This window comes from Lolium rigidum, chromosome 3, assembly GCF_022539505.1.
Source record: "Lolium rigidum isolate FL_2022 chromosome 3, APGP_CSIRO_Lrig_0.1, whole genome shotgun sequence".
NCBI lineage: Eukaryota > Viridiplantae > Streptophyta > Magnoliopsida > Poales > Poaceae > Lolium > Lolium rigidum.
This window is the reverse complement of record NC_061510.1, coordinates 307,918,620-307,989,010: the sequence shown is the minus strand read 5'-3', so window position 1 is coordinate 307,989,010 and position 70,391 is coordinate 307,918,620. Positions and strand designations below refer to the sequence as shown.

The window sequence follows — 70,391 nt, the reverse complement described above, 5'->3', positions numbered from 1 at the left end:
CTAGTTGTTTTTGGTGCACTTAGTCAAGCCTAGCTTGTAAAATAAACGTTAGTTTAATTCCGCATTTTTACAAGCCAAATCTGTAATTGTTTCTTGAATAGGCTGCCTCATTGGAGTGCAACTTAATTTATGTTAGGAAGGCGTTTATGGATGCTTAGTAGAAGGCTTGAGATGTACACTAACTTATCTAGAGAAACTCCAAGGCACTTTTTCCCAACATATTCGAGTACGCGACTTCTCGTATTCGGCCTTAGGCTACCTAAACAAGTCCTGAGCTCTATTGACCTCGACTTGATTCCACTCAAGTGGGAGTTAAATGAGTACATGTCCATGTGGGCTATTTATAGCCTAGAGGTTCTTGACAAATTACCACTTCTACCCTAGTAGTGGTTGGTAGGAAGGGTAGTTGAGGTAATCTTTAGCTCATGAGTTCATAATGGGATAGAGAGCGGACGTGGTGCATGTCCCATAGTGGACTAGCCTACATGTCCCTACAATTAATTAAAGGGCCCCTTTTGCTTGGGCTTTCATGTCATGACCTTTTTCCCTTTTTTTTCCTCTTCCCTCTTGCTTTGACTTCGTGACAAGTTGCATGAACTTCCTTTGACTTGTCTTGAATTTTCCTTCTTGCCACTTGGTTGCCGTGTAGGACTTGGCTAAGACCCCGGTTAGGATTATTTATTCCCACAACCATGGCCTATGTCCAATGATATGGAATATTATTAACAAATCCAACATGTGGCAACCATCATGCCCATTTGGTCCAATATGACTGCATGAAGCATCTAAGGAATCCCTCAAAACACATGACAACACAATCTATATGTTCATCAAACTGGGGGTGATATGATCAAAGTTGAGTGTCAGTTAGAAGAAATAAAGCTTTCCAAAGATTGCCCTTCAAGACGTGATCCCTATCGGACACTACAACCTAAGGAAGATCGTGTAGTTGAAACACCTTCTTCATGTGCGTAATCACCACTACCATAAAGTGATAGGATGACAGTGTGACATGAGGTCGGCACAACAAGAAAACTTGCCTACCACTGCCAATATGCAGTTAAAACATGAATATTTTGAAAAACCCTCCACTAAGTATAGTGTTACCACATGGCGTCCAACCGGAGGTAGAACACCCCTATGCCTTTGGATTGAAGATAGACTAAACATTTGGTCACATGTTGTTTGATGTGTTTCTTCATTCCTAGGTAGGACGCCAAGCGGTTCACTCTTTGGTAGGTAGCACATAATTTTAAATGTCCATCCTGAGCAATGTTGGGAGGATATCTTACTATCATGGAGGACTTCGGCCTTGCCACATTCTACCGTTGAGCCTAATCAAACCGTTGCGTAATGTTAAGTGCCCTTGTACCACTTGTTTTCAACCAAATTGGCTTACCAACAGGCAAGGATGACACGTCCTCACAATCGACAATATGTTGTCTTGATAGAGCTAGCATCAACAATTCTATTTTTTGAATCTTTTTTTTTGTAGGAAATCTTGTTTGAGCTTTGCGAGTGGGCGACACCGGGGTAAATGCCAATGAAGTCTTGAGAGCTTGAAATATTAGATGTTACAATTATTATGTAAAATATATACTAGTTGTTCACGAACTATGTCTAATATAGATGAATCAGGAGAAGTAGCAGTTCGAGAGCAATAAATGGGCATAAGAGACGAGTCAAGGATATAAATCCAAAGTTCACACATTGGGTAAAAGACACTTATTCCAACAAACAACCTTCTGGCATCCACATGCATAATCACCTTTCGAACAACGCTTGCCTCCAATCTCTGTCGTCTGATCATATCGCCTACCCGGGATCCCAAAAACACTCTAAGCGAGGTGTTGACCTTATAGGGCTAAATTTCAGGCATTGGCCTTCTCTTGAGCCGATTAACATGACGACGATCATGAGCCCGCCATTCGGGCCTGGTGCAGAAATTTCAGACCTAGGCTCGGACCGGCCCGCCTAAATTTTAGGCGCAAGCCTGGCCAATAATAGTAAAACCCATCGGGCTTCGAGCCGCAGACCAGACCTCTTTCCTATTTCGCACATGTTTCTGTGGCCCAGCCATCTGGCCTAAAACTCAGGCCCATGCGTGACCCACGGGCATGCTCCAGCCCGGGATTTTTGGACCGGGCCGGGGCTTCCCATGCCGAGGTATACTTGTGACCATGACCGGAGTTTTCAACATTTTATGCTCGTCTCTATTGTTCACACCCACGAACAAAAACACTTAAAAAACTAGACCCACACACGAACAAAACATTGAACACTCGATCGACACACGGTGAGCTAGACTCCCGGACTCGACACTGCCATTACTCGACAAACACATACTAATCACTTGTCGAAATCTTCCTCATCATTGGGGGTTTCCTCTGAAGCGGTAGTTGAGAAGTTGTTCAGCCACCATTCATCATTAGGCGGCCATGCCGATGCCTCTCCTTTGGCGTACTCCACTTCATATCCGGCCCTCCTCTGCCGCTTTTCTGGCCCTCTTCTCTCTCCTCATTGACTGCCTCTCCTTCTAGAATGTGTGCGTGGCTGCCACGTCTTCGAGATGGTCTATGCGCCAATGCGCCATGAACTGCTCGTCCGCCTCGGCGATAGCGATCCGCCGCTGACCTTGGTGGTAGCGTCACGCTTCCCCCTCTGAGCGAAGTGGCGGCTCAGGAGCGAGACTCTTGGCTTCCATTGGAGACATGACCTCCGGGAAGTTCATTTCGTTGTGCGGCCGGGCAAACCTCCACTCCGCAGCGTCTTATGCGCGAGCAGCATCCTCCTTCCTGTAGAAGGTGTCGAGCCACACACGCATTCCACCAGTGGTGATTTCAGCTACGAAATGGCCCCCATGCCGCAAGCGAACGCCGAGGAAGCCCATGTTGCTACAGCGACGAGGAGCCATCTCAACGGGCAGCGAAGCTTAGAGGATTATGTGGTGGTGTTGGAGGAGAGAATTGCTGCTGGTGGTGTTGTGTTGGAGGAGAACTACCTAAGACATGGCTATATATAGGGAGGCGAGGGGCTGAAACGGTGGGAAAATTTGGCGGGAGAGAATGGGCAGGAGAAAAATGGCAGAAAAACATGGGGGGGGAGAGAAAGAGCGGGAAAGCTTGGCGGGAGAAATTGGGCGGAAAAGCTGTGTCGATGGCATTGTCGTCGACACAGATCAAACAAGATGTGCCGACGGTAGTTTAGGCGTCGTTCCCCCGCCGTCATGGCGGCTTTGTGGCCCCACATGCCATCCCCGGTGCCGGCGGCTAAATCTGTGCGAGGGTGGCCGTCGGCACATCCACCACAGTGCCAACGGCCAGATCTGTACTAAGGGTTGCCGTCGGCACAGACGCCGTTGTGTGGACGGCTAATCTATGTCAACGGCTGATCTGTGCTGACGGACCCTTCCCGGACTGACGTGGATCCCGATATTTTACCGTCGGCATAGTTTATGGCCATCGGCCCCTTGTGTTCTTCCCTAGTGATAATTGCGTGTCGCCTCCATATATGCAGTTCTTCTCGTTGCGATTCACCATTAATCCAACGGAGCAAGCAAGCAGGGTCTTAAAAGGAAGAAATCCAAACCAAGCGGCACTCTTTTTGTGTCAACACGAAAAAGCGTGCCAACCAGATCGATCATCCGGCCGGCCGTTGCAGTTTGCCAGGCTCTGGCCGACCGTTACCGATGCCTCCCATGCTACTACCTCCGTTCTTTTTTAATCGACGCTCTGACATACATGCATGTAGTACTACTTGCTAAGCATGGCTTCGCGTCGATTATGTCGGTCCGGAGGTAGTACGTAATAACAGTGGCCTCTGCCTGTATTCGAGAGAGAGCTCGTTTATATGTGGAAAAGAAAAGCGAGACTGCGTGTATGACTACGAAAGAAAATTATGCGTGGTGTTTCTCTATTCAATTATCCACTTTTTTTTTTGGTTCAGGCAACAGTGAACAGGATCGATTTAGCACGAGTGCCCTTCTAGTGTACTCCAGATGCCCTCACCTTTACACAGGCGCTTGATTTTTCTCTCCTCTTCTAAATATCCATGCATCTTCTTTTTACTACTACACTCCAATCGTTTTGGATTAATTAAGTTCAAGACCGAGCACACAGTAAAACGTGAGTTGGGTGGGTGCCAAAGGGTCTGGAGAGTTGAACTCGAGAGCGAGCGAGCGAGCGCGAGGGAGAAGCCTCCGACCCGCCTCGCCGGCGGCCTGCCACCGGCGGTGCTGCTGGTGGGTGTGGGTGGGCGGCTGCCCCTCGCCTTCTTCGTCGCCGTCTACTCCTCCTGCTCCCAGTACGTGCATGCGCGCTACCTCCGTTTTCTCCCCTGCTTCGTGTTCAACCTCCTGATGGTGTTTGTTGGTTGGTTTTCCTGCAGCACCGGTGAGCGGGATGGACGCGGACGGCGACGAGGTCCTCTGCACACTCTCGAGCTTCCTCCCCGTCCCGGTAAGCACAACCACCTCCCACCGATCGAGCCCCTATGGCGACGAACCACATCCCACTCAAATTGCCATAGCCTGTAGGTGCCACAAACTTCTTGCAACACAACCAAACCCTGAGCTAGCCCATAATTACTTCTAGTACTTGGAGGGGATTGGTTTTCCGGGTCTAGTTCAAGATCCCGGAAAAAACCCCCAATTGTTCGTTCACCAAGCCGGTTTTGGGTGGGATAATCCCAAGATATCGCCCACAGAACCTCCTCGTTGTGCAAATTAAAAACACTCCACCATACCAGTGGATTAAGATGGAACATTATTTGAGGGGATTGGGTGAACCGAATGGTTTCACCAAATCCCTCTAGTCCAATCTGGGATCCCCTTGGGGATTGGCTCCCACTGAGCTCCTATGCCGTGAGCTAATGGGAATGCTTGGCTCCCTTGGCTTGCCATGCCTACATTGCTAAGGGCAAAGCAAATCAAAAATTACTTGGGTAGTTAAATTGCCCAACCGTGAGTTAATGGGAATTCTTGGTTCCCTTGGCTAGCTCTGCCTATATTTGCTAAGGGCAAAGCAAATAAAAAAGAAGTGCTTGTGCACTTAAATTTCCCAACCGTGAGTTAATGGGAATGCTTGGTTCCCTTGGATAGCCTTGCCTATGTTTGCTAAGGGCAAAGCAAATGAAAAAGAAGTGCTTGTGCACTTAAATTTCCCAACCGTGAGTTAATGGGAATGCTTGGTTCCCTTGGCTAGCCTTGCCTATGTTTGCTAAGGGCAAAGCAAATGAAAAATTACTTGTGTACTTTTCCCTGAAAGTACGGATCATATGGTCGGTGGAAAGCTGATCCTTGTTCTTGGAGTATCTCTCCACAAAAGCAAGAAGTTTGGCTCACTTGTGCAAGGCATGAGCCTTGCTCGTGGAGGATTACTATCCTCGAGGCAGTTTTTTTCATAATTAAGTCTACTCAAGTGGCAAGACAATCCTTGCTATTGGAGGAGAGCAAGTTTTGCTCGCCCTCAAAATATAGTATTGCCTTGCTCCATTTTACCAAAGATTTATTTTGCTCCTCAAAATTAATTAATTACTTGATGAATTTATCTAAAAGCAAGACTAAGCTATGGGTAAGGTGATTCTTGCTAGTGGGGGAGAGCCAAATGGTTCTCCCTCGAAATCAAGGAAATCTTTGCTCATTTAAGATATTCAAAGGGCAAGGCAATCCTTGCTATTGGAGGAGAGCAAATTTTGCTCTCCCTCAAAACCAAGGATTGCACTGGTCATTTTACCAAAGAGCATGTTTTGCTCCTCAAAATAAATTAATTACTTGATGAATTTATCTGAAAGCAAGGCTAAGCTATGGGTAGTTGATCCTTGCTAGTGGGGGAGAGCCTGGCTCTCCCTCGAAATCAAGGAAATCGTTGCTCATTTAAGATATTCAAATGGCAAGGCAATCTTTGCTAGTGGAGGATAGCAAGTTTTGCTCTCCCTCAAAATCAAAGATTGCCTTGCTCATTTCACCGAAGAGCATATTTGCTCCTCGAAATAAATTAATTACTTGATGAATTTATCTAAAAGCAAGGATAAGCTATGGGTAACGTGATCCTTGCTAGTGGGTGAGAACCATTTGGCTCTCCCTCGAAATCAAGGAAATCTTTGCTCATTTCAGATATTCAAAGGGCTAGGCAATCTTTCCTAGTGGAGGATAGCAAATTTTGCTCTCCCTCAAAATCAAAGATTGCTTTGCTCACTTTGCGCAATGTTGAGGCTATGCAAATGGCATGTCAGATTCTTGCTAGTGAGAAAGCAAAGTGGTTGATCTAACTTTTCTTGTTGGAGTTACTTTGCTCAAAGTTCAAGAATCAGTGTGCTTAGCCTTACCCATAGCTTAGCCTTGCTTTCAGATAAAATGGAGGGTGGGTGGGTAACTCTGCCTATGCTATGCATAGCCGGTCCCAAGCCCGGGAAAAAGAGGAGGGACCAAAACCATCCAATTAACGGGATATGTGGATTTTATTTAAAAAAATGCTGATTGTGCTTTTTAAAATGTAAAAGGCCTAGGAAGAACAAAACTCTAGACTGGAAGTGATTAGTAAAACATAAATCACTTAGGAGATGGAAAGAAGAACTCCCTTGTTTCTAGCTAGAATTCTCTCCCAGTGAGCTTCTGCTTTCATCATTCCCTTGTACACATTTTGGTCCTTTAGGAGTGTAGTTTGTCCCTGGGTGATAATCAAATGGAGATTGGGTTTTGATAAATGACTGCAGCTTCGTGAGCATTTGAGCATAATGTGCAAATCATAGTGGTGTTTAAAGAATAGTGTTGGACCTGAACCATAAAAAAGATAGATGGAAAGGTTGGCCACCTCCAGCACCACACCTGAGAGTCTGGGGTGTGCCCACCTCCTTTCCTTGGTTTTTTTTTTCTGTATTCACAGTTGGATGCTGATGTGCCTGAAACAGGGGATTGGTGCATAATACTTGGTTTACATGAGACCTATTTTCGAGCATAGGGTGGTTGTAGGCATACTTGGATTATAGGTTACAGCTGTTATGATCGGTAATGTATCACTTTAGATTGCTGCAATATCTTAGTATTGGCTGGAGCTAATTAAAGTTGTTGAGCAGAGATTGGGAATTATATGGCCAAATTTTTATCTTGTCCTAGAGGGCTCTGTGTGACCTACTACTTCTGTAGTTACTGTGTTTATGCATATTCATCCGCTGATCTGCAATATGCAAGTTTGATTGCAGCGACATTGGAGATGCTGATGTTCTTGCATGCCAATTTGCATAGATGTATGCCATTTTTTTTTTCATTTGAACACCTGCAATATGCAAGTTTGATTGCAGCGACATTGGAGATGCTGATGTTCTTGCATGCCAATTTGCATATATGTATGCCGTTTTTTTTTCATTTGAACACCTGCTTGTGTGCTGCTTTGGTGATGAGAGCATTCATGTTTGTATTAAAAAAAAATTGCTCTCCAGGAAATAGTCTACTAGGATCTTTGCCCATGACCATGCCTGTCATTTGAGGCACACATGTCCCTTGAAGGATCAACTTACTGTTAGTAAGATCTAACTTTAATGGGGTTCTTACTTTATACATATCCATATCTGTTTACAATAAACAATCAGTTGCTTCATCTTATACCAATTTGGAGCTAAGTTGCTGGTGTTTTCTATACATGAAAGCTTTCTTGTGTTAGAAATAAGCCACGGTTGGGGTCGACCAGCGTGTGCGTCGCGTGTGTGTGAGTTTTGACTCATGTAGTTTCAGCACCTAGCATGCGGTAGGGGGCCGTTTAGTGCTGTTGGAGCAGCCGCGTCAAACCAACGCGTATGTACGCGCCGTGCGTGCGGCCGGGACGAGCGGATCGTGGACGTGTGAGTGCGGGTCGTGAGCGTGGGCAGGAGCTTTGTTTGTGCGTTGCTCTGCCTATAAAGATCTCCCATGTATTGCTTGGTTGTAGCATCGGCTGAGCCATGTAGCCACTGTAAAAACAAGAAGACTAGGGCGTTGGTGCGCCCGTGGCGGCGTTCGTGAGCCAGAAAAATCTGTGTGTCTTTCTTCTTCTACCTCTGTCCGTGAGCTGCGAGTGAGAGGGAAGAAGAGGTGCAGCCTCGGGCTGCACCAACAAGTGGTATCAGAGCCTTGTCGATCCGAGGCGCGGCCGTGGCGCGCGGTCAGTCCGCGACGAGCACGGCGGACGCGGAGGCGGCAAGGGGACGCCGTATGTGCGGTGAGCGCGGTGACCGCGGCGGACCTGCGTTGTGGCGCAGAGGCCGCGGTGGCGCGGCATGGCGGCGGCGTGGAGGAGCTGCGCGGCCACGGAGGCCGTAGCGGCGCCATGCGACGGCCATGGAAGCGGCGATCGGCGTGAGCACGGTGGCGACCGGTGTGTGTGTGCGCTCCAGTTGTTCCGTGTGTCACCGGCGAGGAAGAAGGCTGGATCACTGCGTACGTGCGCGGGACGATCGAGGAGGGAGAAGACCGCATCCTGGGCACGCAGGGCTGGCCGTGTTGATCGCGTCAGCGCGCGATCGTGGTCACGAGCTGGAGCGTGTGGAGCGTGGCGAGTGGGTGCCCCACCTCCTGTAACTCCATTGAAGCACCACGAGGTTGAGCTCGGGTGTGCGCCGGGAAGAGAAGCTGCGGCTACGTGTCGCCGGAGACAAAGAAGTACGTCAGGTTGGGGGTCGTGCCTTAGGGGGAGAATGTTAGAAATAAGCCACGGTTGGCGTCGACCAGCCTGTGCGTCGCGTGTGTGTGAGTTTTGGCTCATGTAGTATCAGTACCTAGCATGCGGTAGGGGGGCCGTTTAGTGCTGTTGGAGCAGCCGCGTCAAACGCGTATGTGCGTGCGGCCGGGACGAGCGGATCGTGGACGTGAGTGCGGGTCGTGAGCGTGGGCAGGAGCTTCGTTTGTGCGTTGCTCTGCCTATAAAGCTCTCCTTTGTATTGCTTGGTTGTAGCATCGGCCGAGCCATGTAGCCACTGTAAAAACAAGAAGACTAGGGCGTTGGTGCGCCCGTGGCGGCGTTCGTGCGCCAGCCGGAAAAATCTGTGTGTCTTTCTTCTTCTACCTCTGTCCGTGAGCTGCGAGTGAGAGGGAAGAAGAGGTGCGGCCTCGGGCTGCACCAACATCTTGAACGACTCGTGAGGTTCTCTTAAGTTCTGATAACTCTTATGCAGTGTTATTCCATTACAATTTTGGGTGAGTATTGGTCCTGCTACTGTTTGTTTTCCTTCTATATTTTGATGTTCTTGTGTTACTATGCATCACAAAGTAATATAAGTATATAGCACACAGATCTGGTATTTGCTGATTTTATTCCTGGAATGAGCAACTGTCACATTTGTTGAATTGGGAAATGTTTCAACAAATATCTTTTGCATGATGATGTAGCTAGTTCTAACCTTTTGTACAAGATCGCGACATATTAATGTAGATTGGGCATAAAACCATAAACTATCTGACTTTACGTCTCCATATGGATGTATTACTATTGTTCCAAATATTCATTGACATATTGGTTTCTTGCTTTTTATGAGCGGTGGAGCTTACAGTTTTTGTGATTTTATGACCAAAAATGAAATTGTGAAACCAAATAGTAGATGGGAGTATTTTTATGTACTATTGCTATCAAATTATTTTCGAATTGAGCAGCTCTTGAGAGGCTGGTGGAGCATAGGATAGCTGGCTGTCATGTTATCGCCGATGACTGGATTGGTAGGTAATGTTATCATTTTATTTTAGGAAACAGACTGCTTGCGATATTCAACTGGGGATGCTTGTGATGTATGCATTCTGTAGTCAAACATGTATAGAGAACATAGATGGATGGGACTCTAGTTTCATTGTCATCTACTCCCTACGTTCCAAAATTCTTGTTGTGGTTTTATTTGAAATTTTGAAATGCAACCACGACAAGAATTATGGAACAGGGGGAGTACATTTCTTGAGGTGCAAATCACCATACTCCTGTACTGGCAATTTTATTTTGAACTTCTTGAACTGTTATTCTCCCAGAATGCTATTTGTAAAATAAATGAGAATAGGTAGGATGAGCAACCTATATTCTTAAAAAAGAAAAAAGAGTGGCAAATACCTGAACAACCACAACCTTGTACTTAAACTCGAGGGTACACAGATGTGCCTGGAAATAATTTATAGAAGGGAGCATATATGGATTAAACTCCGTTCTTCGTTGGCTCCTCTTATGCTGTTGGCAGTGGCAGATTTCACGTTCTTGGTGGTTTATTACCAGACATGTTGTAACAAAGCAAAGTTTCACAAGATTGATATAAATTCATGTGCAGCTGACTTTGAGTTGTTGATATTGTCGAATGAATATAAGCTATGAAAGCATGCACATCTCTTATCCTTTAGATATCTCCAACAGGCGCTATACCCAGCGCTGTATCCAAAAAACTGACTAGTTTAGCGCGCTAGAGACCCAAATTGATGCTCCAATAGATGCTGCAACCGGTGTTGTAAAGTAGAATGCGCTGCAAAAGCGCTATCCCGTGTGCTATATCTACTGTGCCGGAAAGACCGCGCGGTATAAAGCGCGCGCAGAAACAACTACCCAGTTTTACAGCTTCAAAATTTAGAGTTCTGTCGGAGGAGAATATGGCCTCACGCGCGAAACACGGATGGAGCGCGCTGCAAAGTAATTTTACGGCGGCAAATTTAGCGCTTCTGTTGGAGATGCTCTTAGGAAATGGACAGCTGAAGCTATTTCCTGAGGTGGACAGCACTTGTAAGGATCTTTTTTGAAAGGCTTGGTTCTGAAAAGAGAAGCTCCTCATGTAGCTTAATCAAAGCTCTTAATTTCGCAAACAAATAAAAGAGAAGAGAAAGTGCTAATGCTGGAGTTCCAGAGTCTTGTATCAGTGTTGTAAATCTAGGCAGTGGGGTTTTAAGATTGCCCAAATATCATTTTATGATCCTGAAAGCTCGTGGTCTTAGGGCCTCTCTAGCGGCGCGACGCATTTCGGAGCACACCAAGTCCGCGCTCCACATCTTTCCTGCAAGCCTCTTGCATCTTGGCAAACCTCCTCGTCTTTTCGGAGTTTGGATTACGGACAGTCTTCACCAATGTGGCCCAGTCAGGGTAGATGCTATCAGCAAGATAATATGGCTTGTCATATGCATTTCCATTGATCTCATAGCTCACCCGGGGAGCTTTACTTGCATGAGCCTGTTGAAAACCGGTGATCGGTGCAACACATTTGAAAGTGCATGGAGCCCACATGTGTGGTTTTGGTAATTAATGACAATCCCTATGGACTAATGTTTGCATTGAGTTATATTTGTAGGAGTTGTCCATAGGCAATTCCTGAACCATATGTTGGCTTCAAGGTTGCAATAAGAAGAATTTGATGAAAGATATCAAGTGTCAAGTATGTCTTGAAGATGAAGGTGAAGTGAGCCCTCAAGTTACTTCAAGACATCAACATGATGAATAATGAAGTGCTAGTTCAAGATGAGCCATCTCGAAGAGATCCTTTGATTGACTCTTGCCATCCATATGGTGTTCATGGATTTGTGAAGATGCGCCGAAGAAGAAGCTCTCCCATGGTGGATTATGGGGAGCAATCCACAAGACGTCGTCAAGCAAGCACAAGCAAGAAAGGCGTTCCATCTTGTTGCGGTCAAGATCGTCATCATCGAGATCAAGTGGAATGCGCAAGGTTAAGGTTTGCTCTTGATAGGGTTTCTTTCTCACCGGTCTCATGCTGTAGTTGGAGACCGGTTTATTGTTTAGTTGCCGTACTATCAAGAGGGCTCTCGAGTGAGTAACTCGATCGTATCGTTCGGAGAGAGCTCAAACCTTTGCATCCTTGCATCATCTTTCTTGGTTGTTATTTAGATCTTATCCATGTGATGTTTTAGAGCTTGTGCTTATTCTCATGACAAGCTCTAGTTCATCGAAAACGGATTTTGCATAGATCACTTGTTGCGTTTTCGAGTTTGGTGATTTTCTCGGTTTCTCATGTTGAGGTATTGCACCTCTAAAAATCATAGAAAATCACCCCCCACTGATTTCCATATTTCCACTTTTTGTTGGGTAGCTCTTGTTGTCCTCTTTCCAACAAAATTAGTTTCATCTCATTCTGATTCTTTAATCTCAAGATATTTGCATTTCCATATTTGGGTTTAAAAGAAAAGAAAGAAAAAGGAAGAAAGGAAAAAGAAGAGGAGGGGCCGGAAGCTTGGGCGGTACCGCCGGCCTGGCCACGGCCGGAGGCCACGGCCGGAGGCTCCGGCCTTGGTACCGCCCAAGGTACCGGTTGGCTCGGGGAGCCTCAGTAGTTTTGCCAGGGAGGTTGGAGCCCCGGCGGTACCTTGGCCGGTACCCCGGCCGGAGGCTCCGGCCTCCCTCCCGGCCCGCGCGCCCTGAGGCCTCGCCGCGCTGCTCGACCATGGCCGGTAGTACCGGCCCTTCCTGGCCGGTACCTCCGGCCTCCCCCTCCCACGCGCGCACAGGCTTCCAACGGGCAGATTTTGGGGCCTCCTTTTATGCCCCCTCTCTCTCTTGTTTTATCACCACTTGCTACTTCTTCTTCCTCCTCTCTCTCAAGCTCACCACCATTGTTGTTGACTTTTTGTGAGCTTGATCTCTCCTTCCCCAACCAATGATTCTTGCATCTTTTTGAGAGAAAGATTGAGGGGATCTAGATCCACACTTTGACCAAACCAAATCATCTCTTTGTGAGTGAATCTTTGGGATCTAGATCTTGGAGAATTTTGTGTTCTCCTCTTTGTTCTTCCTCTCTTATTCCCCCAATAGCTTTTGTAGCTTTGTTGGAATTTGAGAGAGAAGGACTTGAGCATCTTTGTGGTGTTCTTGCCATTGCATTTGGTGCATAGGTTTGAGTTCTCCACGGTGATTCGTGGTGGTGAAAGCAAGAAGGTTGTTACTCTTGGGTTCTTGGAACCCTAGACGGATTCTAGACCTTTGTGGTGATTTGTTGGGAGCCTCCGATTAAGTTGTGGATGTGTGCCCCAACCTTTGTGTAAGGCCCGGTTTCCGCCTCGAAGGAAATCCCTTAGTGGAACCGTGACCTAGGCCTTTGTGGCGAGGGTCACCGGAGATTTAGGTGAGGCGCCTTCGTGGCGTTCGGTGTGTGGTGTGAGTACCGCATCTTGGGGTGAGGCCTTTGTGGCGTTGGTGTGCATCGAGCAACCACACCTCAAGGTGAGCCTCTTGTGGCGTTCGGGAGCACTAAGCAACCGCACCTCTCCACCGGAGATTAGCACTCGCAAGAGTGTGAACTCCGGGATAAATCATCGTCTCCCGCGTGCCTCGGTTATCTCTATACCCGAGCTCTTTACTTATGCACTTTACCTTGTGATAGCCATCGTGCTTGAAGTTATATATATCTTGATATCACATACTTGCTTGTATTGCTTAGCATAAGTTGTTGATGCACATAGGTGAACCATTGCTTAGAATAAGTTGTTGGTGCACATAGGTGAACAATAGTATATAGGCTTTGGGCTTGACAAAGTAAACGCTAGTTTTATTCCGCATTTGTTAAGCCCATCTCGTAAAAGTTTTAAATCGCCTATTCACCCCCCCCCCTCTAGGCGACATCCGTGTCCTTTCAACATTGATGTCATTGTTGGAACCGGCCATGCCAAAGAATGAATGCCAAATCCATAAATCTTGAGATATGAAAGCTTCAAGAATGACAGTTCTTCCCTCCTCATGCCCGCTGTACGCACCCTGCCATCCAAATGGACAGTTTTTCCACTGCCAGTGCATGCAATCTATGCTGCCAATCATTCCTGGAAAGCCTCTAGACTCGTTGATAGACAGGAGCCGCCTTGTATCCTCAACAGTTGGCTCCCTACAGTAATACTCTCCGAACACGGCAATCACGGCTCGGCAAAACCTGTACATGGCCTCAAGACAGGTGCTCTCACCCATTCGAAGATATTCATCGAATATATCCGCAGCCATTCCATATGAGAGCATGCGAATAGCCGCGGAGCATTTTTGGTAGGAGGTGAAGCCTAACGCACCTGCTGCATCGCGCCTGCATTGAAAGTAGGGGGTCGTAGTTTCTGACGCCTGTAGAATGACCAAGAACTGGTCCCTTGACATCCTGTATCAGCGCCGGAACAGTTTTTCCGGGAAGATCGGATTGGTGAGGTGGAAGTAGTCCTTGTGGAGGCAGGCCTGCCCTTCCACTCTTTTGCGCGGCAGGTTTTTGGAGCGCCCCTTCACAGAGCCCCGTGCCGCGGCCCCGGTTAGAGGTGAACTCGTGGATCATGGAGGCCGCAAGAGTTGCCAATGTCCGCGTCGACTCATCGGACTCCTCGTCGGAAGAGGAGTCGACGACCTCCGCGCGGAACTTGTCCAACATCCGCCACATGTCCATCTCGCGTGGGTACAAACCGCGGATCAATGGCCGCGCACAATAGCGCCGAAAACACGAGTAGAAGCCTACCGGCGCAATTGACCGAACAGGTCGTGGGCGGCGCGGAAGGGCGGCGCAACCGGGAGCGTTTCGCCCGAAAACAGCCTGCGCAGTACGCGGCGGAGCCAAGCCCGAGTATGCTCCTGCTCTCCCGCGCGGCAAGAACGCAGCCGGTGGCGGCTACTGCGGCGCTGCTGCCGGACAGCGACGGATGGGGTTGGGGTGGTGGCGACACACTAGGGCAGCAAAGAAGGGGAACAAGACGCAAATCGAAGCGGTCGATTTCGCTGTCCCTGAGATGCGAGACCGGGTAAGAAATGGAGGACGCTCGGCGCGACCGCCGAGCGTCCGCGGAGACGGAAACCTGACGCATATTTGGGCCAGGTTTGCGTCTCCGCGGTCGGTCCGGTCACTTTGCGTCGCCCCGCTGGAGCAGGCACCAGACGCATTTCCGGTCACGGCGGACGAAAACGGTCGCTAAGCGTCCGTTTGCGCCGCGCCCGCTGGAGATGCCCTAACAGCAATTCACCAAACCCGGTAAAAGGCAGTAGGAAAATCTACTATAGTCCCAAAAGCTGCGAGTCATGGTGGAAAAGGGTTCCCAGAAGAGAACACTGCTACCTACCTGACAGCCGAGCCAGTTGAATGAATCAAGTACTAGCACGAGGCGGTTAGTTAAATTTGCTCATGAGCAGCACATCACATCACCCATTTCCTTCCGTGTCACGCTTAAATAGAGAGGAAAGAAGCGCACCGCACGCGTGGATGTGAAGCAGGAGGGAGGGCGATCATCATCGTCGTCTTCGTCGTCGTCGTGGAGTCAGGCCAGTAGGCAGGCACTGACCCTCCTCCCTTGAATCCAACTCCACCTCCACACGTATCCTATCCACCATTACCCACCAAACACCACCACGAGATTAAAAATCCTCTCTTTCTTCTCTATAATCAAAGATCTCTCTCTTTCCACTTGGATTTATTCTGGAGTATTTCCTGTCCCGTTTTGCTGTGGATTTGGACCACGCGCATGCAGCAACCAAATCCCCATCGGACCAGTCCCGGCAATCTCCGGTGGAGGGCGAAATCAATCCTAAATTAGCGCCCCGCCACCAAGAACTCCACTACAAGGCAAGGCAAGGATTCCCCAATCCAATCATTCTCTCTCGCCGCAGGCATTTGGCCCACTTCCCTCCACCACCACCAGAGAAATCCCAAGAAAACCGAAATCGGTCCTACGCCGCACCAGATTACAGCCTCGTACGTAATCATCATCACCTGAGAAGAGCAAGAGGGAGAGCTCGGGCGGAAAAAGGAGGAAGCAATGACGGAGGTGGCGCTGTTCCGGGGCCCGGCCAACCTCGCTTCCTCCGCAAGCCGCGGCTCCTCCTCCCCCTCCCCCTCCCCCTCCTCCTCCTCCCCGCGCTATTTAGCCGATAGCGACGTGCTCCAGAGAAGAAGCAACAGCAGCAGCAGCAGCGGCGCGGACAGCCCTGCAGGATCCGCCGAGCGACAGGCCGCGGGATCGGTGGAACAGGAGCGGTGGTCGTTCTTGGCGCTGCTGCTCGAGCTGCTGCGCAAGTCGCTGGTCGGGTGCAGGGTGGAGGGCGGCGCCGGCGAAGGCGGGATGGAGATAGGCCTGCCCACGGACGTCCAGCACGTCGCGCACGTCACCTTCGACAGGTTCCATGGCTTCCTCGGCCTCCCCGTCGAGCTCGAGCCCGAGGTGCCCCGCCGCGCCCCCAGTGCCAGGTCCGTCACTCTCTCCTTCTCTTCTCATGTTCATCGATTGATGATTGCTATTAGGTTCACAAGCCCGCCCCGGAGAGAGATGTGTTTCTGAACTCAAAATGTTCAGGAATATCACCAGTGTTCAGTTCCAATTTGAACTTCAGTTGCAACCTCTGTCTGTTTTAATCTGAAACTTGGCAAACAGATAAATTTTATGTTCCATTTGAATTATGTGTATATTGATAATCCGCTAGTACCCACAAAAAGAAAATCCGCTAGGACTTGCTCCCCCTTGCTGTTGCGTACTTGGCAGCCTGAGCTGGAACTGATCTACTATGGTAGATAAACTGTTTATGATGATGGGCCACCACTCTGTCTGCAAACAGTTTGTGTTGAGTTTTCTTCATGCTTCATTAATAATTGGCCAATCATGTGGCTCTGGATGTCTGTTATGGATAGACTTGCGTGATGTTTCTGTAAGTGGTGACACCACAAAATCGAGAAAGGGGACATTAGTACCTACAACTTTTAATGAGGCTGGAAATGGAACACAACACTGGAAAGACAGTTTCTATTAGTTTAAAAGTAGAGAAAAATATATAATGTTAAATTTGAAAATTATAAGCTTCTAAATTTAGTAGTGGCAGCCATTTTAGTCATTTGCAGTAGTGGTATTCCACCCATGTTATTTTAGTGCTCCCATCAACTCTAAACTTGTTTTGACTTGTAAGCAAACCCACCAAATAAACATATTTTTGTTCAATATGGATGTGTTAGAAAGAGTCTGGTTATTTTAATTGGGTTCCCAAAATCAAAAATTAAATATTTAATTTGCACACACATGCTGTTTGTTAAGTCTTACTTCTTGTTGGGTCAGTTCAGCTGTATCACATCTTGCTTTGTTTGGTAGGAGGTGCTTATCCTTGCTATACAGATATTAAACTACATATGTATTTCATTCCGTGAAAAGTTTATTCTACGGTAGCTGTATTGTTGCTTCGTTGTTCTTTATTTTCTATTCGGCGAACCTTCTGTATGCACAGTTGCACACACATTACCTGGCACATATTTTTAAAATCAAAGAGGACTTTTGACGGAGTTGATTGACCTAGGTATGTCAAGAAGTAGATTATTGCACACCCTGTCATGTAGGAAAGACTTAAAGAAGAACTGTTGGGAATTTCGCGATTTACTAGTGATATATTTTCTCTCGATTAGATGATTCCCTCACCTTGCTGGTTAACATTTGTCTGCTTCTGTTTGTTGTGTTTTCTAGACTTTAGGGACTGAATAATATGTTTTTGCTTCGCGGTCCTCTCGGGCTTATACTAGAAAAATAGCAGAAAGAATAACAAATGTAGGTAGGTACTATGTACTATACTGTACGTAGTTTTGTATCGGGAATTCCAGGATGTGGTTATTATTTCTTTTTTTAGATAAAGATGTGGTCACTACTTCTAGGTAATCTAGAAAGAATAGGTCAAGAATTCTCTATAGTAGGATAGAATCGTTTTGCCTCCAAAAGAAGATAAAGTGGCACAAACACCTAGTACCCATCTTCATAGTTGAAACTGGAGGATTATACTATACGATTAATAAAACTAGAGCATAGGAATTGTGCTCATTCGATAGTTGGGAAACTTCTGGAATAAACAAAGGTCCTGAAAGTAAATGAAAAGTAGTTTCCTTGATATTTTAGGCACTTGAGTTAGTAAACCAGTATATTCAGCACCGAATTCAGAGTGTTCTTGCATACCATATTAATTGTTGAAATCTGGTTCTTTAGAAGGTGCCTTGACTTGTCTTTAGAAACAAAAAAGTTGAAATATGCCTTGACCTCATGACTATGTGCTCCTATTTTTATATGGTATAAAGGTGTATTTTGGAGCATCGTGCATGATTTGTTCCAGTTCATACCTCCTTGTGTTGTTGGTGTTCTTCAGCTAATTCAAACTTCAAATGCAGTGCCAGTGTCTTCGGAGTCTCAACACAATCAATGCAGTGTTCGTATGATTCTAGAGGAAATAGTGTTCCGACGATTCTCTTGATGATGCAAAGACGTCTTTATGAACAAGGTGGTCTTCGGGTATGATGTCTTAGCATGTTAATTAACGTTTACTTGTCTTTTCAATCAGTGTTCCTGTAGTTTTTTCTGAGTTCTGACCACATTAATGTTGTTTCGTTTTTTTACATTGCAGACAGAAGGTATTTTTCGTATAAATGCAGAAAATAGCCAAGAAGAGTTTGTGAGAGATCAGTTAAATAGTGGAACTGTGCCAGATGGCATTGATGTTCATTCTTTGGCAGGTCTAATCAAAGTAAGCTCCCTTCTGTCATGTAGCTTATGACATTGCATTGAGAGCACCACTCAAGAGATTTATTATTAATGTGCTATAGTCGGATTCTGTATCAGCACTTATCAGAGAATCTAGAGTTTCTCTTTAATGGAAAACAACCTTCTTTTTCAAATGTAAACCAAAGTTGTGATTCTTCTATACAACAAACTTTGTTGCAGAATATAAATGCTGCTTTTCAGCGCAGTTATGTGATGCGGTTAACTGATTTGACACCACAATTTTATGTCCTTCAATTAGTCAACTTTCGTAGGCAAAACAGTACTCCTAATAATAAAAGTTATACTCATTGTTTCATATATTTTCGATCTTTTCAGGCCTGGTTTAGGGAATTGCCGAGTGGGGTGCTGGACTCTATCCCACCTGAACAGGTGATGCAATGCCAATCCGAGGAGGACTGTGCTCGGGTTGCCAAATGCCTTCCACCAACTGAAGCAGCCTTACTTGACTGGGCTGTTAATTTGATGGCTGATGTTGTCCAAGAAGAACAGATAAACAAGATGAATGATCGCAATGTTGCTATGGTTTTCGCACCAAATATGACCCAGGTAACGTGTTTTCCTGACAGAGAGATAGCAACTATCATATTAGTGGATGCTAATTCTTGCACACATGTAAATGCAGATGGACGATCCTTTGACTGCACTGATGTATGCAGTACAAGTGATGAATTTCCTCAAGATGCTTATACAGAAAACCCTCAAGGATAGAGAAGAGTCCAACCTGGAAGATGCTTCTTTGCCACAAAAGGACCCGTCTGATGAAAACGGGCATCAGAACCCAAGTTTCCCTGTTAATTCTCAACCTGAAGAACTATCAGGGCGTTCTTCTTTCGTCAGGGAGGAGCCCCTTCTTTGCAGTCCTACACACAGCCCTGAAGATAAGCCTAGTGGGATTAATCCTGCTGAAGATGATTCCGTTGCTTGCATTGTCCACACAAGTAATGCCCTGACGAGAATAGAGAGCTCTGCCAGTTGCTCACAGCCTGGTGTTGCTGCTTCGTCCACCGATGATGCTACATGTGCTACAGCTGTGAACTCAATTCAGGGCAGAGGGAGCCGTAGCCTGACTAGCAGGAGGACTAGAAAGGGCAAGCGGCAGTGTGGAACACCCACTGTCCCCCCAGCTGAGAAATCAAGGGGCACGAGCATCGTGAGCCGGATAAACTCAAAGGTTGAACGGATCGAAGCTTGGAGATAGAAATGGCAATGCCATTGCCGTTGTTTGTTGTGTAATAGATGACTGACCCAGTGTTTTCCTTGCACATTTTGAATTTTCAACGCGCTTATCATTTCGTGTTTGGACCATGATCATGTTGGTTTGAGATTCATCCCGCTGCCTTCACTAACTTATGTATCTTGCTTATGAGTAATTTGTGGCTGTTTGATTGAATGAAAAAAGGTCGTTGCTTCCTTGTACATGCATTTCTTCACTGTAAAGTCTAAAGTTTCTGAACTTCCTAGAAGTTCTCTCTGGAAATTTTACTATCCTGACCTTTCTGAGGAGAGCTCTCAACCATCGTATTCATATTCATGTCCTCTTATTGCATCAGGTAGCTTTATTCTGCCTTCTCTCCTTCATTCTTTTCGTTTACTGAATCCATCCCTTGATTTTCCAGTTTTCACAAAAAGAAGTTATTCTACCTTTTTTTTGTCCTCCATTCCTTTCCGTTCATCGAATCCACCACAAATGTTATCCAGTTTTCATGGAGAAAAAGAAAAATCACCGAGAGAAAATGCAATGCATCATCTTCCACCTAGCTTTCTGCCAGCTCAGCTCTGAATGGAACATATTCCTCTCTTCAGGGGCACTTGGCACCAGTGATGCTCAGTGACAAGTGCATCACTGGTTGGGGAAAATCATCCCACTTTCTCGAGGGTTTTACCCATCGCGAAAATGCTCGGATTCTATTTCTCCGAGGGCTTTACTGATCACGAAATGCTTAAATTCTGTTCACGGTGCTCGCCATTATCGACCTGCTCCTGCGACAGTCGGAACCGGAATTCTTTCACGAAGATCGATCTGGAATGCCAACCATATTATCCCTGTTATCACATATTCCATTTAGTCAGTGCAAGATCACCATCAAATTTGTTCTGACTTGCCGATTTCCATGCATTTATTGACATGCTATGCAGATCACTGCAGAAGAACACACACGCCTGTGCAAGATGCACATTTCCATTTCCTCCCAAGTTGCAGCTGGAGGAGTAGTATATACCAGCTCCACTTGTGAAAAGGGAAAAAAATCCCAAAATTCCAATTCGACAGCCACATAGATGCCTCTTTCTTTATTGGCCTCTCCATTTCTCTCGCTATATATACCTCTCATCGACCCAAATTACTTGAGCAAATTCGACAGTTCAAAAAAAAAAACATTGCAGTTTTACATCCGAGAAGGAGAGCGGAGGAGTGTTAATTTGGTCGATGGCGCACATGGCGGCCGCGGACGGCTCGCTGCGGAGGCTGTTCGAGAAGCCGTTGCCGGAGAACCCGAGTCTGCTGGAGGTGCTAGCGGCTTGCAGCAACCACAGCCACCAGAAGAAGCATCTGCTGCCGGCCGTCGACCCGACGTCCTTCACGGAGATCTTCGGCGAGCTCCACTTCCACGAGAGGCCTGAGGCCCGATTCGTACTGCCGACGCCACCACCACAGCCTGCCGCAGCAGTTCCTGCTCGAGGAGCGACGATGGTGTCGTGGCTCGACGCCGCTGATCGTCAGGCTGCCGAGAAGAGCAAGGACGACTCGTCGCTGGACGCGCTCCTCAGGCCGCCGAAGCCCGCGAGCTTCAGTTTGAAGAAGAGCGCGAGCTTCTGCCTGAAGAAGAGCTCGGCGTCGCTGCTGCTGTGCACGGAGGGGCTCGGGTCCGAGAGCACCGTGGACTCCGACGACATGGTCAAGGGCGACGACGGCGATGCCGCCCTGACCCCCGGGAAGGAGTCGATGCCGGAGGAAGCGACGCACGGAGACGCGGGGCCATGGCTGCTGGGAGGAAGCAAGGACCAAGGTTTTGGATTTCGTCCGGAAAATTCGAATTTCGTCCGAATTTCGCCCATTTCGGTCAGGACCGGTAAAATAATTTCCCAGACGAAATCTACTTGATTTTGAGGATTTTTTCTGAATTTTTATAAAAACTCAACCATTTTTCAAAAAATTTCCAGAAATTCAAATTTTGGACCAAATTTGTTCGAATTCCATAAGCAGATTCAAATTTTGTTTCTCTATTTTCGTCCGAGATTTGACCGAGAAATACCGAAATGGGCGAATTTCGTCCATCTCGGTCAGGGCCGGTAAATTTCTGAAAACGAAATCCAAATCCTTGGCAAGGACAAGGAACCGCCATCGTTCCCGCCTGCGATACGGTCGATCGGCCGCGGTGGGAAGCCGTGCGTGTGCTTCCGGACGTTCCGCACGGATGGGCGGTTCGTGCTCACGCAGGTGGTAATCCCCGGGAAGGAGATTCTGCACGCGTCCCGCGAGGGCGGCCGCCTCAGGCTCCGGTTCGCCAACGCCGCCGCCGCCGCCGCCGGCGACGAGGATGACGAGGAGCTGGAGCTCGGAGACCAAGAAGATCGCGAACACGGAACCTACAACACATGCATCGGCGCATGCGCTTGATAGGCACTTTGTTTGTTAACACAAGGAGAATACGCGGGTTTAGTGTGGTGACGAGCACGTGCGATTGTAATAGTTTATTATTTGAATTTGAATGTTAATGTTTGTTTTATCAACAAAGATATTTGCTTCTTCAAAATTGTTCTTCAATATTGTTCGGCCCGGGGTCGACACGGGCGGTGACGGAAACCTTGCTGCCACTGTTATAAAAGCGACAAGCAAATAACGAAGAACGAAACAAGAACACACGCAGGGGACACAAGATTTAACGTGGAAAACCCTTCCAACAAAGAAGGGAAAAAAACCACGGGCGCCAGCCAGCAAAACTTCACTATATCGGGAGGTGTTTACAAACGCCGTGGGTTATCTTATAATCTGATAAACCCTAGCCGGCGGCTTACAAGATGTATATATAGGCGGTGCCAACGATCCGTACGACGGCGACGGGCCTCGCTCCGCTCGTCAGAAGTTAGCCTCCCTTTAGTATATGAATTTGGATCACAATACAACAAACTCCACCTTGAGACAAATTCCATCTTGTAGCATGAACTTCAACAATCTCCTGAACGGACAAAGGAAAAACACTTGCCGGCGCCAATGAGCCACTTGGGCTAAACAAGTTATACCAACCAAGCTCGAGCAAAGCTCAAACTTGGAAACGAGAACCGGCTTTGTCATCATATCAGCAGGATTATCATGAGTACTTATCTTGCATACCTTCAGTTTACCTTTAGCAACAATGTCGCGAATATAATGGTACTTGATATCAATGTGCTTTGTCCTCTCATGGAACATTTGATCTTTAGTAAGGTATATTGCACTTTGACTGTCAGAAAACAAGTTAATGCAAGAATCATCTCCACAAAGCTCAGCATACAAACCTTTCAACCAAACAGACTCTTTGCCAGCTTCATTAATTGCTATATATTCTGCTTCGGTCGTAGATTGGGCAACAACAGATTGTAACGTTGCCTTCCAACTCACAGCACATCCACCAACAGGTGAACACATAACCTGTGAGGGATCTTCTCTTATCCAAATCGGCAAGCAAAATCTGAATCCACATAGCCAACGAGTCCCTCACCGGTCTTGCCAAACTTCAAACAAGCTTTGGATGTGCCACGAAGGTACCCGAAAATCCACTCGAACAGCTCTCCAATGTTCTTTACCAGGATCAGCAAGATATCGACCGACCAAACTCATAGCATAGGATAAATCAGGACGAGAACAAACCATGGCATACATCAAGGAACCAACAGCACTAGAATATGGAACTCGAGACATGTACTCAATATCTTCATCGATACTAGGACATTGCAATGCCGACAATTTGAAGTGGGAAGCAATTGGTGTACTAACGAGACTTTGCATCATGCATATTAAAACGATGAAGAACTTTCGAATGTAATTTTGCTCGACTAAGAAATAACACACTAGATTTTCTCGTCTCTTGTAATTTCCATACCTAGTATTTTCTTAGCAGCACCAAGATCCTTCATCTCAAACTCACTACTTAATTGTGCTTTCAAAATAGTGATCTCTTTCTTGCTCTTGGCAGCAATCAACATATCATCAACATATAACAGACAAGTATATTGGTGATCCATTAACAAACTTGATATAAACACAACTATCATACTTAGATCTCTTAAACTCATGTGCAAGCATAAATGAATCAAACCTTTTGTACCACTTGTCTTGGAGACTCGTTTCGCACCATAAAGGGACCTCTTCAACTTGCAAACAAGATCCTCCTTACCAGTGCACAACAAAACCTTCAGGTTGGTCCATGTATATCTCCTCCTCAAGCTCACCATGCGGAAAAGCGAGTCTTTACATCTAGCTGCTCAAGCTCAAGATCACGCATAGCCACAATACCAAAGAATGCACGAATGGAACTATGCTTCACAACCGGAGAGAATACATCATTATAATCAATACCTGGAATTTGGCTGAAACCTTTTGCTACTAACCTTGCCTTAAACCTCGGAGGCTCACTAGGAGACAAACCTTCCTTTCTTTTAAATATCCACTTACAGCGGACAGCCTTCTTTTGTTTAGGCAAGGGCACAACATCCCATGTGCCATTCTTGTCAAGCGATTGCATCTCCTCTTGCATAGCAGAAATCCACTTCACGTGGTCAACGGATGCAACGGCCTCGCATATGTAGCAGGTTCAGTACCATGCTCCACTTGTTCAGCACAACTCAAAGCATGAGCAACAAGATTACATTCTTCAATTAAACGAGGACGTGGACCTTTGTTACGCCTCGGTCTATCAGCAGCAATGGAATTATTTGTTTGCTGCAAAACAGAGTGGTGAGTGCCGAACAACGAGTGTTATCAATTTCAGCAACATCATTTTCTTTCTCCTCCACGTGCTCCACCCGCACGCTAATCCTCTCGTTGTTCATCATCGTAACTATCGTAAAAATCAACAAGCATCGGTAACATCTATAGATGAACTCTTATAAAACATAACAGACCTCATTAAAGACAACATTCCTGCTATGCAAAACTTTCTTAGTTTCAGGATTCCATAAGTTATATGCCTTAACTCCTGAACCATAACCAAGAAACACACACTTAACAACCTGGGCTCTAACTTTCCATTATCAACATGTGCATAAGCGAGTGCAACCGAAAACTCTCAACCGTGAATAATCGGCGAGTGAACCAGACCATACCTCAATAGGAGTTTTCTTATCAAGCGGAATACAAGGTGACCCGTTTATCAAGTAACGAGCGGTGGAGGCCGCTTCAGCCCGTAAACGTCTATGCATACCGGCATTAGACAACATGCAGCGAGCCTTGGAGATGATGGTTCTGTTCATCCTCTCCGCCACACCATTCCGCCGAGGAGTATATGGGATGGTGTGGTGCCCGACAATGCCTTCATCGCTGCAATAATCATTGAAAACAAGTAGAACAAAACTCCATGCCATTGTCGATACGAAGCAATTTAACTTTCTTTTCGTTTGCTTCTCTACCATAACTTTCCACTTTCTAAAAGCATCAAACACATCGGATTTATGTTTCGTAAAGAAAGGCCACACTTTTCCGGAGTAATCATCTATGATAGTAAGCATGTAATTTGCACCACCAAGAGAAGTCTTGCGGGAAGGTCCCCACACATCAGCATGCACATAATCTAAAATCCCTTTGGTGGTATGAACGGAAGCATTGAATTTAACTCTTTTATGCTTACCAAAAATGCAAGGTGCTCACATAACTCAAACTTACTCAAATTGCAGCCATCTAGCAGGTCTCTCCTGTGCAATTCTGCCATGCCATGTTCACTCATATGTCCAAGACGCATATGCCACAGATTAGTTTTACCAGGTTCATCAGGAATAACAGCAGCAGCAATACCAGATAAAGTGCTACCTCTAAGAACATATAACTTTGCAGAATTCATATCACCAATCATGTGAACGAGAGAACCTTTTGTTACCTTCAGAACTCCGCGAGAACCGGAGTGTTTGTACCCGTCAACATCAAGGGTACTGAGAGAGATCAGATTTCTGGCCATGCCAGGTATGTGTCTAACATCTGTCAGAGTGCGTGTCATGCCATCATGCATCTTGATCTGAACGGAGCCAATGCCCACGATCTCACGTGGGTTGTTATCTCCCATACGCACAACATCTCCACTCGCACAAACTCATAAGAACTGAACCAGTCTTTGTTACAGACAAATATGAAACGAACATGCAGAATCAAGGATCCACTCATCATTACCGAAACACAACCAAGCAAACACAACTAGGCAATCGCCATCCGAATTATCACTCGGAAACAACGAGCAGCCTTACCATCACCCTTAGATTTGTTTTTCGGTTGGTAAGTACCGTTTCTTTTCTCTTTGTTCTGCAACTTCCAGCAATCATCAATATTATGGCTAGTTTTCTTACAATACTTGCAGAACTTACCATCTCGTCCCTTGGACTTTGAGCGACCTCTCGTCGGTCTTGCTCTTATCTCCGTTGTAGTTGTTGTTTCTGTTCTCGGTCCCGCCTCGGACCTGCAGGTGCCTCTCGCCTTAGATGACGAACCCTCTCGCTCGCACCATAGATTTCATCTTTTCCTCTCGTTGGAGGGCCTCATAAACTTCGGCAAGGGTTAGTTCATCACGACTGTATAACAAGGTGTCTCGAAAATTCGCAAAAGAATTAGGCAACGAGACTAACAATATAAGAGCTAGATCCTCATCATCATATTTTACCTCCATGGATAGCAAATCAGAAACGATCTCTTTAAAGATCGATAGGTGATTCATCATTGACGCACCTTCTTGCGAGCTTGTGCGAGAACAACTTCATCTTCACGTGCATCTTACTCGGTTAGATCTTTGGACATGCGGATCGATTCCAGTTTCAACCATAGCGCCGCCATGGATTTCTCAGCCAAGCACTTCCTCGCAAGATTGTTGGATAGATGAAGCTGAATTAATGAAAAAGCCTTACGCTCTTTCCTCTTTTCATCGTCGGTCCAGGTCTTGGCATCTTTCTTGCCAAATCCATCAAGAGCTTCATCCAGATCGAAGATTGGGTAAGTATCGCCCTCATCTTCACTTGCCATAGAGAAAATCTTGTGGTGTAATCCAGATTGCGGTAGATCGAACTTCAAGGAAGACATGTCGCAAAACCCTAGATTGAAACACGGGCTCGATACCATTTGTTATAAAAGCGACAAGCAAATAACGAAGAACGAAACAAGAACACACGCAGGGGACACAAGATTTAACGTGGAAAACCCCTTCCAACAAAGAAGGGGAAAAAACCACGGGCGCCAGCCAGCAAAACTTCACTATATCGGGAGGTGTTTACAAACGCCGTGGGTTATCTTATAATCTGATAAACCCTAGCCGGCGGCTTACAAGATGTATATATAGGCGGTGCCAACGATCCGTACGACGGCGACGGGCCTCGCTCCGCTCGTCAGAAGTTAGCCTCCCTTTAGTATATGAATTTGGATCACAATACAACAACCACCTCCTCTTTCCCGCTCATCGTTGTTGCCGGAGAGAGCAGTCGGAAACACTACAAGAAAAGTGGTGGTCTATGACGTTCTGATCATAACACTAGGTATTTCATCCAAAGAAACGTCACAGATTTTTCATAAATAAATTTTCTCTTTTCGTCGCGTGGCCGGTGGTGGGTCAAAATCCTGGTTTCACGTTTTCTTCATTTCGTCACGCAGATTCGTCGAAGTTTTTGTGCCAAGCCTTGAAGTCCGGTGAGACATTTCGTCCCATGTTGAAATGTCGTCACAGGCTATTTCGTCTTCATCGCACATTTCGTCCGGAACCAAAACGTCACAGATTCCGTCATGAGGCGTCTAAATGTTTTTTCACAACGACTCCATTGTGCGTGCATGCTCTGCCTAACAGCTGGTTCTGACGGACTATTTGGTCCCGTGTCAAGTCGTCACAAATTTCGTCATGAGTACATGTTTGACAATTTCCTTTTCCAACGACGAGGCCTTCCTTTCCTAGACCCCACCTTACAACGGCTCCGTCAAAGAGAAATTAATAAATTTCCTAGAAATAAACTAGGGGACAAATGAGTCGAACCAGCAGCCTCCCTATTGAAGAGAGTTGGTGCAACCTCTAGAGAAGCCAACTCTATGTGTTTACAATAACTACAACATATTTTTGTATAGAGAATATGTCGATCAGAGCGGGAAAACATAAAAATACAGGAAATTTCAGCACACTGATAAGCACAAGCATGAACACAATCATAAGATGCAGAGAGCATGTCATCCTATGTTGGGGTTGCACTGGGCCACGGCCCGCTCAGGATTTTGGTATTTCTTCTATTCTCTTGCTGGGCCAGCCCACCAAGGCGCCCTATTCTGAATAAAGCTTGCACTGCTGCATCTTGGCCTGCCCAGAAAAATCGTTGAAGCTCCGACGTTGATAGCCAGGTTCACACCAGATTATTAGACCAAGTTCACTATGAATAATTTCAGTACTTAATACAACATATACCAAGTTCCTTCACAACCATAAACCACCATCATGAACAAACACTTAGTTCAGGCAAGAAACATGAACCATCATGCCATGCAGCACATCTATCGTGAAGGTGAAGATTCAGAGATCCCCTACCTTGATTGTAGCTTTCTCTAGAACCTTTGTCCAGTGACTTGTCATCTAGGCAACATCTTCCTAGACGTGGATGTGGTGAACATGTACCTCACCATCGTACGCTAGAAAAGAAGAAAGTCCACTTTTGGTCCTTGAATTCTAGTGAAAGTTCACATTTGGTCCTAGAACTTCTGTCTGGCTCAAAATGAACCTTGAACTCTCAGAATCATTCACTTTTAGTCCTTATCCCGATTGAGCTAGACAAATATCTGCTATAGATGCCCAAAAACTCAAGGTAACGGTGCAAGGGTAGAGAGACGGGACGATGTTGATAAGCAAACAAGGAGACCTTTGTGGCGCAACGCTTCATGTGAATTAGAAGAGAGAGAAATCAAGCGAGAAGCTGGTTTAGGGACCCAAGGGTTTGGTTATTTTTTGCATTGTGACGTTTGGTTTAACATCTCAGGTAGTTTGGGCTTGGTCTGGTTCTAAACCAATTTGGTTCGTTCCCTATTTTTTCTTTCCACGCCAGTAATTTTCTCAACTCAACTACAAAGGGATGAAAAATGAACTATTATGAGATTTCAAGGTTCATTCTAGACTAAAAAATAATTTTGGGACTGAAAGTGAACTTTCCCAAGAGTTCAAGGATGAGAATTGGACTTTCTTCCGCTAGAAAAAGACACTAAAATCCAGGAAACCATTACCGAGATGCTGGTTGAGGTAGGAGTTGTTGTACTTAGCTTAAAAGTGTTGGAAGAGAAGAATACAGATAGTTATTGACTATAGATAAAAGAATGTGCATAGAAGAATACAGTTATAGTTGTTGACTATAGGTGAAAAACATGTATATGAATATTTAAAGAGTCAAATCTAAAATGTTACCATCTTAGCCTTCCCGGTGATGACATTGGACATGATCATCTTGCATACATAGTAGGAAATGGGTGGCTCGTATCCTCCAACTTGGGCTCTGAGAAAAGAAATCTAGTCAGGAGCCATCTCGACAGTATTTCCAAACACGCATTGCTTGTCGAAGTCTGCAAAGCCTAACATATTGGGACCTACAAATAAAATTATTAGTAACCAATGTGAGAGAATGTAGCAAAACATGAAAGTAGTTAGCCAATTTCACACCTCTGCAAACAATCACCGGTTTCACAGCTTTCTCCAATCTGACAGCATGAGATGATGAAATTATAGATTTTTTGCCTAATTTCTTAACTCCCAAATGGTAACCAGATGAAGAGATTCTCCTGGCTAATTTCTTAGCTCTGCCACGAACACCAGATGTGGGTTTCTTCCCTAATTTGTGGGATGTAAATAGAACACTAGGTGCAACAACATCATTAGATGATCTGCTCCTGAACTACTTAAGATAGTCAGATGATCTCCTCTTAACTGTCTTGGCTTCCTTAGGTTATGGGACGTCAATCATGAGATTGTATATCAACAATGAATGCATTGGTGGGAAATGGAAGAATGTACTTGGCGATTTTAGCCTAAAACAGAGACATTGCAACAATTAGAACATTGTTGTAAATCGACATCAAACCAACCAGACATTGCACTAAAGTATGACATGTTCAGCATGATGCTCCAGTCTGTAGGAGTTGCAGCTTGGAAAAGGGCCAACTTCTTTTCCTTTGGAAACCATCTCTCTGTGGAACTGAGAGCTTATGCAAGAATCGGCATCTACTTAGTACTGCAAGCATATATTTTCATGAAAGCATATAATTAGTGCAAGCATCTATTTCTGGAAAACAGGCCAGTACTTGTTTACTCAACTTTACCCTGTACGTACATGTCACCATTCCTTACTGACAACCTTTTAATTTGATGCATGCGCTACCTGTACAACATGCCTATGTTGTTGTGTCATTTGATGCTTGTCAAATAATTTTCAGCTGCTTGTACATGCTTGCGATCTTCATGTACCTGTCTAATTGATAATCGTCTGCATGTACATGCATTTCACCATGTTCCTTATGTCTATCATTTGATGTTTGTCAATTAGTTTTTGTGTACAAGCTTTGTGATATTTCTTGTACCTGTTTAATTCATAATCATGTGTCTGTACATGCATGTCACCATGTTCATTACTTTTGTTTGTGTCATTTGATGCTTGTCATTTGGTTTTCATGTACAAGCTCCGTGATCTTCTTCAACCTGTTTAATTAGTTTTCATGTACAAGCTTGTACCCTAGCGTCGATGCTTTCATTGTAAGTTGGTAACCCCAGCTTTGATCGGTGTTGTATTCTAGACTTGAAGACTTCATTAATTTAAACTTGGGGTGTACAAAATGCATTTTCTGTGGGGAACAGGAGACCATCCAGCATCTTTTCATAGAATGTCCTTTGGCTAAGCTTTTATGGAGAACAGTTAATTTCACTTATAATCTTCCACCTCCGACTACTATTACTAATATGTTTGGTAATTGGTTAAATGGAGTAGATAGACAATCTAAAGCGTTTATCCGTATTGGGGTTTCTGCTTTATGTTGGTCTATTTGGAGGGTTAGAAATGATATAATTTTTAATAAAAAAACTTCTTTTCATTTCTTGCAGGTTATCCATATGGTCTCCCATTGGGTCCAGCTCTAGGCCCTACTCTCACCGGAGGGGCAGCGGGATGCCATGGCTACTGGATGCACACGTCTCCTGATGGTCGCTCAGGATATCTTGTGCCAGGCTGGTTGGCGGCATACTAGTAGACTATGTTGATGAGTAGTCATAGTATGTGTTTTTTCCGATGGTTGGTTCTTGTATCAACCCTCGGTGATGCGTGAGTTGTAAGCTATATTATACTGTTGCGAGATTTTTAAACAAATGGCCGTGTGCATCGTCATGATGCAGAAGCCGGGGCATACCCCCATTTCGAAAAAAAAGAGCCTTTTATCTAAAAAAATAATAATATTGTTTACAGTATAATATTAATTCATCCCACAAATTGAATCTCAATGGCTCTTGGTAGGAGGTTTCTCAATATGCAAGAATAGATAAAATGCGAGATTGTTGAGTGATATGTCCTCTTAGTATAGAATTAGAAAACTGCATGCTTTTGGCCAGTGTATAACATATAGAAAAATAACAGAATTGTAGCAAATACAATAACAACAGCGAAGTTTAACAGTACTCACAATAAAGTGCATTTTCAGTTTATTCTGAAATGGAAAAAAATTATGAAGAAAAACCTGGATGTACATTTGGACATTCAATGTTCACTCACAAAAGTTTGTGGAAAAAGACAATTTACATGGCCTACATAAAAAAAGATAAAAGCATGCCACGTAAAAAGCTATTTTGCACAGAAAATTGTCTTTTTTATACAACCCACAAAAAATTTCCATTTCTTTACTTAACTTAGTGAGTGAACAAAGAATGTTAAGATATACACCCAGATTTTTTTAAATTTTTTAAACATTCTGAAATATACTTTTTAGACAATGGGTGCATCTACACCTATGAGCGCGAAAGTGGATTTCCCACAACATATACCCATATAAACCATTTACACATATTGGAATGACCACACAATGTCATCGCGCCACTAGTAGAAAACTGGGCTTCCGTCCACCCAGAAGCTACGGAGCTTTTTATCGCGGGTCTTTAGGGCCTTTTGTCCCGGTTGGAGGCTTCAACCGGAACAAAAGGGTCTGAGGCCTTTCAAGTCCTGTTGGCAGCCCTTTTGTCCCGGCTGGAGACACGAGCAGGACATAAGGTCTGACAGTTCGTTCCCGCGCGTGGAAATCGATCGTCTCGGCACACGGAAACAGAGAGAAGCAGAAATGATCGCCGCACCGGAACTTGCATCGCCGCCGGAGCCATTGACTGGCCTTTTCACCTCCCCTCTCCCTTATATATACAACCTTGTTCTTCCTCAGATCTCCATAGCCACCAAAACTGCACCATTAGCCCCTGCCGGCCCTCATGGAACCCGAAATGGTCAAGCTCGCACGCGCCCTCGACTTCCTTCGATCTGAAATCTACTACGATGTGACGGAGGAGATGAATTTCAAGATCACGTACACCCTCCGTGCGAAGAGGGTGGAGAGGTGGATCCGCGCCGTCAAGAGGGATTTTCTCGACACCGCGGCCATGGCTTTTGGTTTATCAAAGATATATATGTAGCTTAAAATTTAGAGATATCATAAAGCATCCAAAATTCCAATAGAATTTTTTTTTTCTGTGTTTGAAGGTTGTGGGCTTAGACTACGAGTTCACTGACCCTCGCAAGAGTAACCAACACGCCGCCGTCCTGCAACTCTCCGTCGGGCAACACACTATGGTCTTCCATATTGTGCATGCCGATGAAGTGTCACAACTGCTCATCGATTTTTCTTGCGGACAAGAACATCAGATTCTGTGGTGCGGCAATCCACAATGATGTGGATATGTTGCAGACCTACGGAATTCATATTCCGTCTAGGATCAACCTCCAGCAGATCCTCCAGAACCCTGTTCCAAGAAAGCAGAGTTTGGTTCATTTGGAAAATCATTATATTGGGACGGGTCTCGAGCAGAATAAGAAGTTTAATTATAAGAAGAACAAGCAGCTGAAGACCGCCAAGGAATTAGAAGAAGAGTCGATTTTTGGATGGGGCGATTTTCCCTTGAGCCATAAGCAACTGCAGTATGCCGCTCTCGACGCTCACCTCGGCTTCGAGCTTGGTAGGAGGCATTTCTGAGCACTTGGCTACAATAGCCATATGGATCGCCTCGGACTTAATATTTATGAGTAGATGCATGGTGGTGTGGTGTGTGGTGTCGTGTGTGCCTTCTATGTATGTACATATGAATCGTCGCGACAATATATTAAATCTTTCTATTATATTATTATTTAAATTCCTCACATACAGTACTGCGGGCATAACCAAGCGATTTTCCCTTGAGCCACTAGTAAAAAACAGGCCATATTATATGAATAATGCATATGAACATATATTATTTGATAATAATATTAATAAATGAATAAAAATAAAATTATTTCATATTCAAATTCCTCACACTTTTGTAATAGTTATGCATATATTATTTGTCCACTTGCGGTTTAAAGATTGAAAGATATTAATTATTTTGCCATATTATATGAATAATGCATATATTATTTGATAATAATATTAATAAATGAATAAAAATAAAAGTATTCCATATTCAAATTCCTCACACTTTCCTAATAGTTATGCATATATTATTTGTCCATTGCGATTTAAAGATTGAAAGATATTAATCATTTTGCCATATTATATGAATAATGCATATATTATTTGATAATAATATTAATAAATGAACAAAAATAAAATTATTCCATATTCAAATTCCTCACACTTTTCTAATAGTTATGCATATGTTATTTGTCCACTTGCGGTTTAAAGATTGGAAGATATTAATTATTTTGCCATATTATATGAATAATGCATATATTATTTGATAATAATATTAATAAATGAATACAAATAAAATTATTCCATATTCAAATTCCTCACACTTTTCTAATAGTTATGCATATATTATTTGTCCACTTGCGGTTTAAAGATTGAAAGATATTAATTATTTTGCCATATTATATGAATAATGCATATATTATTTGAGAATAATATTAATAAATGAATAAAAATAAAATTATTCCATATTCAAATTCCTCACACTTTCCTAATAGTTATGCATATATTATTTGTCCACTTGCGGTTTAAAGATTGAAAGATATTTAAATTTCTCACATTGGAATGCTATATTATTATCGTATGGTAATATTTACAATAAGGTACAACTACATTCGCGGGAGCACGACAGGAAAGAACCAAGAAGTTAAGCGTGTTGAGGGTGGAGTTGTGTGAGGATGGGTGACCGAACGGTAAGTGACCAAATCTAGAATTTGAGTATAGATTATGTGTAATTAGTGTTAACAATGGTCCAAGTGAGAGAGTAAAGAAGAAATGAAAAATGAAAAATGAAAAATGAAAAATGAAAAATAAAAAATAAAAATAAAAAAAGATAAATGAAAAAATAAAAAAACTTTTGTCCCGGTTGTGGTTACAAGCCGGGACATAAGGTCATCCAGCCAAACACCTGCATCGCTGTCACGTGGTGGATCTTATGTCCCGGCTGGTAAGTGGACCGGAATAAAAGATTAAGCCTTTTATCGTGTTCTCGTTATCCCGGTTGGCCAGCCGGAACAAAAAGTTCTTACGGCCCGGGACATTAGGTATGTTTCTACTAGTAAGCGATCATCTTCTATGTGATCTCCCGTTGCATCATATATCGAGAATCTACCCAAGGGTGGGTGGTGCCATGCATTCTTTGGAGATAAAAGATGCTTGCCGGCCACTTGGTTGTGTAATCGTTTCGTTGTATGTCAAAATATCTGTCCATCTTGGTACATGGAACTTTGTTTCTCTTTTCGAGGGACAAACACTTTCAACAAAAAAAAGGACGGACACGAAACTTTTCATATGCTTCTTGCTCCTTGACGACCTTTTAATGCCTGGTCCAGTCTAGCTACCTAGCTGCATCGTCACAAGACTTGACCCGTGAGTGATGACTATGGACCAGATCGACCGGCATGGGAAAGGATGGGGAAAAGGCGGCTCGATCAATCGGAGCTCTTCAATGGACGTAGGCATGTAGTCAAGCTAGCTAGGTAGGTGCCTATATATATACTAGCACTACAAGGAATCAGGTCTATTGCAACAAAAAATAATGTTGCGATAGATGCCGTTTTGTGGCAATATGCACCTATTGCCACAAAATAGCGTTCGTTGGCAAGCGTTGCAATTAAATGTAAGGCAATAGGCTATTGCAACAAAAACGCAATCGTGGCAACAAAGTGCTCTATTGCAACAACCATGTGGGAAGTTGCCACATTTTTTCCCTGTGGCAACACTCACTTATTTCCATAATTTAGTTTGTCGAGATAGCTTAACACAACATGCAACCAAATCGTGGTATTTGCCAGTTTGTGGTGATAGACATTTGTGGCAATAACCTATGCCAACGACCTATGTTTCGGGGCGCACGTCCTTTCGTGGCAATAGCGAACCGTGGTAATAACCTATAGCAACATCTTCTGATTTGTGGCATGAGCTATTTGCCACGGACCGTTACGCTCATGGTATTAACTTATGGCAACAAATATTCCACTCGTGGCAATAAATAGATATGGCAATGGTCAATTTTTTTGTGGCGGGAAGGTATTGCGACAATTTGAACACTTGGTGGCAATACTCTATTTCAACAAAATCCACAAAATCCAGTTTCATGGTGCCAAATACTGAGGGATAATATATCCAATATGGCAATAACAAAGTGTTGTGGCGATAGGTGCCAAATATTACCACACCTATATATTTTGTGGCAATATCTATTTTCTATTGCCACAACTAAAGTACTTCTAGCATTGGAATGAATTCGTGGCAATATATCTAGACACTTGTCACAAATGGAAATTTAGTTCCAATATTTATTTTATATTACGACAAAGGGAGGACCTTCTGGCAATGGAATTAAATTGTGGTAATATATCTAGACAATTGCCACAAATAGGAATTTTGGTGCAATATATATTTTCTATTGCCACAAAAAAATACCTTCTAGCAATGGGAAAAACAATGTGGCGATATTTCTAGAATATTGCATCGAATTTTTGTTTTGTTGCAATAACCGTTTTCTAGTGCCACAAAAGAAGACCTTATGACAATGGAATAAAATTGTGGCAATATATCTAGACTGTTGCCACAAACCGTCATTTCGTTGCACTAACTAGCCTCTATTACAACAATTTGATGGGTTAACGCAACACTGCAAAACCTGTGGTAATACACACTCCTGTTACCGCAAAACCAAACTTTGTGGTAATACTGTGAATTATTGCAACAAAAACTTGACCGGATTTCCGGTAGTGTAGGTGCTACGAGACAGATGTCACCCTGTCAAAGCAGCATGCAGTTGGTTCTGCTGTCTTACTACTCCCCGTTCAAGAATAAATAAATGTCTAACTTTTTTTCTGATATGGATAAAACCAAAACAGTTTGCATTGTTGACCGTGGTATGTTGTGCTAAATTTATAGTCCATTGTCGAAAATTAGCTATAGAATAAATAAAGGTGAATCAAATAATAAACAGATAAAATAGATGTATTATAATGCCAAATACCAAAATGCAGTGTAACATTGTCAATACTTTTAGAGCTAGACAAAAGGAAAAGTAGCCCTAAAATAATTTGGCAACAACGACTGGCCGTGGAAACCCACTTTAACTCATAACTGTAGATGCAACTACTTTCTAAAAAATATATTTAAAAATGTCTAGAAGTTTTATGAAATAATTATGTACATCAAGACATTTTATCAAGATACTTTATGTTCACACACAAAGTTTCGCTGTAGAAAGATTTTTTTCTTTTCGTGGCATATGTAAAAATGACAATTTCATTGCTCTAAAATAGTTTTTCACGAGACCATTTTTTCCTGTTTTTTAGGTAGCCCAAACAAAATATCTTTTTTTTCTTGAAACTTTATGAGCGAACATAAAATATCTAGATGTACATCCAAGATTTCTTTTCGATTTCTTATCATTTTAAAACAGAATGAAAATTCATCTTTGGTTTTTTTGAGTGGAAAAAAATACATCTTTCTTTCGTAATAAGTGCACCTAAACTATGAGTCAAAACACCATGGCCGGGCCTTCTTTTCTGCTAGGCCTTCATGTTCATCTTCTCGGAGGAGGCCCACATGCAGTGTCCCAAACCAAACAGCCACCGCTGGTCTTATCCTCCTCCACGGGTTCCCTCCCACCCTCCCAAAACCTCTGCGGAAATGGAGGCCGCCGCTACACTCACGCTCTCCTCGTCCCCCGCCGCCGCGGCCCGCTGCTCGCCGGCGAGAGAAATCATCTCCGCCCTCCACTTCTGCCGCCTTCCCGTCCGCAGTCGGCGCCTCCACGCTGCCCAGAGCCCGGCATCACGTGCCCTCTCCTCGGTCCGCCCCGCTCTATTGGCTCTTCCTATGGACTCCTAAATGCACGCATTGTTGTTTCTTTCTGTAACCTTCTACCCGTCCATCATCCTTGTGGAATTCAGGGGTGGAGGCGGCGGCGGAGGGGGAGCGGGCTGGTGGTTCGCGCGGAGACGTTTGGGCAGCTCACCACCGGGCTCGAGTCCGCCTGGAACAAGCTGCGCGGCGTCGGTGAGTGACCCTAACATGCTTCTCCATTCATGCCAGTGGAACAAAGCTTCTCGCTATCTCGGTTACTGTCGCTAGCTAGCTTCCCAGTGTACAGTGTACTGCAAAAGATTTTTGATGGTTCGATGCAATGCTCTTGTGATTTAAGATGTGCTGTCCAAGGAAAGCATTGCGGAGCCGATGCGGGACATCAGAAGAGCGCTTCTGGAGGCAGATGTAGGTGCAGCTTTGCGTATCCATTTCTGTCCCTGTATACAAGCACTTCGTGTGATGCTACTCTTGCTTCCTGCAGGTAAGTTTGCCGGTCGTCAGACGGTTCGTGTCGTCTGTGAGCGAGAAGGCCTTAGGTTCAGATGTTATCCGAGGAATCCGACCTGAGCAGCAATTAGTCAAGGTATTCTGTGATGATTGTGTCTGAATTTGTTGTTTTCTGCAACTCGGTAACTGCATGTTGGATACTTTACTAACTTAAATATGAAAATGTATATCGCGGGATGCCCCTAAGCAAACTATATTTGTTTGCGATGATGATTTCATATGATTGACTTTGCTGTTGTCTGCACTCTGCACCTAAGTAATTGGATAATTTTTCAAATGAAAAGTTCTTTCCTTTCACAGTCACACTAGCAAGTAAAATGCTGTAACATGCTTAAACCGTTTCATTATATGAGATGTTAATAGATTATTCTTAGTAATTATGGTGAGCTGGTAACTACCTTTTCAAACTAATTTATTAATCATCCGTGTAGATTGTGCATGATGAACTTGTTCAACTGATGGGTGGAGAAGTATCAGACCTGGTGTTCGCGAGAACTGGCCCAACGGTCATCTTACTGGCAGGTCTGCAAGGTGTTGGGAAGACTACTGTTTGTGCAAAACTTGCATTCTATCTGAAGAAACTGGTGCTTTCCTCAGCCTTTACTTTCAAGAATTTTAATAGCGCGTCAGTACACGATAACCTGTAGATACTTATACCAGAGTTAGGTTACAGGGAAAGAGTTGTATGCTGGTCGCTGCAGATGTTTACAGGCCAGCTGCCATTGATCAACTCACTGTACTAGGGGAACAGGTACTTCTTTGATGAACTTTACTTTTATGGTAAGCTGTAGTGCGTGCTGCTGTAACCCTCGACTGAATTACAAATTCAATGTGTGCTTGGGTTGTTTTTAAACTGAAAAGTTAAAGCTACCAAACTACATTTGCTTTCTGAATGCAATACTACAGTTTTCGCTTGGCTAAGAAAATGACATCGACAGGTGGGTGTGCCAGTTTATTCGGAAGGAACTGCAGCTAAACCTGCAGAAATAACTAAGAATGCCGTGGAAGAGGCAAAAATAAATAATATCGATGCGATTGTAGTGGATACTGCTGGAAGACTGCAGGTAAGCCTTTTTTCAGTTTACTTATGGAAACTACCGCCTCTCCATATCAATATTGTTGGTACCTGATCACCTTTCTCACATTCAGATTGATAAAGCAATGATGGTTGAACTGAAAGAAGTAAAGAAGGCAGTTAATCCTACAGAGATTTTGCTTGTTGTTGATGCCATGACTGGCCAGGAAGCTGCAGGTATCCATTTGTTGCTTGTGGCTACTATTCGAATGTCCTTGCTCCATGGACATATAGGAACTCAACTACAGGCCTGAAAGTTAACTACCCGACAATTCTGTAAAACTGTTATTGTTCCTAATGTGTTCATAGGGCAGGATGCTGTTCTGCTAATTTTATAGTTTTGTATGCTCAAAGAGTACTTTCCTTTAATAGCGTTGTAACAACTTACACTGCTTCTTTCATGTTGTGCAGCATTGGTCACCACCTTCAACATTGAAATTGGTATATCTGGTGCTATATTGACTAAATTGGATGGTGATTCCAGGGGTGGGGCAGCACTTAGTGTTAAAGAGGTTATATTTGCCAGAAACTTCTTTTGCCATCATATCTGTGAATGCTTAGGATATCACCTATCATGCTTTCATGATAAGTTGATAATTTAGATAGGACTATTGTTCATCTACATTGGCCCGAGCTGTGAATTCCTTTTTAAAAATATACTTCATTGGATTTCCCTGCTTCTTTCACCAATTGTCGAGCAGTACATGGCTGGTTCAGCAGTTGCAGATGCTGGATTCATTACTGATGCAATTTTTTGCGCTGTGTGCATTAGTGTACAATTGTGTATATTGTCTTCACTTGTATGTTGAAGAATATCTATATTTTATCGGTGATACAATATCTATGTTTTATCACCAGGCTATCTATTTGCACACATATATATGTTCACTCTATTCGAAATCCTTAGTATACCTGTGAGGTGTCCAAGTATTGTGATAAATTATTTTCCCCTATTTGTCTCCAGGTATATGTAACAGCATCAGTACTTATCATTTAATCGTTCATATAGGTGTCTGGAAAGCCCATCAAGTTTGTAGGACGAGGAGAACGGATGGAGGACCTTGAGCTTTTCTATCCCGATCGCATGGCACAACGTGTTTTGGGGATGGGTGATGTCCTTTCATTTGTTGAAAAAGCACAAGAAGTTGTAAGTAGCTTCCTGTAAGACTGCTCTTCTGGTCTTGTCCGAAGCAATTTTGTGATGGTTTTATGCTGTTTAAATGATGCTGCAAATAGGTCCGTCAAGAGGATACCATGGAATTACAGAAGAAGATCCTGAGTGCAAAATTTGACTTCAATGACTTTTTAAAGCAAACACAAAATGTTGCCAAAATGGGTTCCATGAGCCGTGTAATTGGAATGATTCCAGGCATGAACAAGGTATATGAACCTGTGGGATTCATTCATTCCGCTGAAGTTGATGAATTAGATATGATAAAATCCCAGAACATGAGAACAATTCTCATTATATATAGATAACCCCTGCACAAATCCGGGAAGCTGAGAAAAAACTCGCATTTGTAGAGTCGATGATCAATGCAATGACAGCTGGTACGTTCCTCATAAACAGCTGTTATACATATGAAGGTTGTAGCAGTAGTGGTGGTTCCTTATGTCACTACATTTAATCCTTAAACTTGCAGAGGAAAGGGAAAAGCCAGAGTTACTGGCTGAATCGCGGGAGAGGAGGATTAGGGTAGCTGAGGAGTCCGAAAAGACAGAACAAGAGGTTCAGTCCTACTCTTGTGATCGTATCACATTGTTTTTTCTTATGCCATCATTCAGCCCCTCCATGGAGCTAAAAAGGTTGTCATTTTCCATATCAGGTGGGCCAATTGGTTGCCCAGCTATTCCAGATGCGCGCACAAATGCAGAAATTGATGGGTATGATGCAAGGGCAAGAAGCAATTGCAGGAATGGGAGATCTGGTGGACTCGCTTAATGCTGACGAGAAGGTAAGGACAATCGCCTCTGGCAGCGTGAATGAGGTTCATCCTGTGAGTTTTGCCTTGAGAACTTTTAATGGCCTGAACTGTTGGTTCATATTGTTTAGGCACCTCCTGGAACGGCACGGCGGAGGAGACGGCGGAGTGAGCCACCGCGGCAGAGGGAGCTGGAGGCAGTGGGTGGCGCCCAGTAGGCCTTGAGTTGATGTGCACCGGGGTTGAAAGCTTTTACTTGAATAGTTGTGGATTAGCATGTAATGCTCTAGGCCTTGGTTCAGTTGATGTAGATACGGATCTTGCATGCTGTAAGATTTCCTGTACATCTTTGCATTCTAAGATTACGATTCGTATAGAAAGTTTGTGTGGGCGGGACATGCATTTTGAGAATGGAGAATTAATTACCTTCTACGTCGCCGATTGCCGATTCTAAGACTAAGATTCATAGGTAAAGGAACTTATTTTTGGACGGAGATAGTAGCTAAGTGTATTTCTGAAAACTGTAACTTCTAGTATATCGCCGGTTCTGTTGCGCCTGGGTGTAGTGTATGGCTGTCTTCTGTAATATATGGCTCTACGGCTCGTATCCTTCCTTTATTTTCGTATTTGCACTGTGCTGTCAATGTTGTCTGTACTCTTTTGCGACTCGTATAAATACTCTGTTCATATTGGGCGTACTGTTTCGGAAAAAAAACTGCATACCCGTGGGGCCGTGGGTTTCTGATCCGACCTATATCTTTCACGGGTCTTAATGGTTTTTGCCGTTTTGGCGACCACTCGAGGCGGCGGCGGCGGCGACGGCGACGCCGTATAGAAACTGGGGCCGCCACATCCCGACGCTTGCAGGAGCCTCATCAACGCCAACGCTTGCCCCAACCTCTCCGTTCTCATCGCGAGTCCCACCGCCCGGCCGTACAAACGTTTTTCCCCGATCCACTCCATCCTCCCGCCGCTGGACGCTTCTCCGACCTGGATTTCTCTCCGGTAAGGTCTCCGTCCTTGCCTTGCGCTCCTCCACTTCGCTACGGTGTTCTCGTGATCTTCGTCGCAATGTCAGTGAGCTTGTCCGTCCCCGTGGTGTCAGTTATTGATTTGTTTATTTGTCCCTTTGTTGATTATTTGGTTCTCTGCCGTGACGTTAGTTAAGGGTTAACTTGAGGTTAGAGAGAACAAGTACTAGATTGCCTGGCCGAGTCGTCCTTGCGCCAAGGACCAGACTAGGTACTTAATTAACCTGAAAACATGGATGTGTCTCCATTGTAGATTGTGTCAAGGACCAGACTAGGCAATTATGCAAATCTGTAGTTCTGTATCATTTGACGGGTTGTAGCTCTGCTCAATTAATTGGTCTAAAATCTGTAGCTTTGTGATTTTTTGTGTGTGGAGAAAACGCAAAGGACCTTTGCGCTTCATTTCATTGAAAAGATAGAATATGTTTACATCCTCCTAAGAGGTGAGTTACATGATATCCACTAAACATCAGTGCACATCCCAGGTGGATGGCAGTACCACACGTAGCCCTTTAGCACCAGCTTTCGCCCGTGAGCTGATGTCTTTTCCTTGATCATGGAGAGTAGTATTGGGACTGATGGCCGGGCACCCTAAAAAACGCAGGAGTTTCTGTGCTTCCATGTCATCCAAGGGATGAGGAGAGTGGCAGAGGCAAGGCCCTTGCGCATCGGCTTGGGAGTGTCAAGTTTTGCGCGACGCCACCCCTCCATGATGGAGGGCTCGTGGTGCCAAACCTGCCGGGTAAAGGGACACTCGAGCATCAGGTCTCGCATTGACTCAGGTGCTTGGTCGCATAGCAGACATCTGGGATGGTGTGGGAGTCCATGTCTAGCGAGGCGCTCAGCGGTCCAGCATCTGTCTTGGTTAGCAAGCCAATGGAAGAACTTCACTTTCGGCGGCGTGCATGTTCTCCAGAAGAGCTTCCAGGAGTAACAAGCTGTTGGTCCATGGAAGGTAGCTAGGTAGCATGAGCTAGCGGTGTAAGTGCCAGAAGTTGTCCACTTCCATAGCAGCATGTCTGGTGAGTCGTTGAGTGGGGTAGCATGGATCAAGTGCCATATCTGGAGGTACTGTCCAATCTCATGAACTCCAAGAACGCCTTGGATGTCCCTTGCCCAGCTGTTCCCCTGGAGCTCATCAGCCACTGCCCTTGCTTTGCGTCGTCCTTTAGGGATGCAATTGTATAGCAGGGTGCGATCTCCCTGATAGCCCTGCCATTGACCCACCGGTCTTCCCAAAACAGGGCCTTCTGTCCATTGCCAATGCACATGGTTGTCGATGCAAAGAAGAGTGCTCGTTCCTCATCGGAGAACTGTAGGTCAAGGCCACTCCAAGCTCTACCGTCGTCTGTGTGGGATAGCCATAACCATCTGAGCCGCAGGGCAAGGCCGGCACGCCCAATGTCCTAGACGCCTAGGCCACCGAAAGATATGGGCCGGCACACGTGGCTCCAATTGACATGGCAGTGACCGCCATTGGCGGCGGCACGCCCAGCCCATAGGAAGCCACGCTTGATCTTCTCGATCATCTTTAGCGATTTCTTCGGCGGTGCGTAGACCAGCAGCTGGTGATAGGGATGGCGCAGAGCACGGATTTGACCATGGCTAGGCGGCCTGCCTTGTTCATGAGCCCAACCTTCCAGGTCGGCAAACGGCCGGCGGTGCCGTCGATGATTGGCTGGAGCTGAGCAGCAGTGGGTCGTCGGATTGTCAATGGGATGCAAAGGTAGTTGATAGGTAGGGTTGCTAGCGGGCAGCCGAGGTGCTCAGTAATCAGCGCAGCGCAGTATCCTCCGGGCTGCAGCGCAGTGGCGTGGCCGAGCTCTTGATGAAATTGACGCGGAGGCCAGAGGAGCGACCGAACAGGTTTAGGATCTCCCTTACAGCCGTAGTGTCTCCATCAGATGGGTGGCAAAACAGCACGACGTTGTCGGCATAGAGGGAGATGGGCGGTATCAACTTCCTAGGATGCAACCTTTGCATGATTCCCAACTCAACTGCGCGCTTAAAAAGCCTGCTTAGGACATCAATGGCAAGGATGAACAGCTGGGGTGATAGGGGGTCTCCCTGGCGTAGTCCCCGTTGGTGCCATATTGGTGGTCCTAGCTCCCCATTCAAGAGGACGCATGTGCTCGCAGATGATAGGAGAATGGACAACCACTCAAGGAACCTGTCCCCGAACCCATATTGCTTCATGACCTCAAATAAGAAGGGCCATGAGAGGGAGTCAAATGCCTTTGCCATGTCCAGCTTGAGTAGAATTCTCGGCGCGCCCAACTGATGCAGCAACCTCGCAGATTGCCTCACTAGAACAAAGTTGTCGTGGAGGCTTCTCCCCGCGATGAAAGCGTTTTGATTGTTGCTGACGAGGCTGTCAAGCTTGGGAGCTAGCCTTAGGGACAAAACTTTGGCGAAGATCTTGGCGACGAGGTGGATCAAATTGATCGGGCGATAATCAAACATATGGCTTGCGTCAGCATGTTTGGGCAGCAAAGTGAGGAGGGTCTGATTCAGCTTACTAAAGCCACGGCCACGCATCTCGAACAACTGTTGAAAAACGTCAACGAAGTCTTGCTTGACCGTGAGCTAACAAGCCTGCAGGAATTCGGCAGTAAACCCGTCCGGCCCTGGCGTCTTGCGTGTCGGCAACCTCTTCACCGCGTCCTAGATCTCGTCGGCGCCAAAAGGCTCATCGAAGTGGCTTAGGTCCTGGGGCTCGATCAGGTTTGATAGGTCCAGTATGTGCTCCCGGTCAACCGAAGTGTGCAAAAGCTGCCTCAGCCATGTCATCGTGGGCGGTAAGCACCTAATCGTCCGTGGCGATGCTGAAGATCCTGTTCTTTTTCGAAGGAGGTGTTGGCATCTCCCTCCTTAAGATAGGCAATGCAAGCTCGCTGTCGGGCGATTGTTCGGTCCAGGGAAGCAAGGCCTAGGTAGGAAACCTTGAGCTGTTTTCAAAACTGCTCCTCCTGTGCCTGTCAGTGTCTGTCCTCCTGGGCTTTGTCAAATCGCGAGATGAGTTCGCGCGGGATAGCTATTTTATCCCTGACGTTGCCAACAGAACGAGAGCTCCAGCTCGTGAGCTTGCGCGCGGTGGCCTAGAGGCGTAGCCGTAATTGCTGGAAAGGATCCATGTCCCAAACCGAATTCCATGCCTCGGTCACAACTCCCTGGAAGCCATCAAGGCGCAGCCAATAGTCCTCAAAGTGGAAGCGCTTGTGAGCGTGAGCAGTGGGCATAGGGGAGCAATCTAGCAGCAAAGGGCTATGATCAGAGACAATGGATGCGAGGCATCGGAGGTGGCATTCCCCTTGCATTTCTTCCCAGTCAGCGGTGTATAGCACCCGATCAAGGTGAACCAGCGTGGGAGGAGACTGCTCATTCGACCACGTAAAACGGCGCCCGCCCGTTCAGGTAAACCTCCTTGAGCAGCAGGTCATTGAGGAGGCGTCGGAATTTTCCCATCATTCTCCGGTTTAGGTTGCCATTGTTTTTGTCTTCTGCACGATAGATGAGATTGAAATCTCCACATAGAATCCATGGCCCTTGACAATCAGCCCTAGTGTCGCGTAGCTCCTGTAGGAAGTTGATCTTGTCGTCCTCCTGTTGCGGGCCGTAAACCACCGAAATCCACCAAGGAGTGTTGGTGCCGACAGTGACCTTCGCGGTGATGGCATTCATGGTGAACATTGGGTCTGTGATAGACACGTCCCTGCTCTTCCATGCGTGGAGAATACCCCTTGAGTACCTTGCGCCGGCAAGTTCGTGTAGTCGTGAAATTCGGGGCCAAGGGTTTCCATGACAATGGACGAGTAGATCAAGTTCATCTTTGTTTCTTGTAAGCATACAATGGATGCATTTGCAGTGTCAATCAGCGATCCAATGGCCAGGCGTCTAGCACGCGCGTTGAGACCCCTAACGTTCCAGATACCAATACGTAGGCCTTGATCCATTGAGAGGGGATCGATGGGCAAGCTACAGAGCAGCGCTTATCACTCGCATGCTACGTCGACGCTGCTAGTGGCGATGGAGCGGTGGCGGCTGGGATCTGCTGATCGACATTTGTCGCGAGTCAGGACGGTGAGAGGGATTGGTGCAGCGAACATGTTATCGTATGCGGCCATCTCGGCGGCGGAGATGACCTGGTCGACTCCTATAATGCCCAGGGTTCGGAGGACCTGGGTCTGGGCTCTGCGCTCAGCCGTGGGTGGTGCACCATTGCATGTGGCGGTAGCCGAGCATCCACGACGCGGGGCAAAATTCAGGGGCTGCCGGCGCGTTTTCCTTCCAGGGGTCGGCAGGGACGCATCCACGTTCTTGGTGGCGGCTTTGAGGAAGTCTCCTAGGGTCCACTGCTGGGCCGGCGCCGCAGCATTGCCTCTGGAGCGACGCAGCGTGATCGGCGGCGAGGCAAATCGGTTGGCCGCAGATCGCAAAGCTGCGTGGTCGTCAGTTGCCGGAGTTGGGGTGCGCAGCTGGTCAGCACATGCCTCTATGGGCGTTGTCTTAGTTGTGGGCCTCTCTTGTGGCCACTGGGCTTCTTGGGCTTCCTGTTCCCGAGCTGGAGAGGACGGCCCAGTTGGGGCAGCTTCCAGAGGGGTATTGTCCTGGCGCATGGTCTCTGCGACGGTGTCCTGCGTTGGATCTTCGTGGCTGGTAGTGGACACCAGATCATTGGCAGGTTCTTCAGGTAGCAGCCTCACTTTGCCCCGACAAAGAATCGGCATTGGGAGTGTCAAGGGAGAAGGAGGTATCCCGATGCGAAAAGCCGTTGGTCTCATCAGGAGTGGCACCCTCCTGGTTGTCGTGTGGCGGCGCAGTGGGTGGTGCAAGAGTCGAACTAGTCAGCGACCTAGTCGTGCGCTGGTCCACCATCTCTCCGTCGTGCGGTAGGTGGGGCTGTGTGGGTGGGGGACTGGCCAATGGGCTTGCGCCAGCTGGTGTTCCAGCAGCTTCCACCAGCCTCGGATCCGCTGCGGTCGTGGTGACTGCGTCTGCGACGTCAGCGGAGGTCGTGGCGGGCCCCTGTTGTTTGTCTTTTCTGCGCCACTCTTGCTTTCCGCTTTGCGCTTGGCGACGAGGCTTACGTGGTTGGCGCCGCCTTTCCTGACCAGTCCATGCATCCATGGTACGTGCCTCAGCGAAGGTGGTGGCGCGGCGTCGGCGCGGCTGGCCAGCGTAGTCTGCCCAACGGCTATCCATCCGAACACCGTCAATACGTGTCTGGAGCCCATCCATGGCCTAGGCAGGCACATCCATTGCCATGCCGTCCGCGCGTTCGGCGGGGTGCGCAGCATCGGTGTCGGGGTGGCGGCATTTGCGGCAACGACGGCGAGGACCGCGTCGCGGGGCCTGCCCAGCGCCAGCAGCGTCATTGCCGGCGTCGCCATTGTCGCCCGGCAGATCATCAGCGGCGCCAGGTCCTGGAATGCCGGTGTTGTCAGGCACGAGCGTGATCGATATGGGGTACGTGAGCGTCCTGATGGTTGGCGGCTCTGTTGGACTGGATTTCGACGACTTCGAGGATGGCCTGCCGGCGAATGGTGGCAGGGTCGTGGGTGCGGGCAGTGAGCCGGAAAACAGCCATGTTGGCCCTGGAGCGCATTCCGGGATGAATCCACTCCACCCAGCAGCTGTCTCCGAGCAGCGATTCCGCCGTGGACACGTTCGAGCTCAAGCTCGAAGAGGTGCTCAAACCTGTCGCTGCCGACGTGTGCCAGCTTGCACCACGGACGAACGGTGAGCGAGAAGCTCGCGTCGCTGATGAAGTGGTCGCCGGAAAGCCTTTCCTTGAGCTCCTGGGTGGCGAAGATGATGAGGAACTCCTCGGGATGATGCAGGTGGACGGTGAAGTCGCCGGCTTGGAGGTTGAAGCTGGCAGTGAGCACCCTTGCCACTTGATCAGCGGAGACGGCCGGCCTCGTTCCGGTGATGTAGGCGACCATCGCACGCCGCAGGACGGTTTTCGCATCCTCCATCTCAACGCTGCGCGAGATGATTACACGCACCGGACCCGTGGGATCGACAGTGCATGTCATCGTCGTCGTCGCCGGGGCGTGCATTGGACCCAGGGGATCAACGCTGCTGGGAAGAGGGGGAGGTGGAGGCGGCGTGGCCATGGTGGCGAGCGCGTTCGCCGTCGGAGCGGCATGCTGGGCATGTTGTTGGGGTGGGGGCGGAGGTGGCGGCGGTGCGGTCGGCGTGGTGTGGCGGCGTTGGGAAGGGCCCTCTTCTCTTGGCGGCAGGCGGGCACGAGCGCGGTCGTAGGCGCGTTGCTCAGGCATGCAATCCCTGCTGCCATGGCCGGAGAGGAGACAGTGGCGGCACTGGACCTCGTTGGTGCAGTCACGAACAACATGTTCGGGCTCAAGGCACCTGAAACAGAGACCTCCTTCCATCTCTGGAGATGGACTGCGGCAGCGCTGCGCGTAGCCTCCGGCGCTTTGGGGGCGGCGCCGCTGATGGTGCCGGCGTCGCGGTTGTTGCCACCCATTGGCGTCGGGCCCGCGAGGCGCGGCGGACGCGGTGCACCTCGGAGCGGGGGCCGATGCGGGTGGAGGCCAGCGCGCGATGGGCGGCTTCCGGCGGAGGGGGTGGCGGTGGCGTGGTGGCGCGGGGAGGTGTGCGGGCGACGTCGCTGTAGCTGCGCGAGCTGGAGGCGGAGAAGTCGCCGTCGGAGAGCCAGCGCTCCTGGCGGCGGTGGTCCCGTCCACCGCAGCTGTCGCCGGACGACATGTCGCCGGGGAAGGGCTGGGGCTAGGGAGGTGGGGCTAGGGAGGAGTGGGTGGGAGGCTTACCGGCGAGGGCAGGCGGCGGCAGGGCTAGAGGTGGGAGGGAGGTGCTAGCGCAGGAGCGGGAGCCATCCGTCTTTGTGATTTGTTTTCATTATTCTAAATCTGTAGTTTCTCGGTTGTTGCCAAGATACCTCTAGTTCTTTGGTTCTAGGAGTGTAAATGTTCGGTTAACTGATTTGGGTCGAATGGTTAAATACTTGGTACTAAGGTCAACACTTCCAGCTTAAGAAAATGGCTCCACAGTGTACAATGTTTCTGCTACTATAACTGCCGCTAGTTAATCACATTTGAATGTGTCAGATTGCTGATTTTTTTTTTTGATATATAAAACTTTAGCTCTAGCATGAGTAACTAAATTACACTATGGGATTGGATGCAATGCTTGTTGCTTTATTAAAATCCTCACTTGCTTGGATTGTTCTGTAGATTTTTAGTAACTTGAGTTCATGATTTGTCTCTTTTGATCTAGCTTTATTTTTCTGTAGTGGAAGATGCAAATTTTTATATTTTCATTTTTTCGCTGAGTATGTACCATCAATAGTTTGGATCAGAACAATCCATGATTTGGAATTTGTTTTGTTTCAAACATATTATAAATTTAGTGATTGATAGGGTCTTTTATTAAACTCAGATTATTGTTTTGCCTGCGTTGATGATCTCTTGATTGGTAGGTTGAAACATGCAAATAAACTCGTTGAAGCACAATAAAAACTGCCCTAGTAGGATTCCTGCTTATTATTGACCTTTTTAGCAGTATTAGTGCTTAACTATGCTTATCAATAATATCCACTTTATTCGTATGTTGGAACATATTGACATGTTTGCTCTCTTGTTATGTTACAATTTTTTATTCTTTTTGTCAATGTCGAACTGTGGATCTATGCGAACAAGTGAACTGGTCTGAAATTCAGAAACTTGCAATGCCAATTTGAATTGATCCGAAATTTAAAAGACTTTATTGTTGTTTTATTTTGATTCTTCAGCTTGCATAGTTACGTTTGCTCGCTATAGCTGAATTGGAAGGAAATAATTGAAGGATGGCGACAACATCACTAATTTCTGAAGCATTCAGAAGGTATGAAATCTGTAAGCTTCCTTATCATTATGTTTTTTTGTTTTGTAGCCTCTTAATTTTCCAGATGTTTCCCACTTTGATATGTTGAACAATTGTTGATGTTATTATCAATTCTATGAATTTACGATGTTATGCTAAAAAAATGTGTGTTATACCTCTATATATGTACAAGTTTAAGCACCTGGGCCCACCCCTGGTCCTCGGAGGTGGCGGCTGAGCAGGGTGGCGCATCGAGGTTGTTCACGGGGGCCGCGGACTTTGCCGTGGACAATAACACATTCGCGCAGGCGCAGATCAGGGCTGCTTTTTACCCCAAATTCGAGAACGAGAAGTCCGATCAAGAGGTGCGTCAATTGCTCCTTGCTTCCATCACCTTGTGACAAACAATGCTAAGTGTTTCCTGAGCAATTATTGGGAGTTTTCCCCCATGATTATTTTGGTGATCAGACAATACATGTGGAAGTTACCCATATTGTGAGTTGTATTCTCTGTTTCAATATTTTGACCTGAATTGTATTTATCTGTTAATGATTACCTTAATTTGCTGGGGACATGTTGCTATGCTTATATTCCTGAAAAAAATGTATCAGAAGTCCAACTACTCTACTTTGTTCGACTTTGTTTGGCAAGTCATATTAAAGTTGGATAAATTCTGTGACAATGATTGTCGCCTCAGATTTCATCTCATACTGCTTTGAAAGCCATAATTTATTTGGTTGCGAGCGAATTAACAAAAATCAGCTGACTCCAAAAATCTGAAAGCGGTTCTACCAAACTAGACTATCATAATAAATCGCATGGCTAAATCCAGGCTTAGTTTCTAAATCATCCATTGCTTAATTGGTATAGGTTACCATTGTGTTGATGAATAATCAGGTTTTCTTTTACTTCTGAGTAATTCAAATGAAATTATCTGCTACACACTGTGAGCCCTACTTTTTAGCCATTGATGAACTCTTGTATATGCTCTCTGCAATCTGTGTGGCCTCAATGTTGGTTAATGTAACTTCATTTGGCTTATCTTATCGTAGAAATGTTTAATGAATTGGCTATACAGTAGTAAACTTGTAAAAGTACTGCTTTCTGGCACTATGGGGGTTTATTACTCACATTTACTGAATGGAGTTGTAATTCAAAACCTTTAGTGGGAACCTTAACCCCATTTTTGTGATGGCAGACAAGAAAACGGATGATTGAGATGGTGTCGCGTGGCTTTGCTACCATGGAGGTATATTTGATATTTTTCTTTTATCATCTTTTGATTAATTACTGATTTTATTTTATTGAATTACTTATAATGATGGTTAAAGCTTGTTTACCTAAAAAGATAAGCGTTTGTTCAGGTTACGCTGAAGCATTCAGGATCTCTATTCATGTATGCTGGTTATCGTGGAGCATATTCCAAGAATAGCTTTGGAAACATGTAGGTTGTGCTAGCTTGTCTTGATTTTTGTTGAGTTATTTAACTGAAGTGTAATTCCTGCTTATAGCTACACTGCTGTGGGCGTTTTTGTCCTGGACCGTATGTTTCATGAAGCTTGGGGGAAGGAAGCTCCTCAAATGCAAGCTGAATTTAATGATTATCTCCAGGTATTCCATGCCTTTTTTCCTCAAGAATTACACGCCTTTTGACTTTGTATTTTCATATTTTTGTGTTTCTTGTCTTGGGATCTTTTGGTACTTGATACATTGAGTATTTATAAACATATAGTAATGACGCAGAACCTTCACCTAAGGAGAATATTATTTTCCATTTTATATTTCACCTCTTCTATTTTATTCACTATAGTTCTTAATTTGGCAGATCCTCAAACTAAGTAGCTTAAAATCTCATATGAGTAATTCCAAGCTTGTCTATGCTCTACGTTTCAAATTATGTGGCCTATAATTTTGAGACCTTGTTTCAAAACACAAGGCTTGCAGGTTGAATTCATAAGTTTTTTTCTCTCCCCCACTCTTCAATATTTATAATAAATACGCGCACACTGATGCGGGCTAAGCCTACGAGGGTGGCCCGATCTTACGAATTGGCCAAGGAAAAGGAGGGGGTGAGGGATAAACATGGAGAACGAACAAGAAAACGATGAACACATGCACAAACAAATCGATACAATCCGGTTTGCTCTCAACGGCCCGAACCAGAATCTCAAGAGAAAACAACGAGGTAGAATCTTCGAGAGAGAGATTGGTAGGCAAATGGTAGAATCACAAGTATGAAAGAGTAGAGGTAAGTAGAGTTCCCAATTGGAAGAGACTTTGCAATACTAGAATCATACACACGAAAAAACAATCACATAAAGAGGGCCTTGGATACAACTCATAGATTTATGTCTTAGAGAGGTTGGGTTCCCCATGGGAGGTGGAGGCATAAGTCAAGTTCTTCATATCATGATGCCTATGGTTTCTAAGGAGAGGGGGTCCTATATATAGGCTAAGGGGCACAAGAGGCTGCTGTGGGGCGAACTGGCCTGGTTGGACCATCCAAGGGGTACATGGCCTGTGGCCATACACTTGGCGCACAGGAAGGGTTGGAGACTTCGGTGTAAGTAGGCCGGAGACTCCGGTATTGATCTTCATGGGCACTCCGCTCTTGATCTTCATGGGTTGGAGACTCCGGTGTAAGACTCCAGCAGGCGCGCGAAGACTCCAAACCCCCATACTGAGAGCAAGGCAGTTGGGGTTGCTGGGCTGAGACTTTGGTGTCGAGTCGATGGGGTCGGAGACTCCGGTTTTTGTAGGCCAGAGACTCCGATGTAGCTTCGCTTGGAGCATCTTCCTTCTTCTCTTACATGCTTCCGTGACCTCCTTGAGTCCTCGGGCCTCCATGGCATTCTCCCTTCCCTCCGTACTTGTCGACGCATCCCTATCGTGGAAACATAGGACGGAGTATTAAGTAGCATACCATTCAAGAGAGACAATTGTAGGCACACATAAAGGAGAATATTCACCTTTGCGTGACGTGTTGGTGTTGACGCACATGTGGTGAAGACCGAAGGTCGGGCTATATGCCTACATCACACAGAAAGATATAGACACACACACACACACACAAAAACCATGGCCACCTTAATCCCCAAGCCATTAGTTATGCCTGGTGCTTACTTGAGAAAGAAGCCAAGTCATTGATAATCAAAGAAAGTTGTGAGTGAACGAGCCCAACTTTCCTATTTAAATATGACTCCCACCTTCAACAAATAGAGAAATCTCATTCATGGGTACCATGGTCATTTATCACTATCGCTCTCTTGATATCATGGCCACCTTAATCCCCGTGCTTAACCAAAATGTTGTTAGAGATGTACCCCTTTTCCTATATTTTCCTAGTGTATAAGGGGTTTCCTGCATAGTGTCACACATGTACATGTATGGGCCTTTGGCCCCTGTGAATGATTGTTGCTCATTCCCAACATGGTATCAAAGCCCAGCTAGGGTCTCTCTTGCACGCTGCAACTCCGTGCTACTCTCCACCTTCGCCGATTGAATCTCTACTTGTCCGTCGTGCTCCTCTCTCTACTCCGATTCGTGCTATCGTTTTTGTTGAGCACGTGTGGTCTTCTTCGTTCTGTGTGGCCGCGTGAGCCCACTTTCCGGTCGATCCTGACCCGATTCCGGTCGCCACCTGCCGCCCTTGGCCATCGCTAGCTCGTTTTCGTGCGCGGATTGCCGAGCTTCCTCAAGCCTCCGGCCGCCGCTCGCAGATCAGGCTGCCGGCTACCGATTCCGGTCTCTCCTGGTTGGGGACATCCCCCGTTGCCCACGTCGGGGCCGATCGACTCCTTTTCTTGGACGTTCACTTCGAGCGAGCTCCGGTTCTGTTCGTAACTCACATATCCCGATCTGGTCTGTGAGGGTTGACCACATGTCCTTCCCGTTGATGCTTAGGCTGATAAGGCAGCCGTCAGGAATGCCGAGGCTGCTGCAGATGATACTTATGATTAGCAGGTACTTACCTACTCAGATGCCCTCGGTATCTATCGGGATGATCTTGCTGCTTATACTCAGTGGTGTGATGAGGATGCCAAGGCTGATGCGGTTCTATCTCAAAGTGTTCAACCAGTTTATGGGCCTTGGTACTGTCTTTGAGATATAGTCTCACCTTCGTCAATGCTATCAGCCTTCCGGTGGCTCTCTATACTTATATGTCGTTCGTTAGGAGGGTGACTCCACTTTTGCGAGTTCTACGCACTGTGTTCTGCTATCTGGCGTCAGCTTGACTACCTCCGCAGCGTGTTGCCGGACTGTCAGGTCCGATGTGGAGTTTCAGCGCATATGTTTGAGCCCAGGCACACTCAATTGATTGCTCGAGGCTGTGTTCCGATCTCAGAGGTGCTGTCTGAGTTTCGTGCTGAGGAGACTCGTCTACGTGGTGCTGGTTTACTTGTCGTACCCACAGTACTCGTTGCTCGCACTCGTGCTGTTCTAGTGCCCTCTCCTTACAGTATTCCACCACTCTTGCCCATGCTGCTTGGTCACTGACTTGCTTCTCACTCCGTTCGTTGATCAACCCCCAAACCCCCACTCATGGGGGCTTTAAGAGATTATAACCTCCTAACTAGAAGTAGAAGGGCTTGATCAACCCCCTGCCCCCAATCATGGGGGTTCCGGTGGCACTCCGTGGGCTATCCAGCCATTACGCTTGCTGACTTTATTTAAGCAAGCTAGATGTCTGGACTGCAGGCATACTTGCTCTTCCTCTTCAGTCGAGCAAATGTGCCTTGGCTTGCTAGCTGTAGGAGGCATAGCTGCATGTATCTTTGCGTTCACTGCTTTCACTCACCCAGCTTCGTGGAGGCCATTCTTCTCGCGGTAGGGGGCGATCTCGTCCTGGTATGCCATGTAAATATTGTCAGAAGACAGATCACCGAGAGACTGATTGCTTCAAGAAGATGTTGGACCTGCGCAACAGTGCGCCCACCTCCTCTCTTGGTACTCGGTCTCCTCCTGCAGCGGCCTCTTTCACGGAGCAATACATTGTGCGGCTTAAGCGCGTACTTGCCTCCTCTGGCTCCTCTTCAACGGGTACTGTAGGCTCTATGACTGGCGCTTCTAGCGATGAGCGTCCACCGTCTACAAAGTGAGGTACATCTTCGTGGGTTCTGGATTCTGGAGATTCTATTCATATGTCTTCTGATTCTTCTGCTCTTTCTTCTCTTCGACCCCTTGATCTTCCTGTTAATCACTTGTCTTTTTGTTGCTAGTCGCGGCAACCTTTTCAGTTCGTACTTTTTTGTCCCTGATGTTTCTCATGTTTCCCGTCTTATCATGAATGATTCCGGTTGTCGTGTCATTTTTGATGATGATTCTTCTTCTGTCCAGGATCGTCACACTAGGGCTCTAGTTGGGGCTGGCCCTTGGTGCCGCGACTCCCATTGTCTTTGGGTGCTCGACTGGCTTCGTGTTCCCTCTGCTGCTACTACACCCGCCAATCCATGTGCTCTTGCTGCTTCCACTATCTCCTCCTTTTAGTAGTGGCATCATCGACTTGGTCATCTTTGTGGTTCTCGTCCGTCATCTTAAGTTCGTTGAGGTCTTCTGGGGCATGTCTCTGGAAATGTCTCGTTACAGTGTCAAGGTTGTAGACTTGGCAAACGAACTCAATTACCATATCCCACTTGCGAGTCAATGTCCAAGCGTCCTTTTGATTTGGTCCATTATAATGTATGGAGTCCGACTCCCTTTGCTTCAAAGGGGGGCCATCGCTACTAGGTTATTTTTGTTGATGATTTCTTCGCTACACTTGGCTCTACTCTATGACATCTCGTTGTGAGGTTATCTCTATATATAAGCGTTTTGTTGCCATGGTCCATATTTAATATTCCACTCCTATTCGTGCATTTTGAGCTGACTTCGCTGGTGAGTATATCTCCCAGATGTTGCGTGGTTTCCTTGCTGAGCAAGGTACTCTTGCCCAGTTCTTGTCCCGGCGCCCATGCTCAAAATGGCGTAGCTGAGCGCAAGCATCGCCACTTGCTTGAGACGGCTCATGCGATGATGATTGTCGCCTCTTCCTCCTCACTTTCGGGCTTAAGTTGTGTCTGTTTCCTCCAATCTCATTAACATTCAACCCTCAACTACCCTATAGCGGGGCAGTCCTCTTGAGCATCTTTCTAGCCGCTCTCCTGATTACTCGGCGCTTCGCCTGTTTGGTTGTGTTTGCTATGTTCTTCTAGGTCCACGCGAATGCACCAAGCTGACCGCTCAGTCCGTTGAGTGTGTTTTCCTTGGATACAATGATGAGCATAAGGGCTATCGTTGTTGGGATCCCGTTGCTCGTCGGATGCGCATTTCTCGGGATGTGACTTTTGGTGAGTTCCGACCATTCTATCATCGTCCTTCCTCCTCGACCTTCTCTATGGATGACATCTCTTTTCTCATGTTTCTAGATTCACCTCCTTCTGTGCTTCATGTCACCACTCTACCGAATCCACCCACGACCAATCTCCCACCTTCTTCACCCACTAGCTCCTCCTCTCCCTCCTCACCATACTCTTCATCTTCCTTGCCTACGGTGATTCCCCCTTACCGTTTCACCACTCCCATCCATAGTTATTAAAAAGGACCGGTGACTGAACCAGCTGTTGGTTCACGGTTCGCTGGATGCTAGTCCAACTGCCAGTTCATATGGTTCATGAGCAACAAAAAACCGGTGTAATTTGTAAGTATTTAATGTAATTTCGAAAAAAGTTAAACTAAAATCGAAAATATAGCATCAATACAAACACAATGCAGCCGGTTGTGGTCATGAATAAGACGTAGGGTAGCTTTTGTGAAGGTCCCAGGTTCGATTCTCCTCTAGCGCATCTTAGTTTCCTTTAGTGTTTTTGTAAAATTTTGACCAGTTCTTCTTAAAAAAACGGAGAACTCTCTGGTTTCCGTTTTTTTGTTCAGACCGCCGGCCCGGTCCGATTTTTAAAACTATGCTCCCGTTGTCCACAAGATGATGATGATGCTCCTGGCATGCCTTCCACTTCTGGTGTATCGTCTTCTCTGCCTGAGCTGCCTCACAATCTTCGTGCTCGGCCTCGTCCCCCTGATCGCTATTCTCCCACTCGCTATGGTCTTTCTGCTGTCTTTGAGCTGACCTCTTATCGCGATGATGTTCCTCATCCCGAATGGCAACTAGCGATGCCGAGGAGATTGTCGCGCTTGAGCGCAGTGGCACTTGGGATGTTGTTACCCCTGCTCCCTTTGTTCGTCCCATCACGTGCAAGTGGGTCTACAAGATCAAGGCTCGCTTATGTTCTTCACTAGTCTGTCTCTCAGCTTGACATGTAGAATGCTTTTCTTAATGGCGAGTTACGTGAGAAGGTTTACATGCAACCATCTCCAGGGTACTCTATTCCTGATGGCATGGTCTTTCGTTTCTAGCGCTCCCTCTATGGCCTTAAGCAAGCCCCTCGCGCTTGGTTTGAGTCCTTTGCCTCTGTGGTGACTGCCGCTGGCTTTGCCCCTACCGCGCATGATCCGGCGCTCTTTGTCCACACATCTTCTCGTGGTCGGACTCTTCTTCTTCTCTATGTCGATGACATGATCATCACTGGTGACGACTCTGGGTACATTGTCTTTATCAAGGCTCGTCTTCGTGACCGGTTTCTCATGACTGATCTTGGTCCTCTTCGCTACTTCCTTGGGATTGAGGTTTCCTCTACCTCCGATGGCTTCTATTCCTCCCAGGAGAAGTATATTCATGACCTCATTACTCGTGCCGCTCTCGGTGATGAGCGCACTATCGAGACTCCTATGGAGCTCAATGTTCACCTTCGTGCCATTGATGGTGATCCCTTGTCTGATCCGACGCGCTATCGTCACTTGGTTGGGAACCTTGTCTACGTTGTTGTCACTCGTACAGATATCTCTTATCCTGTTCACATTCTGAGTCAGTCATGTCTGCTCCGACCAGTGTCCACTACCGTCACCTCCTTCATGTCCCACAATATCTCCGGGACACGATCTCTCGCCGACTCTTCTTTTTCGTTCCAACTCCTTCAGCCCTAGGCCTAATCATTGCTTGGAAGACAAAGAATCAGACCACAGTCTCCCGTTCAAGTGCAGAGGCTGACTTGCGAGCCATGGCTCTCTTGACAACGGAGGTGACTTGGTTACGCTGGTTATTGGAGGATTTTGTTGTTTCTGCTGCCGCCCCAACTTCTCTCTTGTTTGGGCAGAGGTGACAGTATTGGCGCTATAAGCATTGCGCGTGACCCGGTGAAGCATCAGCTCACCAAGCACATAGGTGTTGATGCCTCCTTTGTGCGCGCTGAGGATCAGGTTCTCTCTCTACAATATGTGCCTTGAGTTACAGTTGGCTGACTTCTGCATGAAGGCCCAGACTAGAGCGCAATATGGGTTCTTTCTCTCCAAACTCAGTGTTTTTGATCCATCATAAGTTTGATGAGCGTTGTTTGAGATGTATAGTCCCTTTTCCTATATTCCTAGTGTATAAGGGATTTCCTGCATAGTACCACACATGTACATGTATTGGCCTTTGCCCCTGTGAATGGTTGTTGCTCATTTCCAATATATGTGTTTTAGAAAATGAAAAGGAGGGACTATTAGGTAACAGACGCATTAGGAATCACCATTGTAGCTATGCCGTTTAATCTTCCTTTGTACATAGTTTGTTGGAATTAGACACTCATCGACAATGTTCAGTTTATTCATAGGGATTTTCATTGTTTGCATTTCTGCTTCTCAGCAGTTTTCTTAAGATTCCTGATCTTGCCGATGTTTTATGCTTCCAGAAAAACCGGATAAACATTTCAATGGAACTTGTGACGGCTGAATTAGGAGACCATGGGCAACGGCCAAAGGATGATTATGGTATGCTCCCCCTGCTCCCCTTCTTCCCCTGATTCATTTAAATTGCCAATTCCCCTGATTCATGCAAATTGTGCTCCCCACATACTTTATTCATCGTTATGCATTACTGGAGTAGTGTTTTCAAGTTATAACTTCAAATGTATGAAGCATACATTATTCTGCACTTTATAGTGGATGAGTCATGAGTGATGTATGTAAGAATAATAAATGGGGCAAATATTATGGGGGGGGGGATTGGGTTTCATTTACAAACATTAAATTATCGTTTTGTGATAAGATTGCCACAACTGCTGATATAATGAATAAACTAAAACCACTGGAGTAGAAACATTTTTATTATTTAGGAACCTAACAACTGTAAGAAGCTTCCTTGGGTAAACTTGAAATTTAATGTTTGCATTGACGTAGTAGTATGGTTCTATTTGGGGTGTTAAAAAACTCAACAAAAAAGCAGCACCATCCTTTTTCTGCTCATGTTATTCTGCCTGCACCATTATCCTGGTATTTTTCTTGCTTCTATTTTGGAGAGGTTACTTTACCCATTTAATTATGACACTATTTTTCAGTCCATTATATTCAGATTTTACCTTTCTTGAATGCATATTTATATCAGTTGTATTTTGGCCTTTATGCAGCCGTGGTCACAGCTGTAACAGAGTTGGGTCATGGAAAACCGAAGTTCTATTCTACTCCAGCCGTGATTGCCTTTTGTCGAAAATGGCGCCTATCAACAAATCATGTCTGGCTATTTTCCACGAGGTGACCCATCTGACTACTCTATGTTAAGAAAATTCATTTGCTAAAGTATTTGACTACCTTGCTTGATATAAGTTTCCGTTCCAAAGCTGTTTGATACGAGATGTCATCATGCTGTAATACGCCTCCTAGGAGGCTTGTAACCAAAACTTCTCCTTTTCAGTGAAAAGAAACGCGTTTTCTCGAAAAAATTATTATTTAGTGATATTCCTTGTATGAGCATTTCACGCAACATCTTCTGATGATACAAATGTCAATTTTGACTTTTCTTCTCATGTTTTGCAATCTTTCGGTGTTTCCATAACTAAGTGCCTGTCTTGTCAGTTTTTTAGTTCATTATCACAATGGATTGTTGCTTCGATATGAATCATACACTCATCTATGCCAATGCTAGCAAATTTATTGAACATTTGTGTTGTTCTCCCATGTACCGTCAACTACTCTTTACATTGGCATGCACCTCTTTGGGGGATAAACTATTGTAGCTTTGAAGTTACTTTACACTGTACATACTGATAGACTTTGGTCAACTGATTTTTAGTGTCTACGACATCATGTCATTCATCTGTTCAAGCCATTATTGCGGTGCCCTCACAAAGTGCACATCTGTACACTGCTGGGTCTTCTCTTAATATTATTATTCTTTATGTTTATATCTTTGCAAGGGAATCTGCCACTTCTTTTTTCGGTGCCTATGATGCATTGTGTGAAGAGGGGACTGCCACACAAGTTTGCAAAGCCCTTGATAAAATAGCTGACATATCTGTACCAGGTAAGTCTATCTTGAATAGTAATTGATGTCTTACACTCTCACTGCTGTTCTAATATGTTTTCATGTTTCTGTTTGTTTGTAGGGTCAAAGGATCATTTAGTGGTACAGGGTGAGATACTTGAAGGTCTGGTTGCCCGTATTGTTAGTCATCAAAGTTCAGATGAAATGAAAGAAGTCTTGAGAAGCCTCTCAGAGACTCCATTCCATGGAGGTAAGCCAGAAAATTATGTCCCCTTGTTTTTGAGTGACATTGATGAGCCATACAAGATATAAACCTTCAAGAGTTACCCAAGAGACTCATTACCCAATGCAATGGTCAAACCAGATATAAACCTTCAAGAGTACTTACATTAGATTGCTAACCTTGCATTGGGTAATGAGTCTAAGAGTGTTTATATCTGGTTTGACCATCTTTGCAAGGTAGGATGAATTGGTAGAGTGGTGTATGGGGTAGGGTGAGTGGTAAAGTAGCCAATCTCTCCAAGTTAGGTTAGTGAAGTGCAAAAATATGTAAGCAAATTTCAGCAAAAGGCCATGGAAAGGCTCTATCTTTTTTTGAAAATCTTCCATAATATTATTGATCAAGACTTCTGAATATCCGTAGCGCGATGTAGCACATCGTCAAGTCATCAAGAAGCAATCATGGACATCTTGTTGTGCAACTCATTCTTGATGATCTTTCTGGCCGAAAAATCCCTTTCGGTTGTTGTCGTCGTTACCAGTAAAAGCAATACCAGCTCAATGAGGCGATAAACAGCATGAAACATTGTGTGGCTTTAAAATATCAAGGCAATCTCTAAAGTCTTCGAATTTGCGCGTAGGGGTCAAGGTTTGTATATGGTCACGCTCATGCTCATAATAAGATCCAAAATTAATCTCAAGTCCTCGAGTCCTCCTTAATTACCCCACCTAAAACATTGCTTAGAGTCAGCTTTTGTTAGATTGAGAATTTGATAGAGAAAGGGTTGGTTTCTGACTAGACTAGATCTAGTAACTGCTTTCGGTTAGAAATTGATAATATACAGTGTTCACTAAAACAAGCATAACTCTCTCATACGGAGTCTGTTTTCGACGTATGACCGCTCAAATTGTTCAGAAAAAAACAAGTACATCTGAAATATTTCACCAAAAATCAAGGTAGGGTGGCTGCCCTACCTTGCCCTGCTAGGAGCTTTTCCCCTGTCCGCCAGGGCGTGCTCAGCCCACCCGCCGCATTCGTTGGCGGCAGGGAGAGGAGAGCTGGGGCGGTATTTTTTCTAGGTTTGGGGGGCCTCCGCGAACACCCCATGTGACCAGTCCTGGAGTAGAGAGATTAAACGAGATCATGATAAATAAAAGATACGAGGAAATTCTCCTTGTTTAGTTGTATTTTGCATAATATGGAGGTAAGGATAGAATAAAAATGCTGAGAAAGGACAAAAAGTCAAATACTGGAATAAAATACTACTATTCTTGTTTGGCTTCGATTGTGTTTGCCAGGAACTTGGGATGCGCATTAATTTTATCTTTGCGTAAGTTGTACCCCAGCCTCTCTAGCTTGAAAATACTTTTCATCCTTTTTAATGCAACAAGACGCAATGCTTTTGCGATTTCTCGGGGAAAAAAACCCTTCACTTTTTGCAATGCATCTGAACATATTATAGCATGCTTTTGCAATTTCTCGGGAAAAAAAACCCTTCACTTTTTATGACACAATGTATTTTTCCTAATAAATATTTTGTGACATCTGAACATGTTATAGTAAATAATTCTCACTGCAGTTGAGATGTGGAGCTGTAAATACATTATACTACTTTAATCGTTGATCTACAAAGTAACTTTCCTGTGCAGTTGACTCCGATTTAGGACCAAGTTTACGTGAAATATGTGCGGCTAATAGGTCAGATGAAAAACAGGTATTATTTGATGTTGTTAAGTGGTATTCACCTTTTTCATGATTTTTATCAATTTTGTATCGGTTCTATCTTGCTGTAACTTCTTATTACTTTTACATGAACAGAAAATTAAAGCACTTCTTGAAAATGTCGGATCTTCATTGTGTCCAGACCACTCTGATTGGCTTGATGCTCAGTCTCCAAACGCTGATAAATCATTTGTCACTTACTTTTTGGAAGCACATCCTACAGACTATGCAACTAAGAAATTGCAGGTTAGTAGTTTTTATTTGTTCTTGTCCAGCAATAAGTCTTTTACAATTTCTGTAGATAACAGGCATACTTACATGGTAATTGTTTTATAACTGCAAATGTCAGCATCCAATAACTAGTTCCACATGATCATTTATGTCTTCTGCACTGTTACAGGAGATGATTCGTTTGATGAAGCAGAGACATTTCCCTGCAGCGTTCAAATGTTACTCGAAATACCAAAATGCTGATAACTTGTATTACAAGATGGTTATCCATGTGCGCAGTGATTCTATTTTTAGACGTTATCAGCAACAGATGAGGTACCATTGCGAAGTCAATCTCGCGTACCTTAATTCGTTGCAGTGCCTTTTTTCTTTGCCTTTCTAGATTTAGTACTCCCTCTGTTCAAAAATAAGTGTCTCAACTTTTTCTAGATACGGATGTATCTACAAATATATATCCGAATCTAGACAAAAGTAAGACGATTATTTTTGGACGGATGTAATAGTATTTGTTATTAGATTTAATCGGTCATGTATATCTGTAGGAAAAATCAAGGGTTATGGCCACTGTACAGGGGTAAGATGGACGATGTGACTCAAAATTCTTCTTAATAAAATAAGTCGGCGTGGCTTTGACAGATGTAATATTTCATGGTTAGGTTTCTTCGTTGATATAAACCTGTTCAAGGTGAACAATAAGAAGGCTGCTGAAGTTTCCAAAGACAGTAACACTTCACTGGAAATTATTGACTGTGCCTTGAATTCAAGTTTGTTAGCTAGGGATGGTCTGGATGACGAGGACTCAAGTTTGATGCTCAAACTAAAATTCCTGAATTATAAGGTACTTCATTGTCATTGTTTTAAGCTTCTTTTTGAGCTTAGGTGTTCATTGATCACTTCTTGATGTATGAGTACAAATGCTGTTTACTCTGGATTGCTTGCTTTCATTTTGACATTCGATGCACATGTAAAATAAGTATTACATAGTCACTATAATGCTTATATGCTTGGCGTATCTGTATGGACTTCTTTTCTTTAGAGGCTTTTTTATTCTTGGACGCTGGAGAGGACTGCAGTCATAAAAGTTTGAACTGATTGATATGCATCTGTATCTTCTAACTGTACTCTTACATGGCTACCTGACAGATCAGGACAATTTTAATTCGGGATGGCCTCTCCACCCTTTTCAAAGAAGATGGTCTATCTGATTATCAAACTTATTACCTGAGGTATGTCATGTACTCAAATCTCAATTTTTCGTTCTTCACCTTTCCACTGTTTCTTCTGCAGTTTGTTGAAATAGATGAGCATTGCAGTTACTAGTCTTGATTTAGTTTCGTCCTGCCCATATTTTTTGTAACGCCCGAAATATTGCTAATGCATCCTCCAGACATCTACTTAGTTGATATGCATGTTAGTAGGAAATATTAATACATGTAAAGCGAGGCCGCTACCATGTTGGGGGCCCCTTCGATGCTATTGAAGAATTTTTCTTCATCAAATGATGATTTGATGCTTGAAGGTTTCAGCCATGTGATTTTTTTTTTAAAGCTGAGTTGTCAATTGTGACTACATAAAATTGTGGTTGGTGCTGTTGTATTGAATACGAACAGTGTTACCTCTGATATCAATGGTCCTGACTGTGTTAATAGGCAAATGATGAATTGGGGAACATCAGCACGTAAACAGGAAGAGCTTTGTGAACTGTTGGATCAATGGTATATTAACTTTTTTTCTCTTCATAGGAGTAATTGTTTGAAGTGTTACTTTATCAAACTACAGATGTTAATTTTAATTTTTAATTGATTTGCTAAAACAGGGCTGTCTACATTAGAGAGAAGTGTGGCAATAAGCCACTCTCGACCTCAGCGTATCTTAGTGAGGCAGAGCCTTTTCTTGAACAATATGCTAAGCGCAGCCCTGCAAACCGGGCTTTGGTAGGGGCTGTTGGTGTCTTGGATCAAGCAGAAAATTTGAGAGATGGAGAGCATGATCTTCAGCCAGAACGTGGGGCAGCACCTTCTAGTCCTACAAGGTCCCTGGTGATCCCTGGTGATGCTATCCATCCCCAACCCGATGTGCAAACGAACCTTGTCGATGATCATGCTCACGGCATGGTGGATTTGGAAGCATTAGAACAAGGACCTCTTGGACAACCCTTAGACCTTAGTATCCTCGCTGCTTGACACGATCAAAACAGAGGCAAAATCGTGGGTTAGCGCAGCAGCACGGGGTCTTCGGCAGCTTATCCCTAGTTAGCTTTCTGGGTTGAGTTATATGGCACGGTGTTAATCCATTATTGGGCTTGTACATATAACTTTCTTTTCTATCAATGCATCAAAATGCAATGCTTTTTGCGTTTTTGCGACAAAAAGTCATACACCATGTTTCCAAAACTGAGGGCCTTATTGTCTTCTTTCCTGGTAAATTCTATTTCCTTTTAACAGATTATAAGGTTTATCTTTCATGAGCATTCTTTATCGAGCTGTTTCAAATCATTAGAATAACTGATCTTTTAGTAATTTCAAGATTCAAAAACTTGATAATCATTTATCATTCGTACCATCCTTTAGGGTTGCAAGATTGGATTGGTGTCCGAGTAGTACAATTTAAGTCATCCAAGCAAAGGTTGCCGTCACCTCATCTCTTCACTGGTGACCTTAACCATACTATCACCACCATCACACACAACCGTTCATCAGTGCAACTAAACAGTACGGCAGTTCATAAGCACAATCCCTAGATAGCTACTACGAGTGGCAGTTCAAAAGCATAGTCACTAGCTACTACGAATGGAGGTTTAGCATTACAGTAGGATGGTAATAAAATGGGTGATTCATTAGAGGGGGGTGAAAGGGGAGTTCACAAAAGAGGGATCAAGGGTAGTTTGTTCTTCGTCTTCATCTTATTCTTCTTCTTCTTCATCTTCTCCTCCTCCTTCTTCTTAGATGGTGGTATGCCCTCTTACCTCCCACATTGGCTTTTCCCGCTCAAGCCTCTTGATTTTCCAGGCTTCATTGTCGCCTACCTCAATACCATGGCTGGTCTTAACTTCATCAGGAATAATAGGTACTTCGAAGTACTCATCCTTGCATCAACCTAAGATCCAGTTGTGAATAATGCATCAAGTCAAGCAGCGTCGTAAGTGTGGAAGAGTTTCTGGTCAAGGACCTTAAACCTATTCTTCAAAGCAGCAAAATCCCCAATGTTGACTCTAAAGTTTGAGTATATCAGGTTGAACAACTCTTTCGCATTCCACGCTATGTTCCTTGCACTGAACTCGTTGAGATGGTACCTTGTTTTCTGGAAGGGTGGTAAAATCATAGGCCAGCATGCATATCCACCAACTTCTAGGCCGAACTTAGCATCAGGGATTTGCAACCCATCAGGCGTGGACAAGCTCTCATCCAAGATGGATGCATCATGAGTTGAACCCTCCCAACCAGCAAGCACATATGTGAACCCCAGATCGAAATCCACAACAGCAAGGACATTCTGGCTGGTGTAGTGCTTCCTTCCCTGGAATGCTGAAGCCTGTGCTTTGGGCACCCTGTCACATGAGTATCATCGATAGCCCCAATACAATCATGTTTAGCAATTAATAGACAGTCATGTTTATGATCATATGACGAGTATGAAGAATTCAATGAACATGAATTGTGATCACCCTAAAATACGGGAACCACATGTAGGTGTACTTAATCTTGGGTGGTGTGTTCTTTTTGATGGTGGCTTGATCATTTCACCTATGAGTTTCCCAACTACAAAAATACATGTTGAAAGCAGTGAGAAATAGTCTTTACATATCGCTTGAATGTGCTATGTATCACTCTGAACCTCTGGTTATGACCAACAACATGAAGAAACATGGTGGCTTGCTCTTCCACATAGTTGTGGATGCTATCTTGTAGCAACCCTGAACGTTTTGGCAAGTGCATAGAAAAGAGCTCTTCTCATCCATAGCATTTGGATTGCCTCTACATCGTTGAAATTGTAGATGTAGTTCAGGTTGGCAATCATCTCCTGATCTCGTGGTAACATTGGACTGTCGGTGCCAGGAGAATAGGCAACACGCTTAGCTTCTCTCTTATGCAGCATCAAGATCTAGGCCTGAATGACAGCGATAAGTGCCGCGACATGATGCGAAAGCTCGATGTGGTCATCCTACTCAAATCGATCTACAATTAGGAGCAGCCAAATTGATGCTACCCACTGTGCGAGAGTAGAGAAAAAGATTGCCACTTACCCTCGCCATGCCAGACGATAGAGAGGAGCCAAAGGTGGACAAGAATGAGATCAACTTCTATCTTTGATGCGCACGTTGACACGGGTCTGTTGCCGGAAACAAAGAAGAGAAGCTCCTCCTCTTAAGGAGGGTGACGGTACGATGTAGCAGTACAGATCTAGGTCGCCTCCGCCACCGCCGCTGGTGTCTGGTGTCGCAAGTGGGAAAAGAGGATTTTTGCTAGGGGCTAGGTGGTAACCGAAAGAGGGAGGTGACCCCTAGTTTTGCCGCACAACGCCGCCCGGATTTCGCCTCTCCCACCATCTCGCGCTTGAGCTCCCGCGCACACGACGTTGTCGATTTTCATCGCACCTTAGCCTGCCCATGAAAAACTGCCGATTCGGGCATTCCTCCCGGGCCTGCTCCAAGAGTGCTTTAAGACCCGCGCTGGCCACAAAGCAAACCTTCTTCAGCAATCCAAACACCAGTTTTTCATTTCTAACTGGCCTGGCTGAATAGCATGCGACCTAGCTACCAAACGCGCCTCTAATGTGCTGAAGGCAAGTTGCATAATTCGCAACTGAATAGGTTGCAGAGAAGGACACTAACGTAAGCAGTTTTCTTACCGGAAGGTGCTTGCACCCTCGCCCACAAAAAGGGCCCATTCACTAGGCCCTACGTGGCTACCTCGCGACGGAGTTATTATTGGCACGCAGCGACGGTGCAGTTGCCGGGAAGAGGAACCGCCGCAGTAGCAACCACGTCGATCGACACGCACACATTTGGAATGGAGCGTAAACTCCGTGGAAGATCAACCGCATCCCTCTTCGATATCTGCGCCGCCATTCATCCCCCTCAATAAGAACCCTACGTCTGCGCATTCCGATCTCCAACCGGTTGGTGCCCTTCATCTCTACGACTGAGCAACCTCTCATCTCTGACCATGAGCAACCTCTCTTTGCCATCGGACTCCAATAGCGAGGGGAAGCCGTCGGGATGGCGCCATTGGTGGAAAAGAACTGCCACGCCTAGCAGCTCTAGTTCCCCGCCGACGGATGGCCAGGAGGAGTAGTGGGAGGCCGTCGCCGATGACGGTCATGAGGAGGAGGAGGAAGAGGAAGAGGAAGATGATGGATATGTAAGGTGGAGACGGCTAGAGGCGGAGGAGGCGGCATCAAAGAAGGAGGCAAGGGCCCGGGCGAAGGCGGAGGCGCAACCGGCGAGCACCGACGACGAATACAAGGACTACTCGTCGGAGGGGGACAAAAGCTCCTCAGACGCGTCAAACACCACTACCTCTTCAGAAGAGGTGACGAGCAGGAAGCGCCTCCGTGAGGACGATGAGGCGGGGCCATCAAAGAAGAAGTAGCTTAGTTTAAAAAATAGTTTGAACATATTTTTTCGTAGTTTTTATGTTTAATTTGTTTCAATATGTTGCACTACTTTGAAAATATCGATTTAACCTACAAATTCCTTCTCTCTATTGAAATGAAAATGCAAAAAAAGAGTTATTTTAATGTTTGGGAGGCGCGTTTGGAGGCTGCGGCTGGGCAGCGACGTGCCCCAAATGCGGCACGAAGCGGAGGCGTCCCCCAAACGCTCGATCCGGTGCCGTTTGGGGGACGCGACTGGAGATGCTCTAGTTGGTTTCCCAAAGAAGGGCAAAGCGAGTGCCTGATCGACTCTCATATCACCTCTGAAGTTAGTAAACTTTTATTGATTCTTCATTTATAAATGCGACAAACAAATAACGAAGAACGAAAAGAAAATCACAGCGAAGACACAATATTTAAAGTGGAAAACCACTCCAACACAGAGGGGAAAATCACGGACGTCAGCCAACAAAAGTTCACTATATCGGGAAGTGTTTACAAATGTCGTGGGTTATCTTATAATCTGATTAACCCTGGACGACGGCTTACAAGAGGTATATGTATATATAGAGCTGGCATCGCTCCGCTCTTCAGAAGTTAGCCTCCCTTTAATATAAATTTAGATCATAACATAACACATCATCTTGCATCTAGATTAATTTGGTGCATAGATGGAGAGAAGTCCTAGCCATAAAGTTTACAAACCACTTCATTTGGATATAACTATTGCAAGCTTACAACCACTTCTAGCAATGCAGTTAAGCCAAATTGACCAACAACATTTGGATTTTTACTGAAAATATATGGTAGGACGTGCAAAGTAGTCAACATACAACAGAGCTGGCCTAGCAACTCGATTCTGACAGACCACATAGCGGGCTGACACTGATTCACGTGACATTTTTCTGGGAAACACGGGGCCTGCATCCATATCTAGCGAGCCCACCTCCCCCCCAACTCACCACCACCCCTAACACTAAGTCATTGGAGCCTCGCCGGATAGCACCACACCCCACAACCCCTCCTGTAAGGGTATTTTACCCTTATCCATTATTTTGGTAACAATGACACCGTGCTAGAGTATTTGGCCTAATATGTTTATAAGGATAATCTCAGGTATTAGGCAAAGAGGCATAAATGGTGTATCAAAGGAACAAGAAGGCTAAAGGAGACCCCCCACTTCAACAACAATCGAAAAGGGGTCTACCGCAGAAATCCGGTTTGCCGACCGGTCAGCTGGCCCCACAACCGGCCAGTCCGGCGTGCGGCCCGGTCGACCGGTCGCCAACCGGTCGCCAACCGGGCGCCAACCGGGCATCAGAAGAGCGCCTAAGTGATCCGGTCTGCGGCCCGGTCTGCCGGCCTACCGACCGACGAGCCCGGCGTGCGGCCCGGTCGACTGGTCGCCAACCGGGCGCCAACCGGAGGAGCTCCTGGACGACGCAAAGGGGCTCCGGTCCCTGGTCCGGTCCGACCGGCCTCTGCACCGGGCAATCCGGTCTATGGTCCGGTTGACCGGGTTTGTCGAGAGAAAAGCTGAGGTGGCAAGTGACCAACGGCCATATTTCGAAGAACACTATAAATAGGCCTTCTCCTACCTCTGAACAGCTAGGCACTACACTACAAGCTGTTCTTGAGCTCTCTCTCTCTTACTCCATTGCTAGAAACACCAAAAGCCTCAGATCTCCCTCCTCCTCCACTCAAACTCAAATCCCTCCGGGGAATCGTTAGAGGAGGACCCGATCTACCGTTCTACCAAGCCAAATCTCATTCCCCCGTGTATTCATCGAGAAGCTTGCTTCCTAGGGTTCCTTGGAAACCCTAGGTGGGCAAGAGGAGTCCGGAAGCATCCGGGCCGTGGATTTGCTCCGGGCAAGATTGTGAAGGTTTGGAGGCTACCTCAAAGTCTACCACAAGTGAGTGAGCTATTCCTTCGTGGGATAGGCTCCGGAGAATAGGGTGAGCCTTCGTGGCGTGGGGAATCCTTCGTGGGACCTCCACCCTCCAAACGTGACGTACCTTGTTGCAAAGCAAGGGAACACGGGAATACATCCTCGTCTCCGCGTGCTATCGGTTATCTCTAACCGAACTCCTTACTTGTGATTTAACCGCTCGTGAGACCCTTTGTGCTCGAGTTAGTTGTATCCTCATATAGGTTGCTTCACCTAGTTTGCATTAGGCTCACCTTTATATTCCGCAAAGCCTAATATTGCAAAGAAAGAATTAAAATCTGTAGAAACCTATTCACCCCCCTCTAGGTTTACCATCTCTATACTTTCAATTGGTATCGGAGCTCGGACTCTTATTAAGGGCTTCACCGCCTTAAGAGTGAGATGGATAAACTCTTCGAGGGTCTAGATGAAGACTCTAACCTTTCGGTTAAATAGATGAAATCTAGATTCTTGGCATATGATGCCGAGAAGAAGAAAAAGGAGGATGAGCTACAAAACCAAATGGCAGTAAATGTCCGCCATGCTTAAGAACTTGACTAGTGGACCTCCTCCTAGTGCGGCTTCGGCCTCTCTAGGGAGTTTCCATGAAGTTAATCATGACTATCCCAAAAACACTTCACCCATGCCTCATATAAACCATAGTGGGACCGTTCCCCATTTTGATGGAACTCACTTTCCTTTTTGGAAATCTTCTATGGAATCTCATATTCGCAGCTGCAGTGTGGAGTTATGGGAGATCATTGTTCATGGATACAGGGAGCCACAAGATCCCATTCGGTTGACCTCCACCGAATTCTA

General features: G+C 45.6%; 4 protein-coding genes across 6 annotated transcripts; all 4 read left to right on the top strand.

Moving 5' to 3' along the window:
- The first annotated feature begins 15,030 nt into the window (after positions 1–15,030).
- LOC124703686 (rho GTPase-activating protein 5-like) lies at positions 15,031–19,879 on the top strand. The gene is made up of 5 exons (XM_047235909.1): positions 15,031–16,128; positions 18,073–18,193; positions 18,306–18,425; positions 18,779–19,009; positions 19,086–19,879. Exons 1-5 carry the CDS (start codon positions 15,701–15,703, stop codon positions 19,659–19,661), a joined length of 1,476 nt encoding a protein of 491 aa, XP_047091865.1. The 5' UTR covers positions 15,031–15,700; the 3' UTR covers positions 19,662–19,879.
- Positions 19,880–20,789: 910 nt separating this feature from the next.
- LOC124703687 (protein FANTASTIC FOUR 3-like) lies at positions 20,790–22,215 on the top strand. The gene is made up of 2 exons (XM_047235910.1): positions 20,790–21,461; positions 21,789–22,215. Exons 1-2 carry the CDS (start codon positions 20,889–20,891, stop codon positions 22,077–22,079), a joined length of 864 nt encoding a protein of 287 aa, XP_047091866.1. The 5' UTR covers positions 20,790–20,888; the 3' UTR covers positions 22,080–22,215.
- A 14,743-nt stretch (positions 22,216–36,958) lies between these two features.
- LOC124703685 (signal recognition particle 54 kDa protein, chloroplastic-like) lies at positions 36,959–41,096 on the top strand. The gene is made up of 15 exons (XM_047235907.1): positions 36,959–37,145; positions 37,247–37,352; positions 37,498–37,565; positions 37,642–37,743; positions 38,099–38,251; positions 38,341–38,418; positions 38,606–38,731; positions 38,817–38,919; positions 39,154–39,254; positions 39,752–39,889; positions 39,979–40,122; positions 40,218–40,293; positions 40,386–40,471; positions 40,569–40,697; positions 40,796–41,096. Exons 1-15 carry the CDS (start codon positions 36,984–36,986, stop codon positions 40,880–40,882), a joined length of 1,659 nt encoding a protein of 552 aa, XP_047091863.1. The 5' UTR covers positions 36,959–36,983; the 3' UTR covers positions 40,883–41,096.
- Positions 41,097–41,496: 400 nt separating this feature from the next.
- Positions 41,497–64,461, top strand: LOC124703684 (tRNA ligase 1-like). Of its 3 annotated transcripts, none has more exons than XM_047235906.1 (18): positions 41,497–41,669; positions 49,473–49,564; positions 49,737–49,908; positions 50,742–50,792; positions 50,908–50,939; positions 51,055–51,154; positions 58,306–58,384; positions 59,020–59,143; positions 59,806–59,912; positions 59,995–60,123; positions 61,743–61,807; positions 61,912–62,061; positions 62,216–62,361; positions 62,589–62,620; positions 62,703–62,884; positions 63,190–63,272; positions 63,696–63,761; positions 63,863–64,461. In XM_047235906.1, exons 2-18 carry the CDS (start codon positions 49,527–49,529, stop codon positions 64,227–64,229), a joined length of 1,923 nt encoding a protein of 640 aa, XP_047091862.1. In that variant the 5' UTR covers positions 41,497–41,669; positions 49,473–49,526; the 3' UTR covers positions 64,230–64,461. The 3 variants fall into 3 exon arrangements, 2 of the variants coding, with proteins under 2 accessions (XP_047091862.1, XP_047091861.1); XM_047235905.1 differs by having other exon boundaries at positions 50,908–50,987; XR_007003214.1 differs by lacking the exons at positions 63,696–63,761; positions 63,863–64,461 and having other exon boundaries at positions 50,908–50,987; positions 62,703–62,731; positions 62,812–62,884; positions 63,190–63,211.
- Positions 64,462–70,391: the final 5,930 nt, after the last annotated feature.

What these genes read in the sequence shown, in the direction of transcription:
- LOC124703685 (XM_047235907.1), top strand. Translation starts at nt 36,984, where the DNA reads ATGGAGGCCGCCGCTACACTCACGCTCTCCTCGTCCCCCGCCGCCGCG. An exon ending in CTGAGCAGCAATTAGTCAAG is followed by an intron (nt 37,744 to 38,098) that starts GTATTCTGTGAT and finishes TCATCCGTGTAG; the next exon opens with ATTGTGCATGATGAACTTGT. An exon ending in GACTGGCCAGGAAGCTGCAG is followed by an intron (nt 38,920 to 39,153) that starts GTATCCATTTGT and finishes CATGTTGTGCAG; the next exon opens with CATTGGTCACCACCTTCAAC.
- LOC124703687 (XM_047235910.1), top strand. Translation starts at nt 20,889, where the DNA reads ATGGCGCACATGGCGGCCGCGGACGGCTCGCTGCGGAGGCTGTTCGAG. An exon ending in GGCTGCTGGGAGGAAGCAAG is followed by an intron (nt 21,462 to 21,788) that starts GACCAAGGTTTT and finishes ATCCTTGGCAAG; the next exon opens with GACAAGGAACCGCCATCGTT.
- LOC124703684 (XM_047235905.1), top strand. Translation starts at nt 49,527, where the DNA reads ATGGCGACAACATCACTAATTTCTGAAGCATTCAGAAG. An exon ending in AATTTAATGATTATCTCCAG is followed by an intron (nt 51,155 to 58,305) that starts GTATTCCATGCC and finishes TTATGCTTCCAG; the next exon opens with AAAAACCGGATAAACATTTC. An exon ending in ACGGCCAAAGGATGATTATG is followed by an intron (nt 58,385 to 59,019) that starts GTATGCTCCCCC and finishes GCCTTTATGCAG; the next exon opens with CCGTGGTCACAGCTGTAACA.
- LOC124703686 (XM_047235909.1), top strand. Translation starts at nt 15,701, where the DNA reads ATGACGGAGGTGGCGCTGTTCCGGGGCCCGGCCAACCTCGCTTCCTCC. An exon ending in CGCCGCGCCCCCAGTGCCAG is followed by an intron (nt 16,129 to 18,072) that starts GTCCGTCACTCT and finishes CTTCAAATGCAG; the next exon opens with TGCCAGTGTCTTCGGAGTCT. An exon ending in TCGCACCAAATATGACCCAG is followed by an intron (nt 19,010 to 19,085) that starts GTAACGTGTTTT and finishes ATGTAAATGCAG; the next exon opens with ATGGACGATCCTTTGACTGC.